The sequence below is a fragment of the Falco peregrinus genome, chromosome 5, assembly GCF_023634155.1.
Source record: "Falco peregrinus isolate bFalPer1 chromosome 5, bFalPer1.pri, whole genome shotgun sequence".
In the NCBI taxonomy this organism is placed as follows: Eukaryota; Metazoa; Chordata; class Aves; order Falconiformes; family Falconidae; genus Falco; species Falco peregrinus.
Genome location: NC_073725.1, coordinates 5,167,962 through 5,240,050, shown reverse-complemented (window position 1 = coordinate 5,240,050; position 72,089 = coordinate 5,167,962). Strand labels below are relative to the sequence as shown.

At 42.2% G+C, this 72,089-nt stretch overlaps 1 protein-coding gene and 1 long non-coding RNA gene across 2 annotated transcripts in view; both read left to right on the top strand.

Moving 5' to 3' along the window:
- SKAP2 (src kinase associated phosphoprotein 2) overlaps positions 1–2,385 on the top strand; it is a 116,823-nt gene extending 114,438 nt beyond the window's left edge. The window contains exons 12-13 of the mRNA XM_055804226.1: positions 1,720–1,821; positions 2,228–2,385. Of these exons, the coding sequence (XP_055660201.1) occupies positions 1,720–1,812 (93 nt within the window). The 3' untranslated portion in view covers positions 1,813–1,821; positions 2,228–2,385. The remainder of the gene's footprint in view (positions 1–1,719; positions 1,822–2,227) is intronic.
- A 28,024-nt stretch (positions 2,386–30,409) lies between these two features.
- Positions 30,410–45,180, top strand: LOC114012094 (uncharacterized). The gene is made up of 3 exons (XR_003554359.2): positions 30,410–31,066; positions 37,370–37,521; positions 44,857–45,180. It is a non-coding gene; the product is annotated as an uncharacterized LOC114012094 (long non-coding RNA).
- Positions 45,181–72,089: the final 26,909 nt, after the last annotated feature.

Genomic DNA, 72,089 nt, shown 5'->3' with positions numbered 1-72,089 from the left:
TGTATATTTAACCAGGGTATTGTGTGATAACACATGGATTTTTAAACAGGCTGGTCTGGAACATTATAAACCTCAGTGTCACGGTATTATTTAGCCTTTAAGGGTTTGGGGTGTAACGTGTACCCCCATGGGAAAGGTTATGAGTGGTTCTTAACTTCTGGGGAGAGCAGTTTGCGCTGAAGATCAGGTTCAGATGCCTCTAGACTTTCAGAGCAGAGCCATCTCTGGCAGACTGCTCTGCAGTGGAAGGCGGAAAAAGGTGGAATTATTGTCGCAGCTTTCTTGTGCATGTGTTCACATCGTAAATGAAGGTTTTCCTGCTGCTTTTTATGTGTGTTTTCTTTAAATCACACTTACTGCTGTATTTTATGGATAGTAGGATAGAATCTTTTAAATCACTAATTCACTGTGAGGAGAAGGAGGAATACATTTAAGACTGGTGTTCAGCCTTCCGCAATAAGAAAATGCAAAAGTGTATGTGTGCCTGCATGCACGTGTGTTTTAAAAAAAAAAAAAAAAAGAGAGCCTGGGCCCACATCAAAGCGGGCCATCAGCGGGGCTTGTTGTAGTTAAGCGCAGGGAGGGCTGAGTACCGAAGTACCACATAGGACCCCAGAGAACTGTTGACCAGGCCAGATATGCCAGTAGCAAATCATTATAGCTCAGGCTCTAATGAAGCTCCATTAACCCTTAAGATCCACCTGACTATTTATAACTGAAAAACTTTATCTACAGTCAAAATAATAGCTTCGTCTCAGTAGGACCATTAATTCAAAATCCTACAGCCTTTTGCTGTTCTCATCAGAAGAGCAGAGTAGCAGGAAGCAGATGTTGCTTATCAGAGATATCTGTGTATTTTGTATTTTCCATGTTTGTTCCAAAGTAATTTCTACCTTACTAATAATTCAATTTTGAACGGGGTCTCTGTTTTAATAATGCTTCATTTGTAACTCTCTCTATGTGTGTGTGCAATTTCAGCTGTTAGAATTTATTGAACTGCTGTTAGGATTGATCTTAAAATATTTATCTCATAGGAAAAAAAATTAAATTTGGATCTCACAGTACTCTTACTTGGTATTGCTTTTGGAAGATATTATTTCTTTAAACTATTATAATCCATTTTGTTTCATATTTATCTCACTAAGCCTAAACAAATTTCAAACAAAAGTACATTAGTCATCTGTCAGACATATGAGATCTGCTGTAGAATTTTCTGCAAGCCTAAAGCAATAGTAGACTTTGTCCGTAGAAAGACATTATGTATTATATATATGGTGTTCCCTTCACATTTGGGCGAAGTAGTTTTTAAAATAAGTTGACTGTAAGTTTCTTAGAGTTTAGCCTTGTGATACTGAAAGAATCCCAGTTGATTCTTATATGTCAACATTGTGCTATTAGATTTTAGTTACAAAGATAGAAAGTTCTTATATTTGTGATGAATAGAAGGTGGAGAGGTCAGCTGTTTTTAGTGGGTGTTATAGAGAAGTGTGTCTGTAATTAAGAAATTTTCTTGAGTATGCCTGGCCTTTTTAAATTTTAACTTCTGTCTTTGCCTAACTCTGCATGTGAATGCCTCTAACAAACAGATATAATGTTTTAATTTTCAATTGAAATGATTATAACTGTATATAAGAGAAAGCATCCACAAGGAGTTGCATACAAAACTCTGTTGCATTTATATCGGACTAAAGGTTAATATTGCATATTGTTTTCAATTAGGAGTACAATAGATTTGGCTGGTGGGTAGGAGAAATGAAGGGAACCATTGGCTTGGTGCCTAAAGCCTACATAATGGAGATGTATGATATTTGAGAGGCCTGGGTAAGTACATTTTAATCCAATCTTCTGTAATGGCTTATATGTTCCCTTGTTCTGTGTTTCATAAGTATTTCTTTCCTGGAACCTTTGTAGAAGTCCTGTTAACATAAAGATTATGGCAAAATATATTGAAGGTTCAATTAAAGCACTTTTTCTGGGATTCTGTATGAAATATTAAACCACAGTGTACAAAAGATGATGTATTTTATAACTATGTTCCTTGTCCAGATTTTTTTTTTTTTAAATAAAATTGTTGTGCTTTCTGCTTGGTTTTGTTACTTGAGCAATATGTGTGTATCTGTCTGTGCAGAAAACTGTGGAAGGGGATAGATATTTGGACTGGGTTTGATATGCATGTTTGAGGTTTTTTGGTTAATGATGAACTTTCAACTTCCTTCTCCCTAATCAGGAGAAATCTGCACTGGAAATCAAGAGTGGTGTGCAGCTGCAGTTTACAGACCCAGCCTGTGAAAGAAGATTCTGCCATACACATTTTGTGGTTTCAGTGAATGTAGTCAGATCGTTGCCTTGTGTATATTTAACATTAAAAACTGTAGTTGATCATAATTCTGCGGAAATGTTTTTCTTAGCTACCTTTTGTAGAATTGTAATGCTAGGAAGTGAAATAGATGGTAATTAACATATGGGCCACAAGCAGCCAAATAGTGCCTGTTGCTCTTTTCTTAAGCATATATGGCAGCACGCTGCAGCTATAGGTTTCTGTTCTTTCAGGAAGTTTGGCTATGTTTTCCTGTTCCTCAGACTTAGAAAAATTAAGCTGAACTTTGCAAGTAGAAAACTATTACTCAATTCATGCATGCATTAACCTTTTAATGCTCACTGTACATTTTGTGCAGTTTCCTAGGAAAATCAAGGGAAATTTATGTGTAATATTGCAAGTCTTCAGGGTATTCTGCTTGAAAATGTTTTTGTATTACGTTTTAGCCAATGATTTATTTTTCTCATATGCTTAGTATCGTATTGTTAATATTTTGGTGCCACAAAATGAAGGCTTGGTTCTTTTGCTGATGTAATAAATCAGCCTGTGTGGTAATAGTGCTCTGATACCATTCTGATTTGGAGAGATGAATTCTGTGATGATTTGCAAAAAGATAATATTTTAAACCCCACAATTTTTGCTAAGTCAACATGAGCTAAATGGCAGGTCCATGGCAGCGTGAAGTATTTTACCTGTACCTCACAGATACTTTCACAGAGTCAAATGTGGATACCTTCTTGAATTGTGGAGTTTCTGATACAAGTTTTGCAACAGACATCTTCAAATCTATGTGGATGTGTAACAGCTCCCCACAGTCTTAGTGCGAAATCCAGAACTTTGTGCCTAAAAGCATCAGTTGAAACATAAAAAAAGTACACTAAAATACAGCCGCTTGTGGACAAGGGGTTGGGCAAGTCAGAGTTAACACTTTAAATACTGTTGTTTTGGAGATGCACTTTTCTGTTAGCATGCAAGATCAACTTTTTTTGTATCCTCCCACACACTTGATTTGTGAGACCCTTAATCTGCCAGCCAGGCAGGTCAGGCCAGTCTGCAAACTGCTGAGCCTGTGCAGGTCCCCTTGTAGCTGCTTGTGCTGTTTATGCTTCAGGCGGGCCCTGGAAACACTGTGGGTTAAAAGGTAACGTTAGCCCGAACTCGGAATTAGATCCTTTCAGTAAACTAAGATGTTGTGCTTTACGTTAGCTGATGTATGATACTTGATGGTACGCTGGATTCTAAAAGGAGTCGAACAGGGTACAGGGTTTTGTTGTAAATTTTTTTTTTAAAAAAAGAGGTAGTAATTGAAATTGATTCAGTACGTTATCAGCGAAGCATTAAAATGATAGATTGTAGTCTTCAGGTCTTTTACTACTTAAATTTATCAAGTGCACTTGTGGATTGTGTACAGCACGGGGAGCGTTAGCATCACGGCTAGAAAAGCTCCTTCTCTCCTGTGACCATGGCAGCGTAGTACATCTGTCCCACCGAAAGGTCTTTTTATCAATGACTTAATTCCAGATTCCACCACCACCTACTTTTTTGGGGCGTCAATCCAAGCCCCCCTCTCGTTGAGATAAACGCGTGGGGGCAAAACTTGAGCAGGACGGGAGCGGCGCGGGGGCAGCCGGTGCCGCAGGGAGGGAGGGGCGGCGGCTGCGCAGCCCCGCGCAGCCCCGCGCAGCCCCGCGCAGCCCCGCGCAGCCCCGCGCAGCCCTGCGCTGCGGTCCCGCGGCGGTAGGTGGCAGCAAATTTTCACATCACGGGCGGAGGCCGGGCCCGTCCCCTTCCCCTTCCCCCTTCCCCTTCCCCGCGCCGCTTCCGCCGCTTTGCCAGGAGAGGGCGCCCTCGCCCCAGCGATGAGTAGCGGGCCAGCCGCGCGCTCTCCGGGGTGGTGGCAGCCAGGGAAGTGGAGCGCCTTTTGTCTGTAGTTCGGCTTTAGGGCATCCCCTCGCCCTCAGTACGTGTTGAGGGGGAGTAAACAAGGTGCCTTAACACTCAAAACCTGCGAGATGTCCTGAAACTCACTTGCAGTGTCTTGGAATAACCCAGCAGTGCACCGCGGATGAACGCTTTACTTTAAATCTGTGCAAATACCATCATCTTTTTTTGGATAAGAAAATCTCCATTAATACAGCTTAGAACTCAAAGCTAGAAAATGCTAATGGCTTTATTTTTGTTATTTACTTAGGTTGCACTTTCTGTGAACAGTAAGATAATTTTTTAAAAGGTGATTGTAAGTCATATTTTGTACAGCGTTTTACTCAATTATTTGCTCTGTTCTGGATTTGTACTATACTGCCATTAGATCTTACAATAATGTTCTACTCTGCAAATTTTTAAGGTTCAAATAAAGTTTAATTGTTTGCAAACTGTTATGATGCTAATAATTCAACAGCCTGCTGTGTTACTAATGAAATTACTTTGTTATGATTAATTTGGAAAATAGTGTGTTGATTGTAGTAATTAAGCACAACAAGGTGAAGTAAATGATTCTAATGCCATCTGGCCTCCAGACTGAATGAAGAAATGAAATGGGGCTGTCATTTGAATTTATTCAGAGAAGTAAGGGTAATACAAATGCTTTTTATAGCAGAGGCACCCAGATAAAATCCTGCCACTCTAGTATTTTTTCTATGTACTTCTACATACAGATAACTGGTTCCTATATTTTTCCAGCATCTAGTTAGGACATATATACCTCTTTGTGCATACTGCCACTAATTATATGTACTGATGGTAGCGTATGCACCGGTTCTTCCATCACAGGTCTGTATGGATGACATTTAGAGAAGTGATATGCATTGGCTTGCCTTTTGCTCCACTATTAATGATGCAAACTTTCTTTGGCTGGAATTAAGCTGAATGTGAATGCTGGTTAAGATCCCATTCTATATTCAAATCCAAATGCATAAACTTTGTTCTTTCTGGTTCTGCAGTCTGAGTATGACATGGCATCAGAAGGACCGTAAAGAATAACCCTTTAGAACCTGATCCCAAGGCTGTTGGAACTGAGAAGCTATTGAATTCACTTGCTTCTGCATCGAGCTCTCAGAACAGTAACTCAAAAACGGGTGGCACAAAGTACCTTTTGCTGAATGCTCTTTGCCCTCTTTCTGAAAGAGATGCAATTATTTCCGTAAGCTGAACTGCACCAAAGAAAGGCACTGAGTTCTCTATAGCTAAATGATAGAAATCCATTTTTCTATATCAGGTAAAGCAAAAAGGAGTTGTGGCTGTAGATCCGAGTCCTGGCTCGATCAAGTTCACTGGGATCTGTGGGAAAGCTGTAAAATATTAAAACATGTTATGAAAGTACCAGGTTGATGACAGTGGCATCTTCGGCTGCATGAGCCATTTGATGTTTCTTTCATCTCTCTTCCTCAAGTTGATGAAGACTTCCTTAGTGGGAATAAGCGTACACATGGAAACCTTATAAACAACTTTCCACTTTACATAGCACAATGTACCAATAAAATGTGAGACCTTCACTTAGCAGGGTTTCTCTGAAGCTGGCACTTCTCAGAGAAGTGTCTGCTTAATTCTATCTTTATTTAGAAAAAAATGTCAGTGAAGAGTGCTCTGCCAAATCTGCATCTCTGTTTTAGCATTCGTTTCCTGCCCAGCATCTCGTGTCTTACTGTGAGGAACCTGCACCAACCAACTTCAAACTATGGACTTAAAACTGTGGATTAAAGCTGGGTGTAAGCACAGTATTTCATGATTCTGGGATGAAATTGTGATTTGGCCAGTCTGTCCTTGCTACAGGAAGAAGTAAAGGGAGGCCAAGATGGTGACAAGACGTGCGGGTCAAAGGGATGTTGCTTTTCTTATCCAACTGTGTTATGCCAAAGAATATATGTATATATTTTCCCTTTAAATTCTGAACTGGATCAGGCAGTGATAAGCCATGAATTGTTCTATCATAGCCTTTTGTGGATTTGTTTAGGAGTGATTTTGTAATGGGATCTAGACAATTCTGTTTCTGCTGCCAGGAATTTTCCTTACTCCAAACTACCACACAGGGAAATTCATAGGGAGCTGAGTTCACAGCAAAGTAGAGGAAAAACCTCTGCACCTCAAGGCTATGCCAACATGAGTCAAATTTAAAACTGGAAATATCAGCTTCTTCCCAGCCTTTTGGGAGGACCAAGTAATTTATTTAACAGGAAAAAGTTAAAAATCCAAGGTGTTGTCTTGTAGCAACGTGTGGGCCAATAAACAGTGCAGGCAGTCTGGGAAGAAGAGCTGCTGGTAGATGAGGGGGCAGATAGTTTCAAATGGCACTAAACCCTGATCTACCTCTTAATTTTCTGCTGTAACAAACTAACGTGTTTGAGCTTTTCTCCTAAAGCAGCTTCAGTGTCTTGCAACCCGTAGCACAAACTTCCTTTCACCCTCTCTTGTAGAGCAAGTGCTACTCCATGAAGATATTTGATAACTAGTGAGCATTTTACAGCAAGACTGTAAAGTTTATGCTGCGAGATGAAAAAAAATATTTCTGTGTTCAGTCACAGTGGGAGGATTTGTGTTGACAGAGTAGAATTACCAGTTTGGCCACTTCCAGTCTGCCATAATTGCTTGCATATTTGTAAATAGTGCCATGGGATTTTTAACGGCCACAGGCAATCAGGGTTTTGGTTTTACACCTCGTGCTACAAGACAGGGTACCATACCACAGAACTGAGCCCCGTGCAGAGCTGCCTGGGTTAAAGGAAAAAAGTATTACACAGAATCATTATCAATCTTTCAAATGCCAGCAGTGTGGAAGAGTGCCTTGGCAGTCTCCCACCCAAGAGCTGACGTGGCCCGATGCTGCTTTTTAATAGTCAAATCTAATAGGGTCAGCATGAGACGAGCAGAGCGCAGACAGTCTGACAGGCGTGGGCAACTCAGTTTATTCATTGGCGGTCTTCAGCCTCTGAGACTTATTTCAGGTTGGAAGGGAAAAGATGAAATCTGCAAACGGTCGTGTGGCATGAGGGAAGCAGAGGGACCTTCCTCGTTTTCTGCTGCTCTCATCTGAGAGGACTGCCATTCTTCCCTTATATTTAAATTAAAAGCAGCCAGGCATGAATGCACATGTATGTGTGGGCAGGAGCGGATTTTATTATATGGAGTCACTTACAATCATATTTTGATGCTGGTTTCTCCTTTCTAAAAGGTGCTTATGTCTGCATGCTCATCATAGCTGGGCTACCTTTACTATAAAAAAATGATATTCCTAGCTTTTAAAAAATTCTATTTCCAGTTGCTTAAAGGCTCTATCCTAGTAACTTCTCCCATCCTACACTTCCCACTGGGATAGTACTCTTAGTGCATTATGTCAGGTGCCTCATAAAACTCTGTCTTTTGTGACACTTTTTTTTTGGTCTGTACCAATAAAATACTCCAGTCTCATTTTTTGCAACATCCTTTCCTCCTATTTTCAAGCTAATTTTGGACTTAGTTTTAAGGTATTAGACTGCAATCAAAGGGGGGTGGGGGCAGGTAATTATGCATCTAAGTTTCTATAACTTAACAAAAAAGCAGGCAATCCCCATTACCAACTATGAGAACTGTTTCGGAAGGTCTAGAAACTAACCAGCTTCCTATCCATTCATTCTTTTCTGCTTTTGAGACTGGCACATTATAGATGATGTGGGTACTTAACCACTTCGAGACCGAGGTTATCTGTTTAGCTACTTACTGTCTTCAAGGTCACCTGTAGGTAATTATTGACTTGTGACCAGCATTGCACTACTTTGAAGGCAGCGTCCAGGAAACAAGCGTCTTCTCTCTGGGCTTTGTAAATTTTCAGAAGGTGAGTGAAACTTCAAAATGCAGAGGTGTCATCCAAAATAATCTCTCTCGCTAAGCCATGTTTATGACTTGCACTTCTGTAAGTACTCTGTCTTCACTGTACTGCTGCATCCATTTATTTATACAAAATCGTGAAGATGAGAACATGTATCATGGCATATTTCAGAAACGTCAGATTTTTACAGAACTGGGCCAAATTGATGTTTCAGGTGTATTGTAAGGAAATGCCTGCTTGAGAGTATGAACCTGCATCTGTACTTACGGTGGTCTGTGTCAGATTTAGGCAAGTGGTGGAGATTGGAGACCTGCGTGGCTGGCCCTTTGCTGAAAACGGATGCTCACTGATCTATGTTCAATATTATCTTGGGCCCTTCAGCTGCAGCGTTGCTACTGAACATCTTAAATAAATTCAGTGAGCTAGCAATTTATGCAGGTGTTTGTCCATCAGATGTGGATCGGGTTTTTGAATTATAGCCTGATCTGACAGCACAGCATATGAAGCTGCGATGTGATACGTTTCTGTTTACATGTCCTCAGACAAGCTGATGATGCCGAGAAGCGTATGTGGACCACAAAGGGATTTCATCATGCTCATTTCATTAAATGGTAAAGATAATGTATTTTAATGTAATTCTTGTTTGCACAGGCTCCTTGATGTTACCCCTGTTATGAAGGCCTTAATACAAAAGGCTTAGATGTCATAACATTTGAAACAGGGGAGTATGTGTTACGGTAATTCAGTCTAAAACTGACCAGAGTGTCTCATAGGGATCGTTGAACAGGGTCCTGGCCAGCTACTGAGAGCATATTTATTTCATTTGGTAAACAGTGTTTGATTATGAATTAATTGTCATAATTCAGGCAATTATTTCAATAATTTTATCTAGTTAAGAGTAACAGTAGACATACTGTTTGCTAAATGTATTAACTGAAATTACAGTAGCTATTCAGACTACATTAATCATAATACTTATTAGAGTCTGCCCTTCCTATGTCTGTGGGCTCTTGGAATGTTCTGCTTCTCCTAAGTATTGTCATTTCTGCTGGTATTACAGAAAAAAACCTGAAATGTGAGCAGTTGTCAATGATACAAACGTCTTTTGTCTTTTCCACTGTCTGCTTCTTGAAAACAGAGACAGTTCTGCATGTACAGTCTGAAACAAGGGAATTTAGCCATGTGATTCCCCTTTAACCTCAATGAAAGTTATGCAGGTAATTCTTAATTTGAGGGCATAGTATTAACTCCTTATCAACAACAGTAAGCATTCAGTCACATAGTTCCCTTGGCTTCGTTGGAAGTGCTCCAACAACTTCTTTCTTACGTAAAATACAGGATTTAAAATCAAGTTTCTAGCACGCTAAGTTAATTTTCCTGATGTAAGGGATACCTCTAACCATGAGTTAGCCACCTGGATATAGGATGCCAATTTGTCTATGCAATATTTCTTTATGTTCAGAATTGCTCTGCACCCAGCACTTAACAAATACGGGGAGTGCTGTAAGCACAAAGAGGATGGCTTTGGTGCTTCTGATCCCCAGCTGCCCTAAGAAGATCTCCTTGAGACAGTTCTTGTAACCAGATGGAAGCAGTTTACATGCTACTCGTTTCGAATTCCCGGTTCACACACTGATGGTCTGCAGACTCTGGACTGAGGTCTGATTTATGATGCCGGGATTAATGGGGACTGACTCTTCTGAAAACATGGCAGATAGCCAGCTCTATGCTACTGTAGTGAAAAGTTGTGTTTGACCCCGTCTGCTTCATTGGCCTCTCCCTTTCCCTACCAAATCTAAATTGTGTAGGGGCAGATATTATTGCTGCCTTCAGCAGCCTTTGTTATAGACAGCTGTCAATGGCAGGTGAATGCTTTGGCTGTGCCTGTATCCTTCCAGCCAAGAAGTAAGTGTATAATAATGAGGATATATCTCGTTATATGGGTATACTGACACAGAATTATAACGTCTGTATATGGGCCGCTGACAGCCCCCATGTCTCCCGGTATATTCTATTTTCTCTAGGCCAAGTTTATTGCTCTCATAATTGAGTCCAATCCTGAGGTCTTAATGGAGTTGCGCATTCTGAAAGTAGCAGGAAATACAGCTCCTGTGGAGCCAGGAGCCTGCACAGTGTCTGCTCCAATCTGCCCGGGGTGTAATTCCACCCCTTCCCGATGAAGGGTGGGTGACACAGGGCATAGCTTTAGAAGAAACTCTGAATCGGTCATTTTTATCATTTGCTCCATCTCACGTTAGGAATGCTTGAGTGACCTTTTGCTTGCAGTAAAGCTTACACCCCTAGTTTGCTAAATGGGATCATGTTAATCATTGGATGACACCAAGAAATAACAGGCTTACATTGCTCTCAGGTAGAGGCAGATTGGGCAGAAGGTGAATCTTTCCGGTGGTGGGGGCTTGGTTGCCTGGGGGGCTTCTGCAGTTTCCATTTCTGGAGGATTTGGAGAACCTGCTAGTAGTGACTTACCCACGGTGATCCCTGCCTTGGGGTTGGGACATGTGCTAAATGACCTCCTAAGGTCTGTTCCGGGCCAGTTTTCTGCAATTCTGCAAGTCAGCAGTGAGCTGACGCTGTTCTGAAATGGCAGAATAAATACAAGTCCAGTCTTAGTTTTATTTTGCCTGGTATACTAAAAATGCTGCTGCTCTGTGGGTTCATGTGTTCCTTATCCCCTTGCAACTTCACAGGCTCCAAGCAGGAGCAGAGATCACTATTTCCTGCCCAACAAGCGTGTTAGTTCCTTACATCAGTAATTAATCTGGCCCGCAATTAATATATTTAAAAAAAAAAATAAAAGGCTTCTTTCAAGTGTCGTACACCTTGCTTTGCTTTGCCTCCAAGCATGCTTGGCTGTGCCAGATATTAAACCAGTTTTGAGTGTGTGCAACATTATGTTGATTCTAATTGCTGTGGAAAGCATTTCACTCATGCATTTTTAAGCAAAAGAGCTACAACTTCCAGTTGTAGCTATTTATTCACTTCAGGTAGTTAAATTTTAGTTACCACTGCGGTGTCTAAATGTCTTGGGAAATAGAGAAAAATAGTCTTCAGTCTTGTCTGTTGTTTCTTTCCCCTCTTAGAACAGAAAGGGATTTTTCCAGAGTCCGCTCAAGTAAATAGAAATGTTCTCATCCTTATAATAGGCTTTGGATCAGGTCCACCTGTAAAGATAGTCCTCCTCCCCGCTCCCCCCTCCCTTAATTGAATGTATGACATATATTTAATCCTGGCAGTATTCTTTATCTCTGTGAGAAGTCCTTTTAATTCTCTGTGTAAGAAAGTGTTCTATGATGTGGCTACCTGATTTTATTGAAACTCACATGACAGGAAAAAAAATTATTGCCTTCCCTGTCAAAACTGACAGTAATTACGAGGCCAAATATATAGCTGTGATTGACTTGTAAAACTAAATCTGTAATATTTCAAGTTTGTAAGTTGACTTGTGCAGCTTTCAGGAAATACAGCCCAGTATTTTCTTTGCAAACTGACATCTCTTTAGCCATTTCTTTTATTGTCTTTGCTTTTATTTGTGAGGCCAGGGAGTAGACAGCATGTATATAGAATGTGCTGGATGGCATTTAACAAGTCTGCTTCTGGGGAAAAATAGCTGAACGGCAGCGAAGGGAAAGTCGGGAAGGTTTAAGCACATGGTTCCTTTTATGTGCTCCTCTTTATACATAATCTTTCAGCAATAAATACTGCATATTGATTGCTTAATTGTAATGGAAACATACTTGGACAGGAGCAATGTTATAGCCTATTTACTGCCTTAATTTTTAAAGAGTTTTTAAATTTTAAAATGGATATTGCACTAAATGCAGTGCTGTGCTCTTCTGTGCAGAACTTGGTGTAGAAGGACTTTCTCATCAAGGCTGCATTACTGAGGGCTCTTTCTGCTTCAGCTGCCTTCCTTTCTGTTACCTTTGTAAAACCAGAAAAATCTGTAATTGGTGTTTAGCCTCTCTTAGCATGTGTGAAATTCACTTCAGATCAAACAAATGGCTTTAGATTGATTAGTGAAAAAGCTCCCAAATAGGGTTCTGTAAAGAATTTAGATTTATCCAGACTACACATAAAAGTTTTGCTTGTTTATTTGCCTAAAAAAATGAAACATGTGCAGGAGTTTCCTGTTAATAATGAACATTTCTGAGGACTTGTAGCAAAAAGTGATCCTTCTTTGGCTGAGGGAGAAAAAGGCACCTACACATCAAATAAATGTGTAAACCAAATGCTGGCTTGAAGACTTCCTAGAGGTGAACTAACAGCATTTCCTGAAAAAAGAAGTAAATAGAGGAAGATATATCTTAAATATCACGTAGTCATTTAGCTGGAGTGCAAAAAATAAAGTGTTGAAGCAGTGTATATTCACAGCCACAAAAAAGCACTTGGAAGTGGCATCCACAGTGTTGCATATTGTTTCAAATGTACAACACCAGATTATTTTGGAATGGAAAAGATGAAGTTTCCGTCACAGGAGAAAGTATTCTACGTTTTAATTCATCATTTCTAGGCTGTTGGGTATTTGGATGATATTGCTGTTAGTCTTTAAATATTTTTTTTTCTCTCTTTCTTTCTTTTGTGAAATTTTAAATCCAAACCAGTGAAGCAAAGCCCGGGAAGTAGTAATTTCTTTGAATCTTAATGCAGTCTGTCGTCTTAATGAGCCTACTGCACTGCCCTGAAAACAGCCCTTTACAAATAAACATGCTGGAAGTGATTTAGCAACAATGTCCAGACTGTGTAAACATCTAATTATTACAATAAAATTGTCAATAAATATACATTACTGCTCCCTTTTCAAACGTTAACCAACTTTCTCTTTGCTTGATAAAAAGGTATAAATTGTATTTTTATGTCTCGGTTGGTTTTGTTTTCATTACCCTGCTTGCTGCTCTCCAGACAAAAGAACGCAGCCTAATGTCTGAGTTATCCCTGGATGGTAAAAACTCCTACAGTTGTTTATTAACATAAAGTGCGATGCTTCCTTTCACAGCAAAATGAACTTGGAGCTTTCACAATCTGATGTTAAGTCACGGCATCTTCCCCGTCCTCCCCCCCACCCCCCAGATTTAAAAAAAAAAAAAAAAAAAGAAAGGTCTATAAACCCCATTACTGCAGTTGCCGTGGCTGTGGGATAGGCACACGATTAAAACCCACTTATTAGAGGGAGGAAAGGACGTAATGCAGGAAAGGACATAATGCTGCATTAGGACTCAGAGGGAAGATAGGAAGCCGAGGTGATTTCCTCAAAAATATGAAGTTGCTCTTCCCGAATTACGGCGTCGTCTTGACCATAAATGTGGCATCAGCTCCCCCCACCTCCCCATACGTAGCCCCTTTTCTCATTTCTTATATAACTGGAACATTAACATTAGAAAAGCAGAGTGATATTGAATCCTAATGAGGTCTGGCCTATATGCTCCGGCAGGAGAAGAATGAGGATAATTCATTTGTATGCTGCGAAGCGTTCACAACTCCATGAGCATCCCCGTGGCTTCGGCTTGTGGTGCTGATCATCTGTTCCTACTTTAGGGGGTTTCATTGCTCCGAGCAGCATCTGAGTTGGGGAAAAAATAGTTAACCACTTTACTGCTAGCTTTTGTTATATAATGACAATTTAATACGGTGGCTATTTTTTTTGTTAACCTGCTTTAAAAAGGTCTTTCAAATGGTTAAATTAATCTTCTGATTAGCTGTGCCTGCCAGGTAAAATATAAGGAGGAAAATGATGTGGAACGCAGCTATGTAAAATGCGTTAGCCAGTCTTGGTAAACATGTCTATTTTAAATAATCAATGTAATGACAGGCAGCCATTTGCTCAGAAAATATTTTTTCAAATACTTTTTATTCTCTTTTACTGCCTTTGTTCACACTGCTTTTTTTATCCCTTTTTTTTTTTTTAAACACTGAAGATACTCAGCAGAGTAACGTTATTTAAAAAATGAAAGCAGAAATGTTTACCAAAATCAAGGTATAAAAGATTCGTGCAAATTGCCATGTAAAATGATCTGCACAAAAAGGCATCGGGGAAGAGAGTGAGGGCTGTGCCAAACAGATGGCACACCCTGCTGTGTTTTTGATTGAAAAAGAAAGGTAACATTTGCAGCCACGTCAAAGAGACAGTGATCAGCTAAACAAATTGGTCTCTGAAGTACACCAGTGCTGGAGCAAACCCTGCTGCAGGGTACAGGCGAGGTTGTATTTCACAATAATGCTGTGTGCGCCGCCGCGGCTTTCCGAAGTGGAGGGAGATGTCCGCCTTTCATCTCTCCACTGCGAGCAAAAGCCTTTGTTGAGTGAGATAGACTGCAATGTACCCTGCAAAAGCGGCAGAGAAACCCACAGACAATAAATGCGGGTTTCCCCCCCTCCCCTCTTTCTTTCTTGGTCATCTCCAAATCGCATTCAGGGACAGCCCAGCAGGTTTTCCATTTGGTGTGTCAGGTGTCCAGGGTTCACAGGGAATAAAATTGCGATGTGGTTTAAAAAAAACGGAAAGGCGATGCCAAATAATCTGCACAAAGGTGCAGTTGGAGGAGGAGGAGGAGGAGGCTGCAGCCGGGGCAGTCCTTGTGCCTGCGTGCTGCCCGCAATACAAACATCAGACGTGGCAGAGGAAGGGTGCGTGGGGGGCTTCCCGCCCCTCTTTTTTTTTTTTTTTTGGGCTCATCTCAGCTGGCAGCCTTATTCCGCCTCAGTAAAGACAAGGTACAGAAATGTCCTTTGGGTGACATTCAAAACTTGATATAAATCCTCTGCTTTATGAGACTGCAGTGCAATAAATTACTTAGCCTAATTGTAGATGTAATGAATTACCATAATTAGTCATGGGCTACATTAAATTAATCAGCATGGTACATTATTTTGCTAAATTACATCTTTGCCTTCCAAAGCCACCAGTGCAGCAATCAGTGTTTCTTGCAAGAGGGGAATGATGCTGTAATGAGAAGCCTTTCTGCTCCTAGAATAGTGACAGGATATGAATTTTGATGGGAGACAGAAAGGTTTGGAGACGCTGGAGCCTCGACTTGTGCCTGAAGTGTCTTCCGTTGTTAATGATGCTCCAGTCCTCCTGCTGGGGAGCAGTGGGCTGTAGCTTGTGAAGGTTGTGGACGATTCTCCTCACAGGGGAAGAAAAACACTTAGCTCGCGCTTTAAGGCAAATAATATCGCTGATACAACAAGTCACAAAGCAGTGGGGTGGCAGAGAGATAATGTCTCTGGAAATATTAATAGATTTAGAATGTTCTTTTACATCGGTTGATGAGATTTATAGTTACCAGGTATTTTTTTTATTGTTATTATTCATACCATTTGGATCTGAGTTAAAGCCTGTAGCTATTTTTGTTTTTTACTTAAACCTCCAGCTGTTCAGAATCTTGCTGTTGCTTCTCAGTGAATAAGTCTGGAAGCAAACCATACTTGAGCTGAATATTATTCACTATTCAGCAAAATGTTGTTGGGAGAGCTCCAGAGTCCCACCTGAACACACATGCTCTGTTTAGATTTTTATTCGGGGGCTTATAAGTATATAAAGACTATTATTTGGCTTGATGAATGACGGAGTTTATATTTCAGATGCATGAATCCCAATTATTTCGGGCATATTTCAGAAGTATGAAATGGCTTTTCTGGGTTTTTTTGGTTGTTTGGTCTGTGAAGGTTTTTTGCTCTTTTTTTTTTTTTTTTTTTTCTTTTTTTTTTTTCCCCCAAAATACCCTCTGCACAAGATCTGTCATTTTATTACTTTTATGTTGTGGAAGAAGTTCGCTTAAATATTTACTTATGCTCGCAATGTCACCAGATGACAGTTTGTGACAGAGATTCATAGCACTGTCCTGCAATAAGGTTAATTATCCTGGACTTGAAATGAAGGATGCTGTTGTATTGCCGTTGTTTTGTTTTCTAGAATGACAATGTTTGTGAGCTTCTAGTTTAAAGGATGCATCTGTCGTCTAAATGCCCATCTGTGTAATGAAATTAAGCTAGGATTTTTGTAGCATTCCTTGCTGGTTTTGTCATCCACCTGCCTGCGCTGACCCACCATGAGGAATAAACCAGCCAGTTTAAAACTAAGACTACAGGAGCAGGGAATAGGAAAGAGAGACAATGGAAGCAGTGCTGATCAGAGCACAGCTCCTCGTCCTGCAAATGTGAGCTAAATCTTTGAGCGTGGTCAGGAGAAAGGGACCCAAATAAAGCATGGTCACATCTGCAGGGAAAAATGCATAGGGATGCAGAAAAGCCCTGTTTGTAATTTGTGTTTTTGTCCTGGTGGGAACCCATTTAATTAGTGCAAGAAGGTATTGAATTTTAGCTTATCATGCATATTGTTTTCCAGCTGTACAGAAGATTGCCAAGTTTCTAATGGCCTGACCCTACTCTGTAAATCAGCAGTAAATTGCGGCATTTACACTGAGCAAAGGCAAAGGGCTCATTCTGTTGGGTTTGTGCTGTCACAGGAACCTGGGCTAAGGGATTAATGGTCTGATGTTAAACATCTGTCCCCTGTCTTTGGGGGGACGTAAACACACAAAGAGGGAATCTAATGCCATCTACTAAAAGATCTTCAATGAGAGGGAGCCCTTGCTAACATTTCCATCCAGTGGCACCTCAGACACATTGCCTCTTTATGCTAAAGCCCCACAGCACTAAGGGCCCTATAAATAGTCTCCATGTGACAGCTCAGAGAAGAAGAGAGGTTTCCTCTAGACATTAGTTGTGCTAAAAGATTCATCATTACCTGCAGTCATGAAATAAATCTTTGATACTTACAACTATAATATCCATGCTCTACGTTTTATTGCAGATATAGGTAGACAGTCATTATTTCTGACACTTTCTCAGCATTACAAGGAGTACTCTAGGGGAACAACTAGTGTACAGTCTTACAGAAATAGATTGATATAACCACATGGAAACCAGTTACTTGCAGTCAATATAATATTCCCTTAATGATGTTAAACAGTTGTGCAGATTCTGAGTTTAATGTAAAAATCCTATCTTCAAACAACCACAGTTATCTACAAATTAAGTTGCCAGAAGGGAAATTTATTTTTTCATCATATATTAGTCCTTGAGACTATATATTACTTGGAGCAGAATAAACCCTTTTATTTTATTTTTATAAACTGTTACAGTGTATTGTTATTTAGGAGACATTAAAACAAGGCAATGGTCAACAACAATCATTTTACAGCACCTGCGGGAGATGGGAAGCGTAGGGCACTGCGAAGCAGAGTACTAAGGGATGCTCTGTGTGGTGATTGCGTGGTGGATCCTAGCATCACAAAAATTCAGTGGACATTTACACAGCAAATAACTTCCCATGTAGAAAAGGAGCTAAAGCTGGTTTAGGACCAATAAAAAGAAAGTAACTTATTTTGTTGACCTGCACTCTTATGAGAGTTAAGTGACGTGGTGGTATTCCTACCTCGCATGTAAGGCACACAGGTTTTAACGCTTGGCTGTACTTCGGTACCGGGGTTTCCTAAATCCTGCACCACTCCCTCCAACAAGCTCAGTGCTTGCTGAGAGGTTTTACGGTAACTGACCTCCAAATCCAAGGTGACATTAGAAGTGTTTGTGCATCTCCTCCTCTCTGGGATTAGTTCTTGACCGGCAGGAGAGGCAGCGTGTGCTGGCTAGGGCTGCGTGGGACCAGCACGGGGGCTGCTGGAGGGGCTGTAGCTGAACTGGAGGACACCCAAGTGGCTTGCCAGTGGCACAGATGCTCCAGCGCTTTGATGGCCACACTGGGTGGCACTTCGGAGACCCAGCCTGATTTTTTGATCTGCCTCTTGCATGCAAGGTTTCAAAGGCAAATAGGCACTTCTGGAAAGAAAAAAAACTGTCAGCAACTCATAATAAGGCTTTCTTTACTTTTTTATTTTTTTCTCTTTAGTATTGTTATTGTTACTCTCCATACAACAAACAGTGGGCATTCTGGGTTATCAGTCCATTTTTAAATGTTGCTAAGTCTGCAGGTAGTATTCCCGTTATACTGGATATTAAGGGCCTCCTGGCATACCAGGACAAGCTGGATTGGGGAGGGGTTCAGCCTCCGCAGAAAGATGGTTAAAAGCCTGATGCTTTGCCAGGCTCAGACCTGTGAGCCACGGCTTACCATTCAGAACTGCACTGAGTCACCAGTGCTTTTCTGATACCAACGCTGTTTGACAACTTTGGGCATCTTTCATTGAAGTGTGTTTGAGTGATGCGAGACTCTCATCCTTAGGCCACCCAATGCAGCTAAGCACTAGTATGTGTTAATGTTTTGCCAACATTTGCTCTGGCTCCTGATGAACATTTCAAAATTCTTTTGATAGCTCCAGAAGTGGCAGCGATGCAAACACCTACAGCAGCAGGAGGTTTGTAGGACACCCCCAACCTCAGTTCATAACCTCCGAGGATGACTTGTAAGGACTGGTGCTTTGGGAGAGGAGGAAGAAGAAATATCAAAATGGGGTTTCTTACATTGTCCTTGGGCTTGAGCAATGTTGCTGATTGGCCAACTGTTATTTTTTAATACCGGATGGCCAGAGTCCAAGTTAGCTTTATGATGACCTCAACAATCCGGCATGGTTCGTGGCTGCAAGGTCTGTGGGAGGGTGGCAGCCTGCCAGCCCCCGTACATAATTTGCAGGTTGCTGTTTCTGACATGCTGGTGTTAGTTATTGTAAATGAGTGACACTGCCTATAACTCACCTTTAAATCTCGTCTCGCAGGCATCGGAAGAGCTGTGGGTACGTGCCTGTGCGCACAAAGGCATCCCCATAGGCACATGCCCACCTACGCTCACCTGCAAAGTGCTTGTCACCGCCTTGACTTACCTTGATGTGATTGATGATAATTAGGTTTCAGCTGCCTTCTGATGCAGAAATACACACCACCACAGCGTGGCCTGTTCTGCTTCTGCAGTTGTGCCTCTGAAAGGCTATCGATTCACGCTTCTACATTTTTAAAAGGTCATGGCAATAATTCCGCCTGAACTGTGCTAAGTGAAAATAGTTTGCAGAGGTAATATGGTTCCTGCTCACTTCCAGTGTAAACAAACCCCAGTGGTTTTTATTATTGTTTTTAGTATATTTTAATTACATTTATTTGCCTCGCTCTTGCATTGTGTCAATGAACTATTTGTAAAGTTGTAAGGCAAGTGACCTTCAACATTATATGACTTTTGTTTCTGTGCAGAGATATATTTTTCTATTATGTAAGATGTGCTCAAGCACTTATCATAATAGGGTGCTCACATTAAAAATTAAAAGTGTAAGAATAAAAATTGCCTTTTCCCCCTTGTCCTGTCATATATCTGTCCATTTTAATAAGACAAAAAATATCTGCAGCTCTATGACTGTGATATTGAATGTGCTTACTTTTTGTAAAATATCGTTGTAGTTAAACAAACAGCCTTTGCTGGCCTGACTGGGAACAGATTGTTCCCAGCAGTTCATTTGACTAACAGGCTATATAATGCAATGAGTTAACTTCCTAGAATACATAGTTACTGCAGCCCAAGTGCCCTAGAAAGATGACAGGAAGCTATGGATGCTGTCGCATAAATGATTTCTATAGCTGCGCTGCAATTAGTGACTTTGTATTCTGTATTTCTATAGCTGCGCTGCAGTTAGTGACTTTGTATTCTGCCTGGTTTACGGGACTAATCTGATGGGCTAAACTCATGAAGGAGAAAGAGAAGGCAAGATTTTATGCACAAAATGAGCCTTCCTATCTTCCTATAGGGTTTTTTCCTATGTTTTAAATTATTTTACTGTGTCAATCGTGTACATAAATAGAGCTCACTCTTAGATTTTCTACCGGCACAGCTTTATGCCTCCACATGGAGCTACTGAACATCAGAGCTGAACGTTCCCACCCTACACCGTGCGTTTTGCCAGGGTGACGTGCTGTGTGTGTGAGTACGTGGAAAAGGATTTTCCTCCTCCTCATCTGTGGCGTTAATGGTAAGTGACGTATGCAGAGATGGAAGCTATGGTCCCATGTTCCTCTGTTCAGTCCCACTACAGTTGCCATAATTCACTCCACAATTGATTGTTAATTCACTTTAATACATGTGTCTGTAGCAAGTGGAGCTGATAAATAGTGAGAAAGTATGTGATAGGCTATCTAACCTTCTTCCTACAGATGAAACGCTACAGAGCTGAAATCCATTCATGCTCCCTGAACACAATGCTGTATTCTGGTTTTCTATTCATAGTGTTGTAAATTTGTCAGGCTAATGGGACACTTTGTAAGACGTTTTCCTTTTTAAGTGCTTTAATGGGAGTAGGTATTACATTGATCCAAAAGCTAGCCTAACATTTCATATCGTGGAGTCTGGAATTGTGGAGTTAGCTGCACAGAAGTTAAGTGATGTTTTGTGCTTCCCTTTATTTTTAAGCTGTATTTTGCCAACCTGATGCTCAGTGCACCATTTATATACAGAAGAAAATCATCACGTGGTCTGGCCACCAAATTCCAACGTCGTACTGTATTTTCACCCAGTATAAACACAAGTGGAGGTGGTAAGTAGGCAGAGCACACAGCCAGACTTGCCTATTTTTTTCCCTTTTTCCCTGACGGGGAGGGGCTGTGGCAGTAGGTATGAAATAGCCACACTAGGATGGAGGCAACACCCATCAAGGCCAGTAACCTGCTTTTTGACAGCTGAGACACTGACAGAATGAGATCCGTGCAGATATCCAGCGATACTTCCCTAAAATATTCCCCGGCACCCACTAATTTGCAGGTCAAGTACTTCTTAAGCAGAAGTGATATCTCTATATTTAGTACCACTGATGGATTTTTCTTCTCTGAAACGATAAAGTGAACTCCGTTACTCAGTATGATGGGTGGCAAACTTTGGAAACAGTTCACAGTGTGAACATTTATGATTGATCTTATGAGCTCTTGAATGTTGGAGGTTTGGGTTGAATAAGGCTGACAGTAGGTTTGATATCGTCACAGCTATACAGCAGCAAGAAAAAATTTGTGTTTGAAGGCCAAGAGGCAGATGGGTACCTGACAAAAATGGCCAGTCAATAAAAGCCCTGCCCTGAGAGAGATGTGGAAAAGTTGAGATGCAGTCAGGCTCTGAAATATGCCTTTTGCTGAGCTGAATTGTGATGTGATGAGCATCTGCCTTGCACACAAGCATCGTTGTGATGTGTTATCAGTTGGGATTTTTACTGCTGCTCAAATATAAGTTAGTAGCTCTGATATCTTCAGCCTCCCAGTATCATCCCTGACTTAGGAAGAGAAGCATTTTCCTTAAAACTGTCCAAAGCAGTAAAAGTGAAATATTCTGCGAGATGCTGAGTTAGGGGACAATGGCACAAGATAAAGACTTGTAAAATCAATAAGCCCAAAGGCTTTGCAAAGAACCCCCAGCCACAGAACAAACTCCTTGAGATTGCGGAGAGTCACGGCAACCCCCCTAAATCGTAAAGTGCTTTTTGTTACCCCAGGTGGTTTTGTGTGGCACCTACGAGCCTGGGATCAACAGCGCAGAGCTCAGACAATGCACCCACGACCTGCACACATATTGCTCTGTGCTGCGGCAGCCCAGTCCTTACAGCCCAGGATTTTTCCTGCCCCTTTGTGTTACATCCGTGTGGTAGGCTTCCTCTGAGGACTGTGTTTATTGCAACAAAAGCTATCGGACTGTGACATTGTTTATAATGGGCAGAAAAAGTCAACATCAGAAATCTTTTCTGTACCATATAACCTTTAAGATTTATCATGGCTTGGATTTCTCCGAGAGTTGACAGTAAGGTGATGGAATGAGCTGTCCTACGATTTCTTTTTGTTTGTTTGTTATTGGTTCTCTGTGTATGAAAAGGCTCTATAAATAATAATCACCGATGCAGGCTGGTACAATTGTTAAAGACACTTAACCTGCTGGCTATAACCATCTTCTGAAGTGCTGTTTTCCTCTCTGGTTAATAAGGGGGCACTGGTGCTGCTGGAAGAAAGGTGGCAGAAGTTTGGAGCATGTTGGTTGTGTACTTGGTGAACTTTTGCTGCAGAGAAATGTCAAGGTCAGAACATGATTGAAGAACCTTCTTCCTCTCTTGAAGTCGCTGTTCCTGTATGATATTGTTTTCCACTGGAGAAGGTTCTCTTAAAAATGAGGTTGAGATCCCTAAAGAAATTGCTTCAATCAGCAACAGTGCTTAATGACTGTTAATGGGAAGTGGAGATAGGATAGTAAGTGTTACTTTGATTAATAAGAGAACTGCAGAGAATTTAAATTGTGCCACTGATGGATTATTTTCTTCAAGCTTGATAAGCGCTTCTCATTTGTTCTTAAATTTGGTCAATACTGTTAAAGACAGCAAAATGAAGTATAATTAATTCTATTACTGCTACTCAGACCCAGTGTTACTGGGCAACAGATTGTGATGCAGACAACAATGTTAGGTAACACTTCTGACAGGTTTATCATAGGAGGACCTGTCCTCAAAAGTAGAGAACCTTTTCTCCTCCGTGGTTAGAAACTGCCCAGTTTCTAACCAGAAACTAGTTGCCTTTCTCAGCATGTGTTGCTCTGTTTGAATCTGCCACAGAAATATTTGTAGTAAAGAAAGTAGCTGACGCAGAAGTATGTGGACAAAACAGGCAGCCCCAGCTTATTCCTCACCTGATCTGTTGGATTTTGAGTGTATCACCACAGATACTGAGTCTGGAGTAGTAGCACTTTAAATAAATGGTTTCATGGAGTTCAGTCTTGTCGTATAAGGCCCTGTGAAAATGTAGGGCGTTAGAGGGTTTGGGAGGAACGGGTAAGATGAGGTTTTTCCACACCAAGGTAATACAACATCTTATTTGCAGACCCTGTGTCTTGAGAATCTAACCGCTCTAAATGCTGTTAGGATCCAGCGCAGTGGCTAAGATATTTATTACAATACTAGTTTCCCAAAGATATTTTCTGTTTCATAATCATGTGTGTTTCTGACCAGTCGTGAAGTACAGCGTGAGTATACCCTATGGGTTAATATGGCCTGTGTAATAAATAATCGTATTACAGCAGCACCTAAAAAGCTCCGGTTAGGTCCCAGCTGTGTTAGGCGCTGGCAAACATTATAGTCTTCCCTCAGGAAAGCTCCCCCACATGTTTAAATGCTGTCCCTGAAGGGAAGCTTTCCTTCACTTGGAGCAGTGAGTCCCTGACATCTGCAGAGGTCTCTAGTCACGTGTGTTTGCCCATCTCGCATCTCCTGCCACCGTAGGACGTAGGATGTGACCCTACTGAAGATGGAAGTGCTAATCCAATATAGGTATTCAGTGAGAAGGCGGCATAGACTCCATGCTGGTGCACATATAAATGATCATTACGCTTTTAAACAAACCTCTTTGCATGATGCAAATTTAAGGGAGAATTTACTGAGAGATGCAGTTTATTCAGAGACCTTTGTGCCACTTCTGAAATCAGATTTTAGCAAAAGGTGATCAGCAGCTCATCCATTCTGGTGTCTCAGAATAAATCCGGGGCATGTGCTAAGGAATAGGGAAACTGTTCTGTGCTTTCATTAGCAGTAGCTGCAATTACTGCTTAATTTAACAGACTCTGCCTACTTCAGACTCCATGCTTCTCCAGTTCTGAATGCAGAAAGTCATTGTGTGAGTTATTTCGAATTAATTTGAAACCAGAGTGTGTTGGCTAATAGTATAGTTATAAAATCAGTGAAGGTCTAATTCTGTTATTAAAAATGTAAAGCTTATGTATTATGAATAAAAAGTTAATTCTCTTCCAAGGGTATTCCATAAACATAATTTCTAAAAATATTGCAAACACTGAAAATGTATTTCAGGCATTAATTTGGGTGCAATGGGCTGTACTCTGGAGTGCAAAAATACATTAAAAGCTGCTGGTGGAAGGTCATGTTTAAAACTTAGAAGCAGAGAACAAAAACCAGTGACAACTCCTGTGCCTCTGAAAGTCCCTGTTTATAGCTTTGCTGGCATTCTGTGCAGCAAAGGGAGCAACAGAACATCTTTCATTCCCTTGACTTGTTTGCAAATGCTTGAGGGTGGCTCATAGGGAATGTGGTGGCCTGACTGAATCATTCCTTCATTGTACTTCCTTGCAGATAACTGGGGTAAACATTGACCCTAATTACCAGATACCCTTTAATTCTACAGGAAAGGATGTCAGGGGCGTCATAATCCTGGCAAGTAAAGAGATGCCACCCAGCATGTAAAGAATTGCGGCGTCAGAGTGCTGATGATCTTTGCTCTTAAGGCAGCTGCCGAGTGGTATATATATTCAGTATATGCAATGCATTTACACGTATTAAGGAGAGGCTTTTAGATCAAACCAGAAGCATTGTGCATCACTCCTCTTTCTACGGAGGACCATTTATCTAGGTGGGCCAGCAACTTTTTGAAAGGTGACAGCTGGCATCATATATTGACTCTAGTGCACCGAAGACAAAGAAACTTTAAATCTTAGGTACTATCTCTGTAGAACTAACCAGAGATTTGGAGGCCAAATAAACCTTTCTCTCTCCCAAATTCTTCTGTTATTCCATTTTAGTGTCTGTCAGCTTGATACAAACCCCCACATATGTCTGTAGGTGTATCTATTTGTTTGTTGCCACTGCTTTATTATGCAGCACAATGGAAATTCTGCTGGATAACTTGTTTACAAAGTTGATTCATGGTGGAAGAAAGGTAGATCCTATATTCCCCTTTACAACAACTATCCTCCAGAATTAAGGGCTATATATTTGAAGGATTGTGGTGCTGTAAATGTACTTTTCTGAAGGTACTGTAACAGTGTCTGGTTTGTCATAAGCTAAGGCTTCGATAATGAAAGAGAGCCCTGCATGTAGCAAGAGCCCTGATTAAGAGAGGAGTACAGTTTGTTACAGTTATGTGGGTACTTGGCTATCATATAAGTTTATTAAATCATATAAAATTTCAATTTACACCATAATATTCTGTAAAAGATGGAGCACGCAGAACTAATAAGTATGCCAATTTCTTTCACATATGAATTGTATTGTTGGTTGTGTTAAAGCTGCCATTTTCAGAAGCAAGATTATTTATACTGGAATAGTAATTTCCTGCCTCACAGTTAAATTTTGTAGAAGTTAATTACAGATAGAAATAAAATGAATGTGATATAAAAGCTAGCAAAATGCCAATATGATGTTATATATTGTTGGGAAGGGGAGAACATATATATGTCTTTATATAGTACATATGCATATACTCATATTTGAGTCTCTCTTCCTTGTGAATATGGTTTTGGGGAAACAGAGTGACACTGTCCTGGTACAGTATGTTTGGGCTTTGTTGTGTTGCAGGAGGTGAAGTTACTTGTTTTCCATTATACTTTTTATGTGCATAATGTATTATAACAGCTCTCATAATGTTTGCAAAGTCAGCCAAAGTTCATTTGTCCCATTGGAATCAAATCTTATTCTTTACTTGCACGCTTCTGAGAGTTCTCAGTCGAATGAAGCCGATGGAATCCCAGTTTGTTTTCTCTTGTTTCAGCCTACCCAGGCTTTAGGAGATCATAACTTATTTCTTCTTACCATATCAGAAAATACTCGGGGCATGCCCCAGGCTTGTGTTACTGTATTACCGGTGGGCTGTCTTTTGGAGGTGGAGTTACACTTCTAGATTTTGCACTGTGAGGAAGAAAATGTGTTTATTCCTTCTTTTGCCAGAGGGTTTCAGTCTTTCCTGCTTGCTTCTTGCTGGCTTCTATTGTCATTAGATTTTGCCATCATGTGCAAGACTTGGCAGGAGGATTCCGTTAATACAGTGAGTGAGGTGAGTGGTATTGTCCTGCAAATGCACAGCCAAGAACTGGGGAAGGAGTAAAGCATCCTCTTGTAGCTAAAAATGAGTTTAAATAAACAGAGAGGGTGAAAGTTCATGAAGAACATATTTAGGAATGCTGTTCTGAGGTTGGACAGAGCTGAACTGGACTTGGACGGAGCAGGGGGTGGTCAGCAGTCTTGGAGACGATGGTTTTCTTTACTTAAGCTCCTTCCAGCAGAGTTCTAGCATCTGTTGGGTGGGGGCACTGTCCCCAGAGGAGGTGACAGAGAAGACAAAGCCATGAAGAAGATATGGTCAGAATTTCAAGAGTAGTTGGGTGTTTTTGCTGTCACACTGTCAGAATTCGGCAGCTGGGAGAAACTACAGAGCAGCAGCCGTTCCTCTACCCCTTCCACTGGCTCATGTGTGCAGCCCTCTCCCTCCAGTCCTTTCTTTTGCCTTGTTCTGGTAGCGCTGTCGCTTATTTGGAGGAAAACTGGGGCTTTGTGTCAGTGCTCCTCATGATTTTACAGCCCTCGAAGTCCTGCAGTTATCCAGAGTGAAAATGGTGACTGTGAGCAGCAGGGAAGAAAACTGAAGAGGGAAGGGGGAACAGAAATCCCCGTCTTTTGGACTTCGCATCGTCGCTCTTGGCGGGGTAGATAACTATTCCGTTGTTGTTTTATTGCCAGTCCTGCCCTTAGATAGCTGTGCATCATATTCACAGCCACGGTGTAAGACACTCGAGCCTTGTAATGCTTTTAAACTAATGAGGGCGCAGTGGATTAGCTCAGGATACATCACACAGCGTCCAAAGGGCTTTGCATGTCGTTTATGGCTTGTGCTTCATTATATCTCTTCTTGTATACCCTGACCGCAGCTGACCACCATTTTGCAGCAGGCTTGAGGATGTTATCACGATTGGCTTGCTAGGTGAAAGGCTTTTCTATTTAGCTTTTAATAGAGCAAAAGTGACTCTAAATTTGTTAATATTCTTTAGGTTATATAGGACAAATTACAGATAAGTGAATAAGTAATGAAATTTGTAATGAGAATTTCTCAAGTATGAAATGTTGGCGCAAATTAATTGCAGGATTTTACAGCTATTATAGTTTATATCATAAATGCAAAAATGACTAGGGCTTTTTAATTACAGTAGGAACACACTAAATTTTTATGGAGTGCCATTTTGTTAAAGAGGTACTTTAAGCATTAAGAGCAAATGCCATCCCTAACAGCAAGCCCAGATATCTGTGCCACATCAAATAAATATGCTATTGCTATGAAATTGTTCCTCAGATACTGTAACTGACACACAGGCTAATGAGAAGTCTCTTTTCACACCTTCAGTTTACTGCGTCTTTCTCTCTTGGTCATTCTTTTTCTCACAGGGCCACAGCAAGTCCCTTGGAAAAATATACAGGGCTTTTTCACTTACACTTCCAAGTAGCACTGTGAATAGCAAAATGTTGGTGTCTCAGTAGAAGTTAATATTATTGTGCAGGGGAGGAGGGAGGATGGCTGAATGCTAATTCTTATTAAATATTTGATGTGTAGAGAAATCTAATACAGTGGAAACTCAAAGAAATCTCATTACTTGGTGGAACGCGTTGCATACTAAGATAGAGATGACTCAGACTCAAAAACTAAGAAGCAGATTTAGTAAGGAAGCACGTCTGAAGCAATGTCCTGCTGTTCTGTTCCATTAAAATAAGAAATCTACGTATCGTCTGCTACCCTGCTTATGTAGACATTTCTCAGAGTCAAGAATATGTTTTTAAAATGTCATTGCATGCTGTATTCCTCCCTGGTGATGCTATGTTAAGCTTTCCCCCTCCTCTTCTCGCACAGCTGCTCTCAGAGCTAGCTGACTGGACAGCAGTAGGTGCTGCAGATTCTCCTCTGCTTGCATGTGGCTCCGAGGGTCCCCCTGAGCCTCTCCGTCTCCAGCCAATAAATATGTTCCACTCTGAGGCTGATGGTTTTGCTTAAGCACGTGAGACTGCGAACTCATGTCCTTTTTCAGTGCCTCCTCAAACATACACTGTGTCACAGACTGCTTCCCCAGTTAAGGTCTCTAATCCATCACTCACAATTCCTTAAGGGGATTAATTAATTTTAAAAATGGTTGTGTTTCTAGGTATGCTAAACGTCCTCCCTCAAGGACAAATGCTCATCTGTCCATTTGCACATCTCTCATGATTTGTCTTGTTGGAGTGGCCGGTATTATGCCTTGTATTATACAATCCCAAAACCGTGCTTGCAAGGAATTGCAAATGAACTGATCATCAGAAAGCTTGCTTATAATTAGCTGGTATCCTTTTCCTGAAGGTGAGTCTCACTAGAGTGGAGGCAGCATGCAAATATGCTGCTGTCACATCCAGGGATAGGTAAGAAAGCTTGGAGAAAACAAGCTCTGACAGGGTGCTGGGCTGGGACTTGGGAGTGCTGGCTTTCGCCTTCAACTCTGGCACTGGTTGGACTAATGTGTCATTTTGGACCTCAGAACTTGTTTTGTTATCTGCAGGTTTTTAATGTGACCTGCTTCGTCAACCATATGCCAAAGTTATGATAGAAATGGTGGCACGAAGGTTAACCATCAGTATATTTCTGTCCCCAAGACAGTGATGCTCAGAAGGAAGTCTTCTCCCATGGCCAGGTGACCACACTGTCCTACAGCAAATTTCTGTGAATTGCACAAGACCTACGGTCTCTATTAAACCCCTTTATGCTATTTTCATAGTGTGGAGGGGTGAAATGCTGCACATCCCATTTCTCCTGCCTTATCCAGTCCTTTTCCTTCATTCTTCTTTCAAGGCCTGGTGACAGTCTCCCAGACTTGCTTATTTTGTGCTTGTGAAAACAAGTCAAAGTTATTTAAGTCTCACCCCAGAAGTTGTTTGAAAGGTTTTTTCATAAATATGTCATTGTTTCCCTAACTGAATTCCTGGTTCCTTAATTGGGGAAAAAAAAAAAAAAAAAAAAAAAAAAGAGACACAACAAGAATACATTAAGTATTGCCTATTTCCCATCTGATTAACAATTGACTGAAATTGCTGGAGGGGCAACCAGTCCCTCTGAGCGCCTGTGGTCAGTGAGGGGTTGAGGGGTGTTGTACCTGCTTCAAAGAAGTCCTATGAACATCTCTCCTCCACTCTTTTCTGTAAAGTGAGCCACATGCAATACCACAATCCAGTAAGACCTTGCAACGACAGCGCTAGGATTAGTCTAACTGAATAAGATGAAGAAGCTAAGCAATAGGAAAACACCTAAATGAAAAGTCACACCCAGATTACATTTGCATTTGTACTTATCATTGCCTGAAACGTGTACTTCATCAGCCAGCTCCTGAAGGATCTTGCTCCTTTCCATAGGATTACAAGAAAAGAATATATGTCCTTGCCATATTGCATGAAAATAGGAGGAAGAGATGGCTGCTGAAATGCTCTCATTGTAAATGAAGGGCTTTATGTTTACACAAAAACCACTCTTGGAAAAAAGTAATTTTGCTAATGAGATATTCCCATATGTCCTGGGGAGCTTTTTATTGCTAAGGCACTGTTTCAAATCCAGCACAGGTCTACAATAAAAAGCAGCAACTAGCTCAAAGGAGTTCAGGTTTGAGCTAGCTCTCCAGTAGCAAAGTCTGTGCAGCGCACCCACCGCATCAGACGACAGCGGTGCATGAGCAGCTCAAACCACGTGAAGCGCCGGTGCTCACCCACGGAAATGAGGTGCTATTAATGAAAGCCCATGTTGTTGTAGGGTACCTATCTCTGCTTTCATACCTAAGGTAGCGGACCTGTTGCTAACCAGGAAGCTGATATGTCCCAGAGCTCTCCGGATTGCCACTGGATTTTCCTCAGAAGTCCTGGGATCACCTATCTGGTTGTAACAGACTAGATGCCCTACTAGGTACCAGACCCATCAGGGCTACAGCAGATGAGTCTGTTGACTTGCAGATGTATTGCAGTGCAGTGTGAGAGGTGACCACTTCTTAAAATCTTTAAGTACAGCAATCCTAATCTCAGGATGGCTCGATTTGCTTGCTTGGGCTGCCTTTGCCAACACAAAGCCTTGAACCTTTAACTTGAGGTGTTTGATCAGATTCCTCACTGATCCCTTTCCTTGGCCAGCCTTGGCTGGCCACGTTGGAGAAGTTTAAGGACCAAGTATGCTTGACCACTCAGCAGTGGTGTTTCAAGACAAGCTTTGAGTGTACTGAAAAGGCAAACATTTGTTCTACTGCTGCCTCGCTGAACAGTTCCATGGAGAACCCTCTCAACCCAGCTGCTGGTGCTTTCATGGGTACCAATTAAAATTTTATATGATGTTTTATAAGCATAAATATACTCTACAGACTTGCACATAATTCCTCTGCTGCTTCAACTGCTTTTCAAAGCCCTTTTCAGCAGGCTTATCTTTGTTTTGCTTTGTGCTGATTAAAAGGCAAGATGTATTTTCAACAGGGTAAGTAGTACCAGAGAGCGCATTTCACACAAAAGAAATGCAGTCAGACGTTTGTTATCCAAGTTGAGTCAAAGACATTGAATTAATTCAGCTAACCATGGTTTCAATTAATTAATGAGATTCCCAGGCTACTGAATACGTTGGGGACCATGAGTTTGTTTTGGGCAAACAAGGTTTTTGAATGATTGGACCTCTGACTACAGGTAAGCAAAACAACATGTGAGAAGATCCTCTGCAAAAAGCCAGAAGACTAAAAATTGGGACTTGAAATTAAAAATTTCTCTGGAAGTATTTCTGAGACTCAGTCAGCCAAAACCAGCCTGGAGGCAGTCAAAAAGAGTAGTGCTATCCCTCTGGGTAGACTCCATCCTGAATGTACCAGCACGACTGAGTATTTCCACAGAGATCCTGATATCCTGTAAAGAATCTTCCACTTTTCCTTTTTTTTAGTGCAGTTTATTCCTCTCACTGGACTGGTTTTTTCCCCACAAATAACTCTTAATTGTTTGTTTTCCCTGCAAACAGTGAAGAGAGAGAGCCATATTGCACCATAAAAGTAACGTCGTGTGGGTTCTCATCTCATCAGCTCTCCATGACTGCTGAGTCACGCGTGGGTAGTTTTCAAGTGCTACTACAGCATTAGAAGACATTTCATGGAAGTCCTGGTGATTTATTGGAAAGAGGTAACTTTTATCCATATAACACAGGCTATGTGGTTTTGAGGTGATCTCTGTTCATTGCTGTAGATGCCGGGGGTGGGGGTGATGGGGGGTGGGATCTGGAGCTGGTCATAACTACTGTGGAGGGCGGGGACCTGATGCGTTGTTTTAGGTGGGGTGTAGGAGCACCTTTTGCCAGCCCATCAGTGGCGAGTGGTCATAACAGCTTACCGGGAGGCTGTGGTGGCCTGGAGAAGCAAAGATGGTTGTGACGGTAAGAGCAGCTGCTGTGTAGTGATGAACTGTATCAGGGGAAGGAAATCATTGGTTCCAAAATGATAAAGTGGGCTTTAATTGTCCACATCCCAATGCCTAGGGGAGTACTGCCAGGGAAACTAGAACAGACGGAAATGCTGCTGACATTAGAATAATGTGCTGCATGTGAAACCACTGCAGAAATAGTTAAATGGCGCCTTTGCCAAGGCCACAGAGTGAAATGTTACTACACCATGGGGCGGATTAAAATATGCATTTTCTCCTAATTGAGCACAGCGGACTCAGCTGGAGGTCCTGTCAGGAGAAGAAGAATAATTTGTCACAGCAAGAAATGTATAACTTGACAGAGCATCTATTAGGCAGTACAGTAAAAAATAAAGTAGGACTTATGCAGGTTTTCTTTACGCTCCAAACCGGTTAGCATAGGCACCCACGTGCTGTAAGTACATTTCAGATTCACTGGCAGTGGACCAACCTGGCTGTACAACGCTCACAGGCCTTATGGCTATTATATCATGATGATGAGAAGGTTAAAGTCTTTCTAGATCATCCCTCATTAGAAAGGCCCTGTAAACAGCAATCATCATTTAACTGGGCACAGCCAGCAGAGCTCTACAACAATTTCTTTTATAACTCTTGAAGAAAACATTTATGGGGCTAGCAAGTTAGTGCCATGAGGATGGAAGTAAATCCAGTAAAGAGCTGGCACTGATTGCACATCAAGAGCCACATTTTCCTCCTTTGGTAAGGATCTAGTTGTGAGAAGTGTAAAAATGGGCTCCATGAAGACATCTGTAGGGCAGGGCTGCTCCCCAGCCTGTGAATTTTCCCTAGTCATTTGTTTCCTCATGTCACCTTTATAGATGTATTTATAATTTTCGGGGAGGTCTGTCTTGGTCTGGCTGCAGCTTTTTGCTGACTCGGTCCACCCGCTCCAAGCTCAGGTGGATCTGCCAAGCACAAGGCCCAAAGCCCTGCCCTGGCCAAAGCAATGCTGCAGCCTGTAGCAGCCACTGCGTGTGAGCTACCGGCTTTAGAGATGGAAACAACTCCATGCTGTCCTCACCCCGCAGCCTTTGCAGTGTTTTTTATAGTCTGGTGATGCCCAGAAGCCCAAACTTTAGCTCTGGCCACCATTTTGCAGCTCTTCACAGAATCCCATGCCAAATCTAAGGGGCAGCTCCCAGGACTGGGTGCCACAGAAGCAACCTGTCACATCCATCCGTGTGGATGTGTGAATAGTAGCTTCTATTCAGGCACATGCTTTTTATCTCCCTGAAACGAAGAGCTCTGACTGACAGGGTAATTCATCATTCATCTGATCCATGAAGTCGTCCCCTGAAGGAGCAGAGCCACATGCATTATTTTCATACTGGTGGAGGTGTATGCCCTATGTGAGATCCAACGTTTTTAAAAGTTTCTGTAACCCTAAAAAAGAAATTCTGGGTTCTCTAGGGAGATGTTATTGGGAACCTTGGTTGCATGCTGTGGTGTGTTGAGGTGACACAATGGGCAGCCATTTCCAGTGCATTTGTAGTACTGGTAGGAGGAACAACTGGGCTGGGAAAATCCCAGTGACACTAGGAGGTAGCACTGAAGATATCAAAGGACTGGTGAAGGCTTGCAAAGGACCCCCATGCCTTGAATGAACGGTGCAGGTCACTGCTGTCCACATAATTTGCTTTCCAGTGTGGTCACAGTGATACTCTAAGCCCAGGTGCTGGAATGCTGTCTGGGGAATACCTGCCCACCATGCTAGGTGGGCATGCTGCTTTGTCGTGCCTTTACCAACCCCGGCCCCTCAGTGGGTTTATCACGAAAAACTGACTTGGGCTTTTCAGGTCACCTGCGATGCTTCCAAGCCAGACCAGGTACCGCACAGTGACAGGAGCTATGGTTAGACTGGGCTGGCCCGGGCTGCAGCCAGGCATCCAATGGATTCTTGCACTTGACCATGGGTTCAGTGTTCCCAGGAGCACCTGATGAAGTAAAGACAGTCACCATAGCCCAGTCACTGTGCTCAGAAGGCTTTGCCTGTAACTGCCCAAGTTCACGGTGTATGGCATGATATGCCAGGTCTCAGTCACCTTGCAGGAGAAAGCCTGAAGGCATTCCCATCTGCCACAGTGATACAGGTACCCGCTGCTACACGTGGCTGTGCTGAGTGTCAACAGTGGCTGAGGCCCAAGTCTGTGCTCTTTTTATTTTTGTAGTTGTTACCGTCACATCCAGAAACCTGAGTCAAAGCTCAGTATCTCCTTGCGCTAGTCACAATACAAATACAGCACAGCATTGGGGCTGCGTTGTGGGGAGTTTGTCTGTCTGTTCCTATTTGCATAGCGTTTGTTCTGCAAAGGCCAGCTTCAAGCTCGTAACTTTTCCCAAGCACGAGGTTCACTTATATGCTGGGCTAATCAATATCTAAAGTTCTTCACCCTTTCCTCATCTGTGGTTTCCTCCTCACCCATTTCTGCTCAGTCTGCTCTCTCCAAACGGCCATCTGACAGCCACTATGAATTATAACTAAAAGCTCAAAGGTGGGGCTGGCTCCCCTTACCCAGTTCCTCTAGTCAAAAGTAGTTGGTATGGTGAGATGATTTATGGTGCTGTTGATACATCTGGATAAGTAAATGCTCAGAATGGAGACACGCAATGAAGCCGTCTGCACTTCCTCATGGAACTAAGCCGTCTGCACTTCCTCACATCCAGTGCCATGCAAAGCAAACCAGATTGGCTTAACTCCTTGCAGTGACACGGGACAAGGCAGGCTCATAGACTGCACAGATCTTTCCAGCATAAACCAACTCTGGCCAGTCTTGGAAGTGGAGATGCTGCTTTTTGCTGAGCAGATCTTGGAAAAAACGGAGTTAGGCTGGGATAGCTGGAACAGAGGGTCAGCGGAAAATGCCCCAACAGCAACGTTTGTATTTGTTTGCCTGTCAGTTTACTTATTTTGATGCACACTTGCTGTGTGTTTCTTCGGCAGGCTCCCCCACAGCCTGTCTCACCCAGTCGTAGTTCAGTCTCGCGCTTCTTGACCTAAAGTTTTTCTTTGCTGCTCAGCTCTTTCTTTTGGTCTATGTCAGCTCTTTCCTCATCTCTTTTTGTGAAGGGTGTTTGTCCTACTCCATGATGATTTTTCCCCTTTGTTGTATGTAGGAAAGTTGGGATGGGGGTGCGTAACAGTTTTTGTACCCTTGAGGTCAAGCCCCTGCTACATTCAGATCCTAGAGGGCAGTACTTTCTGGCTTGCTGGACATTTCAAGATCAAACTCACAGATCATGGGTCTAGGCCTGCTTTTGTCCTGCTTATTTAAAATTGAATCAGCTCATGGTCATTTAGACCAAACTTCTATGCTACAAGCAGTTACCTTGAAGTGTTTTGTTACTTACCAGAACTATGTCTAATGTTGCTCTAGAGCGTGGGATGACTTGCAGTAGAAATTTGTCCCTTTCATGCAAAGATAGTTTGACCTTCTGTATATGGAAGCATTGCTTACTGCATGGTGAATTTGAAAGTCTTCTAATGATGTGTTCCCTTAGTTTCTTGTGGTAAGATGGCGACTTCCAGCCATAACAAAATCCAACCACCAAAGCAAGTGGCAGACCCTATTTTAATTCCCATAGACCCTCTTTTTCAGGCTTTCCAAAAGTGATTTTTGACTTAGCCTGTTTCTGGGTTTTACTGAAGCAATCAATTCTTATTTCTTTTCAGTCTACTTCATCAGTTAATGAGAATTGCTACCTCACCGCCTTTTACCTTTTCTTCTTTTTTAAGTAATGCATGTCTTTCAATGCCTGTGTTTGAGGCAAGATTACTATTCCAATGTGTTTCTATTGTTCTTGTAATATCCTTTTCTTTTGTTCTGCACCAGAGATTCTACTTCCTATATGTAGCTGGTCTTAATGCACAGCATTTCTCATGATTTTCTCTGTTTTAATCCAGTTTTAAATAGCAAATTTCATTAAATGTATCACACAAACATTTATTCCTCTCTTCAATATTATTCCCGTATTCTCTTGCTGCCTATCCCTTGCTTCTTCTGTGTCCTATTACCCATTGCAATAATCTCATTTATCTGATTTACTTTTTTTCCTTGCGTTAGAATCAGGCATGGAGATTAAGTGAGTCTCCCAACCCTCTCTCCTCTGTTTCTAGTTTCAAGCTCATATCAGTCATGCAACAGCAATCCTAGGAGTTATCTGCGTGGGGATGATTCCCAAGGGTAGTCCAGTCCTCACTCTGTGAGCCCCTTTTTGGGTGTCACACATCCCAGAACCCTGTCCATAGCACTGGCCCATGAGCCATAAGCTTATCCTACATCTTGAGTTAGGCCTTTGCTCTTTGCCTGCTGAAGGGCACCTCTAACTTCGTTCACTTCTGCATTTTCACCTGGCAGCTATCCCTGATCACCTATACCGTGACTATGGCAGTGTCATCTGGCCCACTATGAAGGACAGCCAGTGGATTTTCTTTCTTTCTGATCAGTACAGCACATCCTTGCTCCTAGCTGCCAGTACTCATTCTCTTGCCTAAATCTGACTTTAACAAGAGTCTTCCCAATTACTCTTAGTAGAAGTTACTGGTCACAAAGACCTTCCTCTTCTTAATGTGAGCAAAAATGCCTACAGAGTCCTCTGGCTTGTCTCTTTTCATGCAACATGCTTGTTCTTTCTCTTCTCTTCTGCTTGGTCTGAATCTCTTTCTTCTCTCATAATTTGTCTGTTCATGCCTCTCCTTTTTTCCAGTGAAGCAAACCTATGCCTCTTTTTGCTTCTCTATTAGCTGATCTTTTCCTCTGTTTCTTCTATGGTTGCACCTTCCACATGCACCATCACCTAATGAACTGCCCTCTGAGTATCTTGCTCAGCAGTTGGAACCTGACCTCTTGTCTCCATCACTTAAGTACCCCTCTGAAATCCACTTACAGCTCAATATCACAATACCTGCTGCTTGGATTTTGGAAAATCACATGTACATTCTCTGCCTCCTAACACAGACCTAACCAGCATCCCCTTTCCAACCACCAGGAGACATCTGACAGTGGGGCTGCAGTTGTGAAGCTAAGGGCAAAACTGGACTATGCAGTTGGGAGTGCACTTAGGAGCTGTGTTGATGAGTGGGCTGTGGGTGGTAGTCTCATACACTCTCCCTTTGTTTTGTTAATTGTTTCCGTGCTAGCAGGCATACAAAGTAGTAAAAGTTTACTTTAGACAATAAATCAAACAAATGTGTTATATGCACAGTTCAGGAATTAAAAATCTAGTAATACATCTTGAAAATGGTTTTAGAACTTTCCACTTAGTGCTGTTTCGGAGTATGAAGTATTTTATAGATTTGGATTCCTCTCTGTTATTAAACGTATTTGCTTGATTCTGTGAAGCCTGGTTCTGATTCCTCTGGTCCTGTTATCTGTTGTCTGCATCACTGCAGTCCATCATACAGGAGATAGTTCTCACATCTGAAACATGCGGTTATGACTTTGGGTAGGAGTAGCAGTGAATCCTGCTCCCATTCATGTGCTGCCACGAAAGTGAAACAAAACACAGAACAAATACTGACAGAAAGCATGAATGTAAGGGAACTGATCTGTGGAACATAATAGTAATAATAACTTTTATTAATATGACAGTACCACTTTTCAGGTTGTTTCGATAGTGAGATATTAAAGTGACAGTGTCAAAATACTGACTGTGATAAATATTACATGCATCCTAGCCTGCGAAGAATCAGCAAAATGTTGCACAACTTTTTTCTTTCATTTTCTTTATTCTTTCTAGCATTTTTTCTTCTTCCCTTCTCCCTCTTACTCCCTATTTGCAACATTAAGCAGTTTTTTTTTTTTAGATTTGTTTTATCTTTTTACTTGTGCATGTGTGTGTTTTTGAATGGGTAGCTCCCACTTTATGCCACACTTGAATTACACAAAGAAAAGAAACTGTCCTACTTAAAAGAACACAAAAGGATTTTGCAAGGGAAGTATTTGAAGAGGGATATGTCAAATTAAATAAAGACCATTGTTAAACATTTTTCCTCTGGTATCGTTTCAGTTCTTAAAAGAGTCTAAATTTAGACTCTGAGCAGCAGATATGGCTTCATGTGACATATCAAGTCCCACATTTGGAAGAGAGATTTGCATTGAGGAAGTGGCCTAAAGAGCTTTTAGAAAAATCCTGGGTGCTTTGTTTCCGTCCTCTGAGAAGTAAGTTTTTTGTTGTTGCATTTTGTCACGGTGCTCACCTTTAAGGGATGGGGAAAGATATGCCAAATGACACCTCCAAGTCAAGGAGCTTTTCCTGGTGCAGTCTGGTAATGATCCAAAGCCAGGTGAAGTTCATGAAGCAATGGAAAGCTCTTTTTTGCTCAAGCAAGGACAAGGATGGCCTTGAGATACCTGCAACATTCACATGGTAGGTTGTCACCCAGTGTCTTGGTCTCTGGGCCTCGTGGTGAACCAAGACTGAGAACTCTGGAGGGTGCTGCCATTAGAGGGAAAAATTCACAGGAAACGTAATATTTTAAGGCAAGCCATCTACGGGCACAGAAACCAGCATCTCGCTCAAAAGCCAAATCAAACAACAGGAGAGGGCATCTGAGTGCCAGGTCCTGCACCGGGGTCACAACAGCCCCACACAATGCTACAGGCTGGGGGCAGAGTGGCTGGGAAGCTGCCCATCAGAAAAGGACCTGGGGGTGTTGTTGATCAACAACCAGCTGAACATGAGCCAGCCGTGTGCCCAGGTGGCCAGGGAGGCCTGCAGCATCCTGGCTTGGATCCAAAACAGTGTGGCCAGCAGGACTAGGGGAGTGATGGTCCCCCTGTACCCAGCACTGGTGAGGCTGCACCCCTTGTAATATGTTCAGGTTTGGGCCCCTCACTACAAGAGCGACATCGAGGTGCTGGAGCGTGTCCAGAGCAGGACAGCAAAGCTGGTGATGGGTCTGGAGCACAAGTCGTATGAGGAGCAGCTGAGGGAACTGGGGGTGTTAGGCCTGGAGAACAGGAGGCTCAGGGGGGACCTTATCACTCTCTACAGCCACCTGAGAGGAGGTTGTAGCGAGGTGGGCGTCAGTCTGTTCTCCCAAGGAACAAGAGACAGGGCAAGAGGAAACAGCCTCAAGTTGTGTCGTGGGAGGTTTAGGTTGAATATGAAAGACTTCTTCACCGAAAGGATTATCAAGCGTTGGAACAGGCTGCACAGGAAAGTGGCTGGGTCAATCCGTGGAGGTATTTAAGAGGTGTAGGTGTGGCACTCAGGGATTTGGTTTAGTGGTGGACTTGGCAGTGTTAGGTTAACAGCTGGACTTGATCTTAAAGGTCTTTTCCAACCTAAATGATTCTGTGATTCTATGATTCATTCTCAACTGTAAATTTGCTTCAGCCAGCTTTCAGCCAAAAAAGCTCTGCTTTTGTTAATGCTACGTCTCCCAATACTTGCTTGAGCAATGTCCATTTTTGCCTTTGCCTACTGTTTTTATCCAGCTTTTCTCACATGTGCCCTTCACTGGAAAATACCTGATGACAATCCCTCCATTCCTAACCTCAGAGCCACTGTTTGAATATACCTTTGTGCTGTTGAGAAATAGTGTGAAATGGGGATAATGGACATCGATTGTGATTGTATGTGTCTGCTCAAGGAATGTGGGTATGGTGACTGGTCATGGGTGCCGTGTCTGGTCACATAGGCACACAGCTCTGAGGAGACAACTACAGTTTTGAGGAGACGCCTGCCCTTCTTCCTCTAACAAAGGGGAGACGGGGAGACGCCTGCCCTTCTTTCTCTAACAAAGGGGCTATTTAAAAGAGAATGAGAAAAGGATGAGAGACATTCAAATGCTATCTAGAGGGAGGGAGTGCTAAGTCTCCTTGCTGGAGAAGATTGGATGGTCACAAGGACATGAATCACCTGAAGAAGATCGGATGGTCACAAGAACATGAATCACCTACAAACCTGCAAGACCACCACATTCCAGGAAACAGACTGATAAGCTAATTAACATACGAAGCGGGGTTTAGATAACAAATATGTATAGGCGTTAATTGAATATTCATTTGTTTCATTGTATAAATGTGAGATGGTTCCTCACTTCGGGCATGCATGCTTGCGGAGGAGCGATCCCCCGTGCATCTGTGCGCAATAAACATACCTACTTTATAACTTTCGAGTTATAGAGTCTAATTCTGCACGTCACTGTGAGGCTGAGTCTCAAGGATGAGTTAGATCATAGTCCTCTTGGAGCACCCCATAGCAGAGGTGGCATCACAGCTTCATTTTGGAGCATGCAATGGAGGCACAAAACAGCAGTAGACATTGCCAGTGCTCAGGAAGCCATGGCCAGAGGAAAAGTGTCTTGAATCCTTGTCTCCAGGGCCACCGTGCCTCCTTGGGTGGGCTGCCTGGGCAGCAAGGGGGCTGCAGGGCAGGGAGGGACCTGTGAAGCTACGTAGGAGGATGGAGTCCGTTTCTGAGCTGTTCTTAGGGACAATCTACATATCATTAAAGCTCCTGTGCCATCTGAATGCATAACGGTACTTTATCAACTAAAACTTCTTTATTTAATCAGTTGATTTAATTATGAGCTAGTTAATTGAAAAATTCATGGTACAAGTTCTGAAGGTCAAAATACTCAGAAGTTCAAAGAAGACTGGAGCATTTGTTTCACTCGAGCTGTGACGTGCAGTGCTGAGATACAGAAATCTGCTCTGATTCAAACTGGCAAACTGATCCTGGGACTAAACAACTGAATTACCAAACAAGAAGACAATTCGCTTCTGTTCATGAGGTGTGAATGTAGCTACTGCCAGCTGTGGTTAGTCTGTGATTGATTTATCTGTACATTGTGGTTTCCAAAAGACCCAAGTAGTAACTACTCTTGCAGAAATGCCTTTAGCACTGTCCTGTCAACCCTTTTAGCCCTCGGGGACACATCCCTGTCTGTGCAAAGTGCTGGATTGATTGACCCGCAGACTGCGGTTCTCCCTGGGTGGGAGAGAGATGCTGAGGGCAACAAGAGCTCCAGATTCCCACCTCTGGGTCACTATGTTTCACCACTGCATGAAAGGCTTTTTCGGAAGTTGCAGAGGTGAAATATCAGGTCAATAATCTGGAAATAAAGTGGATTTATGAACCCCTAGGTGTTGCAGACACTGGTTCCCCTCCCAAACAAGCACAATGGAGCCAGGGACCACTAAGAACTTGCTTGAGACCCCTGTTTTAGACTAAAAGTCATGTAAATATCTGGGATATTTACATGCTAGCAGAAGATTAAACAGCAAAAACTGTAGCCAAAAATCAGTGATCTTTGGCAGGTAACGACAGAGAAAACCCTGCAGCCTCAGGGCTGCTACAGGTGAGTCCTCTGTACATTCCTGGTTCCTGTTTGTTCAAACCATGGTCAGAGCAGGTTGAGGGCATGCATCCTCCTGCTCACACCTCTGTCGCATGCTGCCCAGACCTCAGGTGCACAGTGGCTGCAGGCAATATCCCCTCTTAAGGGCATACCCTGTGTATTGACCAGCACTGGGCCACTTCAGTCTTTGGGGGTTCATCCCTTTGTTACAGCGTTTTGCCATTCCTTTCTCAGCAGGAGGCTGGCACCAGCCTGTGTTATACAGCCCAGCCTACACATCTATCTGCCCTAAACAACGTACTCTTACTTTAAAGAATATGTTGGTGTTTTTTGTTTTTTTTTGGTTTTGTTTTGTTTTTTTTTTTTAACAAATAACATTACATTTCTGGCCCTCATGGCTGCAACATACTTTGAAAGAAGTGCAACCAATTTAAGATTATTTTCCTGAATCTGCAAGTAGCCCTAATTATTAGCTCCTAGGGGCCCAGTTCCCCTCAGACTTTTCAATGATAGCAGGGTATTACCTTAGAAGCCCTGTGGTGGTTATGCCCGTCTGTCTGTCTGTCTCTCTGCCAATGTTAACTATTCAATTGCTGGACATTCTAATGACAAGCAGGGATAGGAATGAAGCCAGGAGTAGAGAACAAGCTAAAATAAGACTAAAAAATGTAGGGGAAAAATATCATCAAGGACAACAGTAAAGCAGAAGGGAGGGGAAGAAAAAAAAAGGATGTTGGTAAAGCAAATGAAGCAAAGGACAAAGAAAATGAAAAACAAAAAGGATGAAAAACCACATACATATATAGATAGGTGAATACTTATTCTTGAGAGATGCTGCCTGTAACAAGAAGGAAATGAATAAATAATAACTATAAAGTCACTTAATACTGTTAAAAACTGTCTGGGACACTGTCGATTTCAGAGACAGCACTTCAGAGACTTTTCCCCTAATGCTACTTACTGGAAGACTTGGGTTTCTCCTGCTGACCTGCACTAACAGCTCACAAACCACCCCAGACCGTGAGCGGGCATGGGCCCCTGCTAGACACTGCTGAGAGATGTGCTGGGAAACCTGGGGGCTGGCAAGAGTGGCCCAAGGACCGGTTTTCTTAAGTGCCGCTGTGCTATTAAGAGAGTATACCTACACTACAGAGCAGCTCTGAGAGGTTTTTCTCTCCTTGGGTATCCAGTTAGAAGGTTGCCATGATGCTTGCACAAGTCCAAAGAGACTTTGTAAAAACGGTCCTGTTTCCATGCAAAACTTGCGTCTCAGGCTCAACTATCGCTTTTGGGGATCGTTCTGCCCTTACTTAATGAATCTCTTTGCAGGGCTCTCTTTGCATTTCAAACTCAGTCCTTAGGAATTCTAAACATGAATGTGAATGTATTTTTGGGGGGGAATTATTGGCAGTGGCCACCCTTCTTTCAGCAAGGCTAATGGCCCTTGGGCATCACTGGGCCAGACAGTGAGCACAGCCCCTTCATGGCTGTCCCAGCACCCACCTTGCTATAACCGTCGTGTTAACCTGGGGCGAAGCAAATGCACCTTTAGATAAGGCGTGCTGCTGAGATGATGGCCCTGTGACACTGGAGATACAGATTTCAGGATTCTTGGTAAAACTTTGGAGTGTGTATGGAGAACCAGTTTTCACACCCTTGCGTAGAGCCGCAGCAGCAATGCTGTATGCACACAGCAGGAACACAACAAGACCATTGCCTGAGACCAGCTAAAATAGTTAACTGATATGTAGCGATGGCAGTGAGTTCGGCGTGCATGGTTCTTGATGTGAGCTTTGTGGGATCTTGTGACTAACACATAAACATTTCTTTTACCATCAATCCATGTCAAACTCCCCCTTCACACCAAAGCATGCTGTGTTGGGCAGGCACTGTAGTTTTGAAAGACCTCACTTGCCCATCATCGATCACTAAAAATAGAAACCTCTGCTCTCTGCTATGTGATTTTTGACAACTGGCCTAATGAGGCAGCAGAAAGAAAAGAACAAAATAACAGTAATATAGTGAAATATTTTTCACATTTCCTGTCTCTCATTATAGGCATTTATGAGAAGTGAAAAACACATGAAAATTCAGAAGGCATTATTAGAAACAATAAGCGAGTCTAGGTAATAATGTGCTGTATGCCCAAAAGCAAAGGAAATAATTGTTTTTCAATCTAATGTTGTATTTATCACTCCTGGGATGAAAATACAGCTAATACATATTTCAAGTGTAAGTTCAAAATATTCATGTGCAACCAAGCAAAGGTTTATTTCTTGCTCTCCATCTGTTTCTAGCAAGGTTACATTGTTGTTTTTCTGCATTGTGTGGTTGCATTATCTTAATAAATGATTAGTTGTGAGATATTATTTCCCTTTAAAATGTGTGACAGCAAAACAAGTTTTTAATAAAGTGTTTTGAAAAAGCAACAGACTGAAAAAAACTGGGCAAGAGTTCAAATTGGTAATGAACTGAATATGCCTCTAATTATATTGAATCTACAAGTAATAGGATGAAGCAACATTAGAAATTACTTCTGACTGAAATTCAGTGCCTTAAGGCTGACAATGTTCCCCTCAAACTTCCAGAAACTGAATAAAATTGCTATATCATTATTTGTTTAAAATATCTGTCATTTCAAATCTCAAAATGAAGGATGGTGGGCTAAGCCCTCCTGAAAACAGACACTTATAAATTTGTCACAAAACTTAGGATTTTTCTTAAAGCAAGCTTTATTTTTGGACTTTAGTTTACCCAGTACATGTAACATTTGGTGTAAGATGGTCTGGCGGTGTGTAACACCAGGCACGGTACATGTTTAAACTGGGATTCAGCTGTGTCAATCTAGATGAGGCTTATCACAGGACTAAATCTCTGTGTCCCATGCCAGCAATTTAAGACTCAATCTTAATCTTTGTATGAAGTAATTTTGTATCAAATGTATAAATAATTAATGTATTGTGTATGGAAACACTATTAGATTAATTCCTTTAATAACAAAAATCTGTAGATAAATAGAGATTGGTCAGCGCAGTGACCTTTTTATCTTTTTTTTTCTGTGACCTTGAATTAAATCCAGCATTGACCAGAATGACCATTAATCATTTTGATCAGATTGCTGAGAGAATTACCAAGTGAAGTCGGTTTAGTCATCTCAGTTTACTTTCTACAGGGAAGAGACACTGGGTTTGTATCATACAAACAACACAATCAGCCCATGATTGGTTTCTGCAGGTCAAGGCTGCAGAAGTATTTGTGAAGCAGCGTGGACCTTGTCTTTCTGTGGTGCTCTTGAACCTACTGCAGATAAATAAAGGATTTCTTCCCCCAGCAAGGGTAACCTTACATTTTGTGCCATAAATAGATTTTGAAATGCCTTACAGCTAGAAGTACAGAGAAAGGGTATGCTTGCAGGTCAAGCAGAGTAGACTAGACTGTCTCACAGACTCCTCTGGAGTCTAAATATGTTTGTGTACCACAGGGAAGGAAAATGCAGGTTTCGTGCCTACCTCCATGGCTGCTGCTACTCAGATGCTGTCAGCACAGTGTGAACGAAAACACAACCAGCGAGAAAATATTAAAAGACATTTAAAAACTTGTCAGACCAGTTATTAGGTTAAGTAACTTTCGGTATAACCTCAGCTTCGTGGATCAGCTTTCCTGATGAGATCACAGCAGGTTAATGCAGGAGAGAGGCAGAACCAGAATCTGAGTCAGAAATGGAGATGTCCATCATAACAAGGAACAGCAGAGAGTTCCTGACATAACGTAACTGTGCTCGTCAGATATATTTCATATTTTCCATGCCAAGGACAATATTTTGCCAGTACTACAGGGAATGAAAAGGATGATATGCATAGTCAAAGTCATATCAAAGTCAGTACCTTGATTCTTGCATGGCATAAATGATAAAAGATTAAAATTGTTTCCAGGATCTCTCTTTTGGGGAATACACCTTACTGGTCTAAGCTAGAATGTGTCACTGCCATGATACCCAAATTCTTTTGCCTGAGAAAACTGCTGAATCATTACAAAGGAAAAGTGCTGGAAAGAATGGGAAAACTGCTGCCCATGAATCACTTATCTGTGGCAATAGTTATCACAAAACATAGACAGAAAACCAGTTATTTTATCACTGAAGCGCTTCCAAACTGCCTAATGAGAATATTACGGGATCTTTTCATAGGCTTTAGCTACAGGAGAAATCATCTGTCACGTCTACCTGCTGACATCTCTTCTACCTTCTTGACTGCATCCCCCCGTCCTGATGTTTCCAGACGACATACTTTTCAGCGGTAATGTATCAGCCCAGCTAGAACAACATATATGGGAGCTGGCTGGTATGATTTATCTTTAACCTGTCAAGTTTCACTTCTCTGTGTCATCACCTCATGTTCCACCACCAACACATCCACATGTTGTACGTTTGTACATCATTGGGCACGCACAACTCTATCGTGACCAAAAAGTGGAGTGCTGTTGCAGTCCCATATAATATGGAAGGGCTTGATGGACGAGTGTGCTGCTTTCTCTAGGAAAGGATCCTAAAGATAATTTTTTTGAGACAGACACTGGTAGAATCTATTAAAAGTGTTTTCTAACCACTGTTATAGCTCTTTACAAGGAATGTTTATACTAATTGCAGGGTGTCTTTTCCCCCTGAACATTGCCTGGGTACCTTCCCTGCCCACAGGCCTCTGAATTTTCTTTCCTATTTCAAGATGAAATACAAAACACTTCTGAAAGTGTTTCTGGCTTAGTTTCTGATGCCCTCATCCCATTTGAAAAGGATTTAATCTCATCATGCCTTGTGAGATTTTCTTGTCCCCTTTCTTTGGCATCCACAGGGATAACTTACACCCTACACCTGCTACAAACATCACCCAAACATACAAAGAGTGATGTGGAAAAAAAGGTTATGAATTCTGACTGATAGCAAATTATTTAAAAGCCATCCCAAACAGCTGTGCGCTACCTCTGTGTGAGCACAGGGCAGCCCATGATGGACTGCATCCCATCTTTGCCAGACTGGATGCAGCAGTGAGCCAAAACTCTGCAGCTATACTGTGGCAGCGTAGGCACTTTCTTCGCCTTTCTGAAGGCAAGATAAAATGGAAGCAGCACACATGAATCAGACAAAAGATGTGACAGAAGGGGAAGAAAGGGGCAGAGTCACAGGATTCACAAAAGCAGGGAAAAGCTGGCCAAGTCACCTTACAGTCCTGCTCCAGGGAAGAGGATGCTTTGCCTGCTTGTTGGGCAGCACTGGTGAGCACCCAAAGGCACGGTGCTGGGGATGGACACCCAGGCTCTGGGATTCTGTCCTTATGTGGAGTGCTGGACCAAGGGCTTGATCCCTGAAGGAGTGTTCAGGTGCACCAAGAGGTTTCCAGGCCTGGAAGCTCCATGGATGCAGGGTCACAGTTGTTAGAGGAAAGTAGAGTGATGTGAGAGCACCGAGCCAGTCTGTCCCCATCCTCTTCCTCATTAAGCATAAACACAAAAGGTCCAAATGCTCTGAGGCTGTTACTCAATCACACATCCAACTGCATCTGAACGGGGTGTGCAGATTCATGTCACTATGGCCAAACCAACATGGGTTTATAGCTGCTTCTTTTTCTTTGTGTGAGTGCCACACGCAGCACGGTGTGACACTTTGCGTGTTTAATTATAATTCAGCACGGTGACGTAAGCCAAACTAGAAACCTGGTTTTGGTAGCCATTTAATAATAGTCACAAATGGCCTGAGGAAATCCCCATTTGTACTAAAGACAATTTAACAGACGCAGATGGGTTCATCTACACAGAAACTTCAAAGGAGGCATTTTCACAAATATGTGCTGCTTATTGCCTTCCTAGTGGCATTTGTTACTGCTTCCTGCAATGCTTGGTTTAGGTTGGGTCTTGTCTTCATGGGCCAAAGGAAGGGTCAGCCAGAGTGAAGGGCCACCCTTTCTTTTTCTTCTTGCTGAAATCATTAGTCCAGTTCAATTTTATATTTCCACAATTCCATTGACACAGAAATATATTCTTAGAAAGCATCAGCTCGTGCACCGCACCGCCTTTTATAGGCCGGGTTATTGCTTCATCATTTGATATAAATTAGGAGGCATTTCAAAAAGTGAATGCAAACCCAAACAATCATTTCAGTGCACTTTTCTCTGAGATTATTGTTTTAGCTAGATACATTATCTATATTTAAAATATATGAAATGGAGGTATACTTAATGTTCAAAGTGATATATGATAAAGATAGAAAAAGGTGAACTCTTGATATATTACAAGTCTTTCATACCATGAAATAACTATTGCCTATTATTTTACTCCTGACATTTTTATTTTTAGGGGAATTTCAGTTGATTTGTATTGCTGACACCACTGATATGTTGTTTCCAGTGACCTTACATCCAAAATCAGTAGGGTGTGACATTTGATGGCACAGATAAAAAACATTAATAGTAGAAGAAAGGGTTTATTTTCCTGGTCATAAATTAAGTTTAAATAACTCAAAATTTATTTTAAACTCTTCAGTACTTTTTACTGTCTACCCAACAAATGTATTTATTACTGGCAGCTTAACTCAGGTTTTCTTGGTGAAACAGTTTATTCAGATGCTTTTGTACAGCCTTGTCTTTCTTTCTGAGGCTGAATTTGGTAGCAAGCATCGATTCCCACAAACAAAAGGAGGAGGCTTCCAGGTAGTAAATAGAAAGTAATATCGTGGCAGCAGCAGCTCTTGGCACGATGCGCAATAGCAAAGAGTCAGGCTCAGAGAATTTTGCAGCATCTTTGTTAACATATGGAGATAGAAACTGATGTAAGTAGTAAATATATAGTATAAATATTAGTATGACCTAACCTGTAGTCTTATCACACCTGTTCACAGTCCTGCCTGTGCAAGTTGCCCTGCAAATGTTCCCTTGAGGCGTTTTTTAATGAATGCCAGTGAACTACACACCACTCCGGTGTATATTTCTCCACTTGGAAAATATTCAAATACCATGCAACTTGAAAAGGAGAGAGAGTGAGAAATTCACTCACCAGAACTGTTACCATCAGTCCTTTATGTAAAACAGGAGTATGCGTGCCTCAGGAAAACCTTAAAAATCCCGGAAAAAAACACTTCTTGCCCTTCTCTGAGCTGCAACTAGGTTTAAGGGCCCTGCAACGCAGTGAGGAGGTTATGATTTTACAGACTTAACATGAAAATGATAAATTGTCAGTGGATTCTTTTAAGAACTTTTATAACAGCGAGAAGAGAGCTATTGCCATATATAGGCTCTTAAAAGTCGAGGCAGGTTCCTGCAATATGGGGTTGTACTCTGTGTTCCCTCCTGTCATTTTTTATTGCCCAAGTCTGTTTAGGGGGCCGCTGTGTCTCTTACACATGGTCCGTGCGTGGTGATACAGCATCTGTTGGCATAGCTGAGTGCTGGTGTCACTGACAACAAAGAAGTGTCGTGAAACTTTTTAGCTCTTCAGAAAGGTCTTGGAGTTTCTGGTGCAATCTGATTCACTGAAGCAAAAAGAAGCTCTCCGTTAGAACAGAGGTGGTTCCTTTCCCAGGGAAGGAGAGGGAAGCAGATTAATTTGCCTGATTGAAGACGCTTCCCACTCTCTTTCTGTTGAACAAATGCCATCTACAACTCCAGCGTGGGTGGAAAAAGCACAAGAGTTTTTGGATACGAGCACGTGAACTCTGCTTCCATTAGGAAAAGTCTTATCACAGCCAGCTTTTATTTCACTTACCCTAAACCATCTCAGGACTGGGGTCTGCAGGTGAAATTTATGTCCCCCTTCATCCAGACATGATTCTTGATACAGCGAGGCGAGGCAGCACCACTGTCACAGCCCAAACCTCAGATGCTTCATGTAGGTTCCAGCATACCTGGCCATGAAGAAGACGGCTGCCTCTTAATGGCAGGACAGCAGATGGCTGGAGCAAAAGGTTTTCTTGTTTGTGACCTCTGAGAGAGATTTAAAGCAGGCTCTGAGCCCAGGGTGTGAATTCCTAGCTGAGGTGGAAAGTGCGTGCAGGAGACTTTTGTGCACACAGCTATTTCAGAGCAAGCCATCAGAAAACCCCAATACTGAAAAAAGCAGGCCTCATAGCTGCACGACTGCTAAAAATGAAGTTTTTAACTTTGTCTTTTGGTTTCTAGGTTTTTAGGATAAGCTCAGTTCAGATTTGCTTCTGCAGCCAACAGGATTGTTTCTGGGGAGTGCTGTTCTGGAGCCTTGCTTTATTTTTAAATGACTTAGCTGATTCTTGTGCAATTTCTTGGTTTCAGTATCAGAGTCTTAAAGAAAAAAATTGAAAAATACTATGAGCTGGCAATGTTTAAGCTGTATAATAGCTATTTGAATGTACAGATTTGTGTGTCTTCTTTGACTGAAACTTTTTATACAAGTCAAAGCCTACAGATTCCAGCAGACTGCTGTGTCTGACCTGCTGAGGAGAACCAGGCCCCATGGGTCCAAGCCTGGTCAGTACTTTTAAAAACATTTCCTATACAAAATAATCTATAGAAGAATAATAAACCTGCCAGTGTTTTCTTTTACAGTGAGTTTTCCTAGACTCATATGCCACTGCCAAACCGGTACAGGAGCCATATATCAGATGGGCAATGAGAAAAAGGAGGAGGGAATTTCAGGTCATCCCGTAACCCATTTCTCCAGAGAGCTGTGGAAATGGAAATGGCCTTCAGCTGGTCCAAGGGGGGTGCAGAGGCTTTTTTCTCTTCTCCCTGGACACTCCTCAGCAACTTCTCCTTGTGCAGCTAGTGGTGGAGTGGGAGGATCCCAAGGCACATCTGCATCTCTGTTGATGGTCCGTCATCCTCAGTGGGTATCTCTGCTCTCCACGTGGCTGCAGGAAAATGTTCAGATGCTATGGGTGTATGGGTGTGCAAGGAGCAGGGCAGATTTCTAAAATAGGTTTTTGGCTGCCCCTCTCCCTATCCTCAAAAGTCAAGGGCTTTCATGGGCACCAACCCACCCAAAAGTGTGGTGTTATTTTTTCTTTCTCCTTCACAGTCCCTTGCTTGGAGAGCATGTGAGAACAAAGGGGATCCTCAGGTAGTTGGATCCACGTGGGGATTTCTGCAATCTAATTCTAGTGAGATCTCCAGTCTGTCTCAAAAGAGGGAAGGCCATTATGGGAAGAGACGTGTCCCAGCCCTGGGGCATGACAGAGCCCTCTTCTCTCCTCTTGGACATTGGGCAAAGCTGTCCTGCTACACAGCTAATCCAGCCCTGGGACATGACCTGTGGCCTGAAGAAGCCTGGGATACCCAAAGCTGCTCTTCCTATTCTAAGATGCTTATGCCTGCTACAGATGCAAATAGGAAGGCGAAGTAGAGATCATGTCAGAAAATGGCATCACCAATGTCCCTTGAAAGATGTTTCCAGGTCCTGGCTTTCTTTGAACAAGTCCTCTTAATATATCACTCTCTTTTCAGCCACTCTGGTGATCTTGGAGGTATTTTCCTAGCAGCTGCACATGTCAATTTTCCACAGTTCACAAGAGTTACTATGTCTGGAAGTCACTATGCCATTAATATATGTATTAACCATTAATATATAGCATGCTTTTACTGTGAATTCATGAAGTATCGCTGCAATTAAATTTCCCTGTTAATGACATGACTTATTAATGAAACAAAGTTCATCCTGAAGCTCTTGAAAATGAAAATAGGGTTGATTCTCTCTCACAGTATCATAAAATCCATGTTAGATACAGATATTGAAAGACATTTTAAAATACTGGCAAGCCAAGGAACCTAGTGGGGAGAATGTTCTTTCGTGCCCTCATTTGCCCTTTTCCAGACAACTCACACAAAGAAAATAAGGGGCAAAACAGCAAAACCCCTCACTCTAGCACAGAAAAATCCCAAACCCAATGCAAGATAAAGCCAAAAGCCTCCTGATAAGGAAAATCACAGGACTCTTCTAACTGCTTTGTTCTCAGTTAGAAGGAAGATAACGGTGAGATGTAATAAAAGCTTTTTCTGTGCAGGTTGAAAACCTCTTGGAGAAGGATAAATAATAGCACTGCAGCATGTGCCAGTACCTGCTTCATTCAGTGTAACAGCACATTAGTACGGGGCTCAAATGATGGTCAAGTGGTCTTTTCCATTCATTTGCAATAGGTACCCTCCAAAAAGACCTTGGTATAAATGAGAAATAAGCCAATCTAACAAACAAAATTCAAGTAACTGCTACCTCAGTGAGATCTGTAAATCCAAAGAGTTTGCTTTGTTTTAATGGACTCCATATGGTTGCAGAAGTTCTCTGTCTATTTGCAATATATGCTGCCGTTTTCATTTGTTGGGATTTGTTGTTTTTTTTTTTTTTTTCTTTAATAAAATGCTCTAAATATTTGCTGTTGGAAGAGAACAATGCTATGGGAGGCTCTGAAGTGATATTCCTAAGAACTGCGAACACCGACTAATTGATTAACCAAGAGTTCTTGAAGAGAATGATTTGATTAGGGTAATTTATAGAGATTGTATCTTTTGTCATCATTTGTCTTTGAAAACATAGAAGAAAACTGCTTCCAAGTGCATGTAGCCGCTGGCATGAGGGATGGCGTGCACTACATCATCAGTTACAGCAGACTGCTCAATTTTGTACCTTTCCAGCTAGTCAAATATCCAATAACAACACACACACATGCACCCGCACACACACACACACACAAAAGCGCTCTAGCTCTTTGCACTCAAAACTTTTCCAACATGGGCTTAGAAAAATATTTGGGGTTGTTCACTGCTCTGCTCTCTGTAGCATAAACATTTATTTAAATGGGGCTGTCTTTTCAGTAATGAAGAATGAAAGAAAAACAATGGTCTGATTTTGACAAATTAACTTGTGATTTGGAGAGTCAGTGAAGCAGGGAAGAGACATTCCTAACTATACTAATTAAATGAGCTTGCAACATTTATTTTAATGCAATGGAACCAGCCATATGAAGATGAACATTTTAATTTATTTTGCAGTGACATTATGAAAAATTTCTCTGCTGCAGATTATCTACAAAAACAAATCTCATCAGCATCTAGGTTTGTGCATGAAATTTACATCTTTCACATAAGTTTGACCTTCCCCAGCGAAAACAAATGGAATGTGCTAAGTTAAAAAGTTTCTGCAAAGGTTGTCTTCCCATTGATGCTGTGGTTTATGTTCAAATTACCTCTGTGAAAAACACATTCATTTTTCATGGTGCAGTGTAGATGAAAAATTCTGAATCCGTTCTAAGGGGAATGCAAATATAGCTCATTAGTTCAAAAACATTTTTCATGAACGACTGCTGAGTATTTTCAGGCAGATGAGAATGTGCAGTTTCAGCCAAGAATGAGCACCGCATGTCCTACTAATTGTTTTTTAAACTTGTTCCTTCCCTCTATGGCATTCAGTAAGTCTAGAAAGTGTGAGGATTCCTGGAGAAAAAAATAATTATAGGTATCCTCACTTACAGTGTATACTGTTTTTTCCAATATACTGTGCAGTACGAGGAAAAAGAATAGGAGCATTGGCTTTCAGATGGGTAATATCATTATATTCAGGCACATGACATTTCGCTTCTTGGAGTTTTTTCAGGTTTTAGTAATGGGTAGGATTATTATTTATGGAGTGGCAGCAACGGGAGAGCATTGTCCTAAGGTTCATATCAGTGACGATGTTATGGAGCTGCTGTCAGTAGGAGCTGCAGGAGTTCATTGGGTTTTAGTTTTATAACTAGGTTGTGTAACAGTAAGAGATTTTTGCTGTTTAACATGATTCTTAAGAAGGTGTTTTAGCCAGGATTTTCCTTTCTTCTGCAGGCCTCCTAAAAGTTTGCTTTGAGATGGCCTTAAAAAGCAGGAGATTTGATCAATGTCAGCTTCTAACCTCCCCATCAGCTTGAAAACTGGAACAATTAAAAACAATCAAAAAATGATGTCATTTAGAGTTGCCTGGTTTCAGGGTCTGGTCACTCATTGTATATCTCATATCTCTAATTGGTGGTCCTCCACATGCGATGCCCACCCACTGGCTCCTCGTCACCTGTGTGGTGGAGGATGACTCTCCACAAGGCCTTTCTGTAGCCAGACCCACCTTAACAGCTCAGGCTGGTCTTTTTACCCAGTCAGCTGGTCCCAGGAGGTGAGCTGCTCCTGGCAGGGGCTGGCAGGGGTGTTTGGGTGACTCAAGTTGGCAGCACAGCTTCTGCCAAGCCGAAACCAACAGAGCATCCTTTGGATGAGCTCCTCTTCACCTGGGCAACTCTGCAGCCCTCATTCTCAGCCTCAGACACTGCACAGTCCACCTCTGCTTTCCAAAATTTGTGCTGCTTAACAGACTGTAGTTATTTAACTTTTATCTTGGCCCTTTATCTGTTAGCTTTGGACCATGGGATCAGCTTTTCAGGCTAGTTACAAATGAAAACCCAGGCAGTTATCAGTAAGTAGGGTTTCCTACAGCTGACCACTCCTCTTCTTTCTGCCTCTTGCCTAGCACCTATGGAACGTTGTGCAAAAGGTCTCTTCCCCACCCAGGGATCAGCAAACCCTGGCATGCTGTGAATTGTTTTGCCCACCCGCAAACTGCAGCCACCTCTGGACTCAGCTGTGCAAATCTGCCCATGCACAGAAAAGCTTGAAATGGAAGGAGTGCAGTCTTTCACCCAGCTGAAACTGCAAAAGGATGTTAGGCAGGGAAGAGGTTATTACCGAAAGCTGAGTTGGAGTTTGACTGTGACAATTGTATTAACGTCCCTAATCCAATATTATGGGAGTCTTAATTTATGACAGTTAAGCCTGGAAACTTAAGCCAATTGATGGTAAAAATCCTGTTGCCCAAGATCATAACTCTCTTTTTTTCACCTGAAAACCAGTCCTGTGCTCCTTAAATGTTTGCTAAATGCTTGTTCATTACCGTTTGTTCAACATTGAAAACCACCAGGCACAGAATAACTAACAACACTGTCCTGTAAACTTGCTAATGTTTTGTTGACACAGTCATGCTACCATATTTTTCTTGACTCAGGATGTCAGACACTGCTTTTCTAGTTAGGTCTTCCAGAATACTGTTTTTTTGGTGGCCAGCCTTAGAAAGAGTTCTTATGATAATTTCAGGTGTTAAACCTTCTTTACCAGAACAAAAATAGCCTCCAAGTCATGCACAGGAAGGTCATCTCAAGCATTTACCACTGTCAGGACTGCCGTAGCGCCATCGTGGTGGGGTGCTTCACAGCCCCTACTCATGTCAGCAATCTTTTGTCTGCATGGTCCATACAGAGCTAAAACTGCTCAGCTTACTGAAACAAGGCACCTTTCCTGGTGCATCAAAACAACAGACAGGGAAATAATTTTCTGCAGATTTCATGGCATCTGCTCATAAAGCAAAAGAGCCAGGACCTGAAATCCAGCCTCTCTCCAGGCTCCGTGACTGCAGTGCCACGGTGCAGCTGCAATTTTGCTTGCATCAAGGAAAGCTCCCATAAGCAAGTGATTCCTCATGCTTCCTGAGAATATGAAAAATTCCGTGGATAACATAAACACACAGACTATGATTCCCTTCAGCTTCTGGAACGTTAGTGTTAGTCCTGGAGCAGGGGTAAATGTGGGCTCCACTAAGTGATTCACAGTGTTGAATGAAAGTAGGGGTTTTATACAGATTCAGAGAGACGATGGCCTCTCTGTTGAATACACACTGCAGCACTCATTAGCTCTGCCTCTAAAAATCATTGGGCAATAATTATATTCAAAAGTAATGAAGCTACCAGATTGTGCATTGGCCCCACAGAAGAGCTAACTGAAGAAAAACTCCTTCAAGACAGCTAAAGCCACACAAAAAATGCCAGTGTATCATCTAGGAGGACAGAGAAAAGTAGTTTCTTCCAGTGTGATGGAGCTTTTTGACTGAGGATATTTCACTGAACTTGAAATATGGAAGTATTTTATCATAACTGAGACTTACGCATCTGTCTTAAAAGAGTCAACAGCCAAGCTCCTGCTCACAAGATGGAGATTTCCCACTATGCTTACCTTCAGCTAGAAACACCAATGTGCTGAGAAGGTCTCAAAGGACCAAATTCATCCACAGAGCTACTTTAACAAAACTACAAATCCACCAGCAATGAATCTGCCCTATGTTTTTCAGTATGCCATTTACAAGCAATAAAGGCTGCTGTCATGCTTCCCATAAGATCCCTGATGAAAGAAAAAGATGACACATTTATACAAAAGGTAGCACCAGAACTTCAACAAGAAACTTTTGACAATTTGCTTTTGACTCCAAAGTAATGTACAAAAAGTTGTTGCTCTTCTGAGCTCATATATGTCTTGCATTTCTTTTGAGGAATAATTTCTCTTCATTCACCCTTTTAGTCTGTTTAGGCAACCAGATTAATGTTGTGTGTCTGGACTGGGTGCTTTTCTGGCTTTCATGCTGTGAAGCTAGCAGCTGGAATAATGGCAGGAATCCATCCAAATGGGGAGAGGCTTTATTTCTCACCAGTCTTCCCAACCCCTCTAGAAACCACATTTCTTCCCCTTTTCTGTGTCCTCTCTTCCCCTTTTCCTTCTCTGATTCCAATTACCCTTTAGCTAAGGAGCATCCACTGTCACCCTCTGCCATCTACAAAGAGCAGTCAGCTGTTTTCATCTGATAAAAATTTACAGTAGACAGGCAAACGAGGAGCAATCCAATGAGGCTTTCTTGGGGGAGATTAATCTACGTGTGCTTCTTCTGTAGGAGCTGTAGCCCACCTTTCCTGTGGAAGATACTAAAGCCTCCAGAATTGGTAAAGAGTCGGCTTGAGGGTTCTCCAGCCATCCTCCTTGGTCACCACTGGCAGGAGGCATAGCTAGGAAATGGGCAATGTGGTCTGGATGCTAGGGGTTACTGTGTGCTCCCAGCTGCCTTGGGAAACCCTCCAGGCCACCCAGGGCCACACAAAAATTAAAAACATCTTGAGCTTCTGCCTGTGGTGAAAAATCTCTGAAGACTTCCAGCTATAACTCTGGTGTTGCTGGTTCTAGCTTGTTTCTGAACTTAGGTGACCAGGGACCCTTTTCTGCTGAAGTTAAGCTGGCTGTAAATGTCAAACTGGGACGGTGCTGGCTTCATGGCTGGCTAATGGAAAGGGGTGTCTCTGATCCTGGTGGATGGCTTAGAGGTCCTCCTGGGTCTGTCTGCAGTTCCTGCCCTTTCACACCCCTGACAGTTTGACTTGCACTAATTACTGAGTGGCTCCAGTACCAGCCTGCAAGTTTTCTTCCACAAGGTGCTAGTCTTTGGGTAGCAGGAGTGCCGGAAATGAAAGCTAACAGACAGATTTGAAAATAAGTTCTCTCCCTCTCTCTTTCTCTTTGTCTTTCTGTCCTTTAGTGCAGTATCAGTTTGCAGGAGATTAATTTTATGTAAAGTTTTACATTTCAGATTGTGATCAGCATTGTTTTTCTCTTGGTTGGCTCTGAGAAAACATATATTCAAGTTTGAGAATTCATCATGTCTGATTAATGATGTGTATATAGAGCTTCCTGTATCATCTTCCTTCTTTTGGTCTTTTTTATTCAGTTGTTTGCTGTACTCCAACCCTGCGGATAGATGGTTCTGCAGTGATGAATGTAAAGTTTGCATAAGCCATGTAACAGCAGGACAGCCTATTATCACTGTACATTTTCCATGGCTGTGCAAACCTCTGTAGGCTATTTTATTGCTAATAGATCCACAGAGAAACAGTAGTGATTTTATGACTCTTTTTAAAATGGAAATTCATGTTTGAGAAATACAACTGGGAGGAAACAGATGTAAACCACTTAAGCATTTGCAGAAAATTGAGATGCACACTCTTATTTACAGACCCACATCGCCTCCGTCGTTTTATTTTCAAAATTAAAATAAGCAATCTGTTTGCCATGGGAAATGAGGAACTGTAAACTTGTTTTTCCTTTACAAGGCAATGGCCAGTGTCACTGTCTCTGTGCTTAATGGCATTGGAGAAAAGGGATGACAATTCTGCCACACACCCCCACACCCCCCGCCCTAGATTTTATTGTCTATAACACATTCCCTTTGTAATCTGTGTAAGAGGTATGCAAGTGGGAAAGATTTTTGCATAACCATGTGTCTGAATTCACATTATGTTATAAAAGCTAAAATGATTGCCCAGCCTATTATAAGGTTTTACCCAAGTATCTAAAGCTACTGGAGAATCGATTCTAAAACTTTAATAGCAAACAATTGCAAAGCATTTACACTCATGTCAGAGTGCTAGTGTGCCCATTGCCTGCATCAGCAGAAAATATTTCTTCCTTCTTGCATGCTGTTTTAGATTGCTGATTTTGATGGCCAAACATCACATTGGAAAATTGTTCTAAAATACTCCTATAAGTTCTGTTGAAAATATGAACTCATGAAATCAACTGTCAAAAAAAAGACAGAATTTAACATTTATTAGTTATAATAATAGTTTGTGCTGATGTGATGTACATCCCTGCATCCATAGAGACTGGAACTGTACAACCTCTCATTCCTCTTTTAAGAATGGGGCGTTATACATACTTTACAAATAGCTGACCAGGGACACAGCACTTTATGGAGGCTTGGATCTATGTCATGGGATGGCTGAAAACTGAAGGTTGGAAGAGCACCCAGTCAGTCCTCTATTACTTGGTAGTCACCACCATGCACATAGTTTTTCAGCCATGTATTTCTGAATTATTGCTTGTTTTCCCAGAAAGTTAGGGGGCTGCAGTGTTAAATTACTTTAAAAGGACTCACAATACGCTATCACATCTGAAGAAGGCCACTGAGTAGTGTAAAAAGCTCTACTTCCAGCCTTTGATGTGGGGAATGTGAAAAAAATATAAATAATTTAAGCATCAACTGGTAAATGAAGATAGAAAACCCCCTCAGGTGCTGGCGTGCTGAATGTTGTATGAGAACTGTGTCTCACAGGAAACAATCTTAGCGATGTCCTGTGACAGCCAGGTGTATACCTGCAATAATGCTTCCCTACAGCAAAAGCAACATGCCCTGAGAGGCAGGAACCCCAGATGTCTCCTGGTCACAACTCCCTGATGAAAGCTGGCCTCAAAGCTCAGGTGAAGCCACGCCCTTCTTCTCTGCAGCCACTCTGGTAGTCATCTGGACACCGCGTTCTTGAGAAGACCTCAAAATTGTGATGAAGCAGCTGGGAAGAAGGTGGAGGGTGTCACTGAGATGCCCCACTTGGGCATTCTTCTGTGCCGTAAGAAGAAAAGGAAAGGAGAGCTGCTTTTATTAAAGGCAAAGCCACCAGTGTGCCTGGATCATGTCAGCACAGCTTGCAAGCAGGAGAGGAGCAGGAGCAGCCAGGGAGAGCAGAACTGGCAACATAAAGTGCCCAGGGAGCAAGGATGCAAGCTCTCAGAGAGCAGACTGAGGAGAAAGAAAAATCAGGTGTCAGGAAAGAATGGCCTGGGGAAGTGGGGAAGCAAAACAGCTGGGATGGGAGAGCTCCCATAAAGAGCAAAGCCAGACACTAATTCCACTTTTGGGAGGAAAGACTAAGACACATATTGCATTAAAGAGAGCTAACAACACAGACTGCCTTCCCTAATGTTATTCTTCCGTGCAAGCAGTTTCCATAGTGATGTTGCTTGATTGCAAGCAAGAGAGGAGATGGCCACAAGGCAATCTCTGCTAGGATGCTGTTCACACCATGAAAAAGCATGAGACCTCAAATCAGTTCAAGAAAAAAACCACCCCGCACTGCAGTTGCTCAGTCCCCAAAGTGTGGCTGGGCAGGGCAGGGTCAAGCAGTCTCGTCCTACCCTTGGGCAAGTGAGGAGACTTTCCCTTTCCAGGCTGGAAAGCCTGCAGGGAGCAAAATTTCTTGCTGACCCCACTACATCTGCCACCAATGTGCCCACTGCATCCCAGCCCTTGGGGCGACTATTCAGAAAATGTGCTTCAGCCCTCCAGTCCATCACGAACACATTCAGGAGTGACACTGGTAAGCTGGAAGAGCCGACAAAATTTCACACAAAAAACAAAGCGAAAGAATTCTTTCTTATACTTTCCTATACTTCACTCAACGCTGATTTGTACATTAAAGAGCTTTATTGACCCCTGGCAGTTAAACGGAAAGCTTTCTTGTTGTAGCACTGAAAGAAGGGACAGATTTTCCAACAGCTGTCTAATATCTCTGTCAACACGGAAATGAAATAGATTTAAGGACCTTAGAAAAGCATTTGAACATTTAGTGCCCAGTAATAATGAATTCCAATGTCCCCTTGCACAAACGGGAATTACTCTCAGTCTGTTGTACCACCTTTCTAAAAAACATCTGGCACAATTCTATTTTTGGAAAAAAAATATCATCTAAAAGCAAGCTACTAGCTGGCCATCTCTTTATTAACCCAGCTATGGAAGCACAGTGTTTGAAAAATGCTTGTGTGAACCTATGTGTCATGTTCAGGCCCACGGGGAAAGAAAAGGGTAACGATAAATAGCTAAATAACAGAATAAATGAGAGTCGATTTCACTGGGATTTGTGAGGCACACCGGAACCCTTCAGATTCATGTACAGCAGCGCTCAGATCAATGGACAAAGTAAAAAACATCACAGTGTTCCCATCCTCCAGCTGCACACAGCAATCCTTGTTCTTAGATCAAGGCACTGTGATAAAGAAAGATCAAGCAAATATAGCCCGAGGATCTGTGAACAGATGTCTGCTCCTTTCCTTGGTCCAGCCCAGCCTGATACAGTTCATATCTTAAAACCAACAACAAGATTAAGCAATTATTCCCTATACGCTTGTTATTGTCATCCAATAAAGCAACATCTAAAATAATAGCTTTTCTCCTGCCACCCAAGGTTGAGTACTGCAGAAAAATGTGTTGGAACTGATTAGGTTAGAGAGATAGGTCTGCATAAATAATTGCTGAAAGTCAACTAAGTCAAAATAATAATAGCAGAGAAAATTAACTTTCAGATAGAAAAGCTACCTGCCTACGCTCTCATTTTGTATACTGAAGACTAATTCGGCAAATGAAGAATACAGATCTTGGGACAAAGTAGGTAACCCATGGATTCATGGTGATAGCTGTCACAAAAAGCAGGTCTACTCTGAGATCAATTTGCCTCAAGAAGATTTAAATTCATTATTATTTTTATTTTTATTATCATTATTATCATGGAACCTTGCTAGGATTTATACAATTTGGTTGTTTTGCCCTGTATGTCAAAGCCTAGACTTTTAGGTACAGATAACTAGGTTAGAATACTTGAAGCAATTCAAGATTTCCTTCCATACAGTTGAAAGATGTATTTATCTTCCTGAATTTCTTTTTTTTTTTTTTTGGCTCCTATCTATCATCAGTTACTTTCTTCAAAACTAGCACACTGTCCAGAGTAGATTTCTTCTTCAATTAATATTGCCGTAGTCATTAAAAATAATCACTTTTCTGTGCAGGCAACAACAGCTTGAATGTGGAAGCCTTGATGACAATCCTGCTGCTCACAGGAGAGGAAATGTCTTGGGTCAGTATCTCATCTCTTCAAAATCTCTCTTCTTGGTCTTGAAATAATAGATATAGCCCCATTTGTCTTGTCAGTACCATTCCCTCTTCACAAGAAGGAGCCAGTTCAGAGTAATCTTTACCACCATGTTTTATGCAGGAGTCTACATCTAATAGCAAATACTCCTCTCGGGCCAAGTTGATGAGAGCGGTGTCATGTCTGCTAAGCACTTCTGCTGTCTGCCTAGCTCATTTGGCATGGCCTATTGGTCTCCTTTTCTATTTTTACTTCCATTTTTTTATTACTATCCCAGAAATGGATATGTTTCAAGTAATCTGACAGGTTATCTCTCCTCCTTTACTATTTTATTAGTTTCAGTGAAATGAATTTTGTATGGCTTCTTTTGCTCATCATCATAAACACCAAAGAAGTACATTTTTCCCGGCAAGTGAAGTCTGACAATTCTGTATTCAGGACCGAATGTCAGTTAAATAACATTGTGCTGATCCACTGTGAAAACAAGCAAAGCATGCCAAACCTCCCCCAAAATCTGACATCTCACAGTTACAAAGTGGTTTTCCTACCAACCATTAGGTTGTGGCTGAAGGCACTTTTAAGGCTAGTGAAAGTCTTATACTTCCAGACGAGCCTCTATTTACAAGTAATAAAAGAATTTCTGTATTTTCATTCGCATGCAGAACCTAAGTTGGACAGTGTGCATATGATGAACATGCAGGACTTGTGAGACTTATCAGTACTGAACTTGTAAAGTTGCCATTTGGAAGACTGTTTCTGCATTATCTTTATACTGAGCCTGAAGTTACAGAGCATGTGGCTGAAGGCAAACTTTTAGGGATTCTGCAAATGACCTAACCATAGCTCACAGGCATGAAAATGGAGAATTAGTCCCAGAACCCTTCTTATCACATATGAAACTCGGAAAGATACAGCTGACATGGAAAATGTGAATAATCAGGAATATTTTTTGCATGTGGTTCCCCATTGTTGTCCCTATCCCATCCTGACTGCCCAGGGTGGCTCTTGGGTTTGGTGAAATCTGTGATCTTTGTCCCTCAGTGATGATGGAAACTGTTGCCTAATGCAACAAAGGGATAAAGTTGACTTGAGGTAGATCTTGAGGTTAATGAAGTCCTTTACCTGCTGTCATACACCCCATTGCAGACTCTCCCTAGTTTATTGCAATCCTCATGTTTTTCTTAGTCTTGTAGTCTTCTTTAGTTTGTAGATTTCTCCACACAAAGATTTAAGTCCTTATAGTTTCAAGGAAAGGTGTGAAAATGTCAAAAAGGCAATAAAAAATCAAAAGGCAGATAAAAGAACTGTGACTACATATGGATGCTGTAAATCTTGGGAGTATTAGTGAATCTCACTATTATTAACACTGCATAAAAGGAAATTCTTGACTTTAGAAATCTTAATCATCAGTTTTGGAATGCCTGGCGTTGGCAGGACTGTGTGCTGTCTTACAGAGATTCAAAAAGCACTGCATACCACAAGCCTTCCTGTATCCTGGAGGTATAAAATATGCAAGAGCATCCTGTTTCTATTAGATGCCCAATATTCATATATGAAATCACGTTTTGGCCACAAAAGAGAAATTAATAACCCATCACTCACCATTTTCTATGGTAATTAAGGATTTGCACTAAACTGAGCATTGCAAATTTTCCATGTGCCAATTTGCTGCTGCTTTTTGGTGTACTAGCTGAGGAGTCCAGAAATCAAAGAGATGTAGCAACTTCAAACACGGATACCTAGAGCTGTGCTGTTCTGAATGAAAATGGACACAGAAATGGATGTTAACATTTTTCTCTATAGGTTCCTTCACATGGACATGTTTGATGCTTTCCTCTACTGGGGCTGAAGCTGGAATTAAGTAATGAATAAACATGTCTCGCTGAAACAACTTTGACATTTCAACTAAGTTTACACATTAATTAAGATAAGGTTGTCCTAGTCCCCCCAAAAAGGAGCAGAAATTTGACAGAACCCGGTGGCTGAAGTATAATATAAAAAAGCTGTATGAACACTTTGTTAAATGCACAGATTTAACCCTGCTGTTTTGCTCCTAATCATTATTAATTGCCTCCAGTGGTGGACATTAATTTCCCTATTGCAGCAACATGCATCTTGAGTTTGGGCATATCCTAATATATCAAGTGGGACAGGTGATATAATTCAGCTGGTCACAGCTGGAAAGAAGACAGCCACCCACATGCAAGCAGTCTGTCAGCCTTAGTTACGCTGCAGACACCACCACAGCCTCCGTAACAACATTGTACATTTATCTCTGGGGATAACTTTACAAGAAGTACAGCCGATCAGTTCATCCCATTTAATCTGCTGTTGTCTTAGGAGGAATAAGAATACTTTAGCCTGGGCTTTTTAGCTCCGAATTTCGTGGGGGGAAGAACTTGCACACATGGCTGGGCTGTTCCACAGAAGAGCCTGATCCTCTCCTGGTCATCAGAAAGGGGAGGGAGTGGGGATGGTTTCCCCAAACAGGGCATGCCCCAGTAGCCAAAAGTCCAGTGCTGCCATCTGGACCATGAGAGATTTGCATTCACACCCCCAAAGTACCTGATTCAGACTGGAACCTGCTTCCCAAGCATTTGATTTGTAGGTTCGTGTACTGATCACCGAGTGGGAGAAGCTCTCCCAGTAAGCTAACTGTCCCCTTCATGTGGACAAGGGCAGAAGAAGTGGACATGGCTCCACCGTGGAAGGGACTGGTGGGGAGACTCCTCCATCTGAAGGCAAAAGATGCAGCTGCGGATGCCTGCGGGCGCCTGGTGGGAGGAGAATGTGTCCTGCTCTCTGCTTTGAGGCAGAAGTTTCCACTCCAGACTCAGGAGGCACATACATTTCCACAAGAAGTTTCTGGGTTTGACAATGGCACATATCCAGGTGAAGAATGTTTCCTTGGAAAAAAGCGCCTTGCCCAAGTGTCCTGATTATATAGTTAATTAAACATGCAAATTACTGCTAGCTCAGAGTTCCTTTCCCAGCATGCCCCATAACTCCATCTCAGCAGCCGTTATGTTGCATGCACTGAATTTAAGCTAGAAGATAAAGGAAGTTTGCAGAAATAAAAAACTGCATAAAAGGATTTTGGGATTTGGCCCAGAGAAAAGATGAGAGTTTAAACTAAGCAGGACCAGGGTACACAGTTGCCTTTCTTAACTGTAATTTTCCGGCATTGCAGTTACCTTTATTTGTAGCAACCAGCAAAGGATTAACCGTGAAGCTGTTTAGCACTTTGTTTAATAAGTATGCACGAATCTGACTGCCTGTCCTAACCATTGTCCAAATGTGCAAAAATCATTTGTCCAGAAAAAGGGAAGAAATTAAGGATGGTGAAAATTTCTGGAACAGGATCTTCCATTTCCGTATTTTCAGTGAATTGTGAAAGCTCCTTTCCAGATGGAAATTTCTTTTTACTATAAAATGACGGATGTATTTTTGGAACCCGAGTCTCATGCTCCATTTGATGAGGCTTTAAGGCAGCTATTCAGGCCAGCTTAGTGATTCCCGGTAATACCTTCGCTCTTGAGTTCCCCACTATAAAAGTGAACTGCAAGAGTTTAAAAAAGCAACTTTGTTATTTAACAGAACAAGTCCTGTTGTAATAGCCTGACATGAACTTGATGGGTCTTCTTTCTGGTTCTTAGTTCTTGTGCTTTTCAAATTATCCTAATCATATAGGTGTTATCCTGTGAATTCTAGCTGCATTTCACAGATATGCCTTATCATTCAAGGATGGCACCACAGAACTGTAGTCATTTAATGAATCAGAACACTGAGGTGAAAGTAGCCCTTAGCATCTTAGCATGTAATAACACTTTACACCAAGCCTAAAAGCATTATGTAGTGTGTTTTTAAATGCTCAATGATTAAGCTTGATGCATTTAACCTAGCTGAAAATCGCAAGTATTAGAAATAGAGGAAAAATACTTTTACATGGCTTTGAAAGGGTTTAATTCTTCACTGTGTCTGTGAATTATTCCATACCAGGTCTTCCAAACGATATCTTGATAATTAGATCTCCGTTTCTTTAAAGGTGACATTCTGTCCTGACAGCATCTAAATTACATTGTTTTCTTTTCCTGTTGGGACAACACGTTGTCAAAGTAAATCCCAGTGCAGTTCGCTCTGCCTCCCGATGTCGATGCCCACCTTTTCCCAGAGAAGAGCCCAGGCTGTGCCTTGGCAGCATGCTGGTGCTGATCAGCTACCACAGGCATCTGGGGCAGTGTTGACCTGTGTCTCGGTCCCCAGTTCGGCTGGAAGGAGCCAGCATACCTCCGGCAGCGGATGGGTCTGGCTCCTCAGCTACTTGATCCCTCTCAGCCTTCCCTGGAAAACTCTGTCTGCTTAAGCCGTAGACAGCTTCATATTTCATCTGGACTGGCACCTAGTTTGGAGGTCTGGAACACAGTGTTTATGCTCATCTCATCTTTTTATTGCCACTTCTAAAGCATGCTGGTTTACTACCCAGGAACCAAGTGAAGGCTTTAGTAGGGGAGAGATTTGCTACAAAATTCGGCCACGGAGGAAAACAATTCTGGATATGCTGCAGTTGCTGTCATGAACTTAATGAGATGGCTTTTTGTTATCTAGGCAGCAGGAGTGTTTGGGTTAAGCTGCCAGTGCCACTCCGTCACACATCTCTCTGCCAACCTGGGAGTCAGGTGGTCATGATCAAAAAGGGTCAATTAAACTGTTGGGCTGCCTGGTTTGGATGGCTTGACTGAACAGCCTTGCTTTAGCTAGAACTGTTATTTTTGAGTTATCACAGGAAGATTCCAGTGTTATGATCACTGTTAGTAGCATCACTTTAAAGGAACAAAGGCTTTGTACCAGAAAGGCAACAGTAAGGAAAAAACCTTGCACAGCGGTACGTGGGCTGAGTTCCTTACAGCAGTGTACACTTCCCTCTTAATTAAAATAGTTAAACTGTGGAACTAGACATTGATGCAATATGTTGTCCCCATTCTGGAAATACATTCACTAAGAGTTAATAAATAATCTATGAATTCTAATCTTTTAAAGTCATTTCAGAGGGATGAAGTCATCTGCTATAATTGTAAATGCAGTACCTCTGCCTTCACTGCATTCAAATGTAAAGGTGAGAAAGTGATTAGAGGTGCTGGGTTGCTAGAGATAGATGCTCCAATTTAAATGCCACACCATTTGTTTTTAGCAAATTGAGTCACTAGAACAATATTTCTTTCTATTGTAAAGCTTTAGCCCAGGATTTCCACCTGTTTATCCCAGATTTAGCTGGGCAAAGGGATGAATTTTCTTCTTACTAAATCTGCAAGGATTGCCTCAATCAATACAGGCTGCCTAGATAGACCAGATTTCCCAACTACACAGCACTAGTTACCTGGTGCCAGACGTACAAGTGTGTCACATTCTCATTTTAACATCTGAGGCAAGTCTTGCTGCAGGAGCACAGCTGAAGCTGCTTTTGATAAATGTAGGGACATGGTTCTCCTTTTCTTTGCTTTTAACAGGAGTTGAGCAGACTTGCCTGGAAAACTAAGATTTCCATGACCAATTTCAGACCAATTTCAGATCCTAAACTGAAAGTACATGGCAGGCTGTGAATCTCTCCAAGTAGTGGGGTGACTAGTCATTGCTGAATTTGGTTTCTCATCGCCAGAGTGCTATCAGACTCAGGGTGGATAATTTAAAACTGGCTTGTGGGTGACTATTTTGCCCAGCAGCCACAATCAGGACGGCAGGATAGACGCTTTTATCTCTGATACCCATGATTCCGCAAGCAAGTTTCATTCTCTTGTTGACAGTCAAATTAGCTGACACAATGCTGTCAGGCAGTGCAGGCAAGGATAAGCCATATCATGCTTCAGATTCACCCAACTCCCATCAGCTGCTTACTTGTGACAAAATGTCATGATTTGGAGCGTGACTTTTCCTCATCTGTAGTGAATAGTGAGTTTTAATTGAAATTGCACCATCAAAGGGCTGCAGTCAAGCATTGCTGTGCTTCTTGGTGATCACAAGCCCAATGGGAATGATTTTAATGAAGCAGAGAGCCCAAGAACTCACTGGCTAAAGTCCCACCTAAAGGAAAACTCAAGAACACTTGGAAGTGTAGAAATACTCAGGGCAAAGATCAAACTTACTTTTGTTTTCGCATGTCCTGGAGTGTAACAGAAATGTTACTCGCTAGAGATCCAGCCTTGGGTAAACCTAGTGCTGTGGAAATGAAAGACAGCCTGTACCGCTTTCCTAGGTCATTCAATACCCCAGCGTTTTACCTGAATGTGAATGGCAGCATTGTCCAGTGTATACATTACATAAAGACAGTCAAAAATGGTATATCAATGATAGCATCTTTAATAGCCATAAAAATAAAGTGAGGAAGACAGGGAGTGATAAATAAAGAACAGCCCGTATTGATCCATCTGCATCTGGTTTGTTAGATTTCTTATACAGTTCATGGGAACAAAAATCTGTCAGTTCATCCTCCTTCAAAATAAAGTGCTTTCCATTAGCAGGCAGCAGATGATCTCATGGGTTTTAAAGAAACACGCAAGAGGGATCCGCAAAAAAGGATATGATGAAGATTATTAATATAGCAATAAATTTCATCAGCCTTGCCTCTTGAAAGTAGGACAACTGCACTCGGCAATAAAAATATTAATAGCAGTCTGAAGCTCTTCTGTAGCTCTGTAACCTCCCTATGTCACTCACTGTTTTAAAAGTAGCTTTAAAAGTGGTGCTGAAGCCCATCTGCTAGGAAAATGCAATGCCTTAAGTGTGCATTAATCCCGGTTCCCACGTGTGGCACCTTCACAGTGGTCCCCTGCTGCGTCTGAGGACTGCCACGTTCACCTGGCAGAAGACGAAGAGAAGCTCTGGAGTCCCTCTGCAGTCACCTCCTGGAGAAGCCTGATTGCAGCTAAGCCAGCCAGCCTGGCATGCGCACAACTCGCTGTGTCTCTTCACATCTGGTGAACGATCTATAGGACACTGATACTCGTATAGCAGCCTTGGGGCTGCGCCATAACCAGCAGGATGGGAGAAGGGCCTGGGAGTGAAGGAGACACGAAAGCTTTACGGTATTTATACAAATTGTCTGGCACAGATTGTGCCAGAGCTACTGCTCCCCCCCCAGGGTGTCATTTCACCCCAGGGCGGCACACTCCTTCACCAGCCCACCCGTCCTCTGCCTCGGCTGCCAGGGGCTTCCTTGTCTTCAGTGGATGCTCTCTTTAGGCATTGCTCGGTTGGGGTGTGCTGACACATCCCATGAGACCAGTGCCCCTTCCTACATCCAGTGTTGCCCAGGAAGAACAAATAAAACTACTTCTTGCCCTATGATTTTTTCACTGTGTTCCTTTTTCCAGAAAGAAAGCCTTCCTCTCTTTCCTACAAGGATCAGATGTCTCAAAAATTCAGTGCTCCAAGAACTGGAGTCAATCTTTTGCACTTTGTTGCATGACTGCATTAGAGATGAAAAGGCCATAAGCACAGAAACAGGACCGAGCCACTATGGAGCTGGTGACGGGACATCCCTCTACGACTGCAAAGGCCAAGTAAGTGAATAAAGCTGAGGCTGAGCTTACAGCCTACAGTACACGCTGCTTTTGGCATGGTGTTATTACCAATCTGTTCAGAGGCAAGTACATAGGGGACTTTGGAATATGTGCATACATGTGCTTGGTGGGCTCCATGTGCTCTCCAATATGTAAAATGTTTTTCCCTTTGAGAGCCCAGGTGCTCAAGGCTAGATTCACGGAGCGTGTGGGAGGTCTTTCGCAGGGCTGCTCTTTCCCTCCATGGAGAAGATGCCTGAGTGTTGAGTGCACACTGTTTACCTTCCAACCATGACACATGCTTACATATTTTGCAGGGGAACAGCAACATTTCTAAGAAAGACAGCACTGAGCAAACAGCTCAGAAATATTCCCTATTTTCAGTTAACTCAAACTGTTGAACATTTTCATTTCTGCTGGGTTTTGAGCATGATGCGGTTCTGATACGTCACATTGCATTAGGACTTCACAGAGGGTATTTGCCCATCTCAGTTTCTGGCTTCCTGCAATATGAGCAAACTGACTTATTTTCTTATCAGACTCTCATTTCCCACCCACGACTCACAAGAGGAATAAAGCCCTGCTACGGACAGCAAGATGCAAAGAGCTTCTAGAAAGCCGCTGCTGCTGCAGTTCACCAGCTCCTTAAATTCCAGCTACTTCACTTTGTTTTCCTGAAGAAGTGTTATTGAAGCCACTGCTGATTTAAACTCTTTCCCAAGTGAGTGTGAGATGAGCAGTGGAGGGAGCAGCAGCCAAAAATATCTGTATGCCACTAAGAGGCTTTTGTTGACCACGTTTTACCTTGAAGCTGCCGATGCAAGGACCACCGTCAGGGTGCAAGTCACACCATTTCATTTGGAAGGCATTGTTTCATATCTACAATTCTCATGTGCTGAAACACATCATCTAAGCAAGGTCACCTTCTAAGAAAGGTGTGATGGCATCCAAACTGCCTGTTGTCCCAGACCCATGCTGATTTCTAAAGCATGCCATGGGACTGGCTGAGGGGGAGTTCCTTGTCCCAGGGCAGGAGCACGCTGGCAACCCCAAGGAGCAGACAGCTGCCTTCCAGCACCTGGGAATGCATCAGGCTATGGAGAGACACATTGTCTGGTACAGGTCCCATTGCTCCATGCCTCCTCAGCTCCCCCGTGTATTTTAGATGCTACTGTACAGTGTATTTCAGTATAGCTCCCAGCACAGCTTCAAGAAGGGAGGCAGAGGAGTGTCGAGCAATATTGTTATGAACAAGCCTTTAGCCCAGTATCACTGTTTGACAGATTTGAGTTCTTTATCCTGCTTGTTTATCACATATGCAGACACACACACGCACACGTACATACACACACTTAAATAACCTCTGTAGTGCAAAGCTCTGCTACTCCCTTTGTCCTTGTATCCTTTCCTCTAATGTTTATGACCCATTTTCAAAGGCATGTGCTGCTATCTGATGATCTGTATCTTTTCAAGTCTGCATGCAGACACGCAATCTCACTGTCTGGGTAATGCTTCCAATGGACAGCCTTCCAACAGAGTCACTTTCCTCTTCCCTCCTTTGCCCCCTTCCCACGGATAAAAATGACTGATGAAACCCATTACTTATCTATCAGATAATAGATCTACTTTGACACAGATTCCTTCTAAAACTCTCTTTTAGCAAGATTTGTTCTGGATGTCGAGGAGGCATTCGGCTAAAACATTGCTTTTGTTGGGGGGTTAATCTAGCATTTAAATTCTTTTTCTCTGTTGACTTCTTTTGTGGAAAATTGGTCCCCTATGTACAGCAGAATTTAGCTGATCCATACTTTTGTGATAAAGTAAAAAGGCAGTGTTACAGTAAAAAAAATCTCCCCGTAATGGTAATGCTGACAGCATCGTGTTTTGTAGTCATGATTAAGATGCATGCAGCAAAATCCTGACACACAGACCAGGAAAAGATGCTGCCATGAAAAGGGATTTAGTTACTTTCTGTTAGTTCTAGAGCATTGCTGGTGATTAGGGAGAGAAGGAACTCTGCTTTGTAGTTTTGGCCACACTTCAAAACATTGTGCCCTACTACACCAATTACAAAATGGTTTAAGCCCTGAAAAAATTTAAATCAACTGCAAGGGGTTCAATTCATTTCTGTGTTCGGGGCCACGCTTCTGACCTGCAGCAGCAGTGCCTGGGACCCTTTTGCATGTTGTGTTTTCCAGCTGCCTCAAACCCTTGCAAGTCTATCCAAACACAGAGAAACTCAGATTTGCTGGTTGTTTCCCAATGCATTTTTGACAAATGGAAAGATGCTCCCAGGTGACATTCCAGGACTCCAAACCCAGGCCAATATTTCTAACACAAGGAACTTCCAAACCCTGCAAGCCACAACATCTGGAGTTACAGCAGTCATTGCAGGGCCTGCTTATCAGACAAACAGCTTCATGCAGCCTGGTACATGAATAACTCCCATCCGCTGCATCCACCGAGGGGGCAGTGGGGGTCATACCCCAACATTGCCCCCCCTTACCCTTACCTCACACCTCCAAAGTGCTCCTGCTGCTTTCGGTGCATTGGTGTCTGTATGGGGAGAGCCTGACTGGGTGAGGGATGCACACGTGCTGCTTCCAGCAGGGATGTGTTCCTGCAGTTCTGTGGGGTGCTTGCTTCCTCCAGAGCCTTGCAGGGACATTTACTCCTTTTTCCTGCAGACTGATGTGCCTTCTCCCTGGGGGCTGCAAGGCGTAGCGAGGATGAGAATGGCAGTGGCTGTTTGGTATACATGCTTGTGGGGGATGTATAGGTGACTACAGTTTCCAATTTGGCAGGGCTCCCAGAAATAGCTCTTGCAGAAATATATATTCCTGAAATGACCTAAAAATAACCCAGTAGCAACCTGAAGTGTACATAAAATTCGAAGATAAAGATGCAGAAGGTATAAACCGCGCTGCTCTGCCTGCATCTGTGTCCCAGGGAGCGCCTTTATGGTGGTGTTACCCCAGCCCCAGGCTTTATGTTGTGCCTCACCCCACAACCACGACACTCGGCTCTTGGTTTGAAGAACTTAGCTTGAAAGCAGCAGAACAATTGCTGTTGCCTGGGCTGGTCGAGGGGCACCCATGCCTTTGGAGGACATTTTACTTGTCTGTATGAAATGAAATCCTCAAAAGATATAAGGTCTCCTGGGAACAGGGAGGCTGAACCGAGAGATGTAGCATGGTGAGCCCCAAACCAGCAGGACCTCTTCCAACATGTGTTGGCAGCACCGTGGAGCAGGAACCTGGGGTCCCCGCTTCCCATCCAAGGACCACTGCTCTTCACAAGTGTTATAAAGCACTCAAAGTGAAAAAAAAAAAAAAATCCAACCAAACCCGCAGCTTCTTGCATATGCCATTAGTTTTAATATTACCTGCTATACAGAAATAGAGTTAAATTATCTTCAGCAGGTTTATCTCCATTTTTAACAGCAGTGTCTGAGAGTCAGCAGAGTCCTTCACAAATCCCATATCCAAAATTAATATATGAATATATTGAGAAATTAGCATGAAATGGACAATATGGCAAACTTATTTCACATATCCAGACAAAGACAAATGAAAATCAAGAATGTCTGCAGCATCCTGAAAGAAAAAGCATCTTATTGAATAAATTACACTTGAAAAGGCAGCAGCGTTTTTTTAATGTCCAAAGATTGATTCTCAGGACCAAACCTGCTTCTGTCTGCCCCATCCTGAGAGCTCTTCACAGCAGAGCTGAGTAAATAATTTGCAGTAGATAATTTACCTGCACAAAAGCTGCTTTTTTCACCTATGGAATGTCAGTGCCTTGATTGTGACTTTCTTTAATTTATTTGCAATTCAAATTTACTTGTCCAATTTATTATCTTTCTTCTTTCCTAACAGGTCAGATAGACTGTGAAGGGTCTGCTACAAGTATTTCAACCCGCCTGTTCAAAAGAGGGCTGAGTTCATCATGAGTAGTATCACAAAGGGTTGGGTTTTTTCCATCTGCAGGAACGCAGATTTTGTGATCAGGGGAAGAGCTTTGGGTTAATAATATAAATTTTATCTTGCTGGAGAGGTTTTCCTCAAAGCTTCAGCCCTGGAAAAGCAGTTGTACCACCATTTCTCTATGTGAAGAGCTGAAATGAAATCTTCGTTACATTCACTTGAAATAATGGCACCTGCATCCCCAGGCCAGGTTGCCAGTGGCACAGTAAAAACCTCGTTCGCTTGCCTGTTTGCCCAGGCTGTAGAAAAAATTCCTGAGGAACTGGGACCCCTCTTGTGTTAAGCAGTGTCCCTTTTAAATGTGCTAATTGCAAAGCACAGAATGAAGAGAAATGGTCACAGCAGTGGT